Source organism: Dendrobates tinctorius, unplaced genomic scaffold, assembly GCF_039654945.1.
Source record: "Dendrobates tinctorius isolate UK_male_01 unplaced genomic scaffold, ASM3965494v1 ptg000193l, whole genome shotgun sequence".
NCBI classification, from domain to species: Eukaryota; Metazoa; Chordata; class Amphibia; order Anura; family Dendrobatidae; genus Dendrobates; species Dendrobates tinctorius.
Window position 1 is genome coordinate 360990 of NW_027361860.1, and position 72089 is coordinate 433078.

General features: G+C 44.1%; 3 pseudogenes; 1 reads left to right on the forward strand and 2 right to left on the reverse strand.

The window, feature by feature from the left end:
- Positions 1-5288: 5288 nt before the first annotated feature.
- On the forward strand, positions 5289-6416 carry LOC141055979 (guanine nucleotide-binding protein G(q) subunit alpha-like; annotated as a pseudogene).
- A 4745-nt stretch (positions 6417-11161) lies between these two features.
- LOC141056021 (bifunctional phosphoribosylaminoimidazole carboxylase/phosphoribosylaminoimidazole succinocarboxamide synthetase pseudogene) lies at positions 11162-19865 on the reverse strand (annotated as a pseudogene).
- A 16896-nt stretch (positions 19866-36761) lies between these two features.
- On the reverse strand, positions 36762-39990 carry LOC141056022 (bifunctional phosphoribosylaminoimidazole carboxylase/phosphoribosylaminoimidazole succinocarboxamide synthetase-like; annotated as a pseudogene).
- Positions 39991-72089: the final 32099 nt, after the last annotated feature.

Below are 72089 nucleotides of genomic sequence, written 5' to 3' on the forward strand. Positions count from 1 at the left end.
GGTCATTAGTTCTTACAAATTCAGCTGGCTCTGTCAGTGGTCTGGAGACAAATACCAATGCATGGGGCCAATTTTATTATTCCATAAAAATACCTATAGGTAGCACGATCTATTGTGCACCCAAAAGCAAATACCAGCAGACAAAATGATGAAGTTGGGTCTCCCAATACCTTATCACTGGACATAAGTAGTTGCCCAATTAATCTGGCAGTGGCTCTCAGAATACACAATAATGTGATTGCCATGTGGCAATCACTGCAACAGTTTTATTCACTATAGCAGCCACTGTCCCAACAGTGACATCTTCAATGTTTGGTATTTTTGCTTTGGACAAGTCACTGCTCAGATCAATCTAAATCTCATGGTACTGATCTGTTTCCTGTAGGTTGGAATTCCCAAGGATGCAGTCAACAGGTGTGCATTATAGATCTGTTTGGCCCTCGACTTTTTGTATGGTAGAGGGTTGATGCACAGGGACCTGAAGCCAGACAATGTGTTGCTCATGGACAAAGCTAGTGATAAAATCAAGCTGAGTGGCTTTGCTTTGACCCAACTTGTAGGAAACTGTTGTCCATGTCACATTATCCTGTACGTGAATACAGAGGACTAAGACATTCTTCAATCTTGAGCACTACTATAGATAATTGTTCATGGGGAGGGGTCTTTGTTGCTTTGACTGGATATTTCCTTTGGCTTAAAGCAATGGAAACTGACACAATGTAACGAGTATACATCAACTGGAATCAATGTCCAGACTGTACTCCACCTGCTTATTGGGAGAGGTTAAGAGAAGCCATAAACATGTAAGGCCAGGTCTATCCATGATCCTCTTGAAGTCATCCAGTTTTGTCTTCAATTACCTCAATTTTCCCTGGAAAGTAAATGTCTTAGACCATGGCATCAACTTGGCAGTTAAGGTAAAGGAATTTGTAAGAATTTGGAGAACAAATAGCTTGAGCTTTTTTGCAACTTACTGTACAGATTACTTTAGTGAGAATATCAGGTCTTATGTCAGCGTTTTTTCACAATTTATTTTCTGTTGTATATTATCTTGATTGCCAAACTTGAGATATGCATTTTACCATTATCACCTCTGGGCTTGTTCTTTATAGTTTATGGAACAGCTTGAGTTTATGATCATGTGTTGCTTTCTGGGTTCTGTATTAAGTCTTGAGACAGAAGCCTGAAATCCAATTATATTCATCCATACAGAAATCACACTGCTCTTGGATCCAATGTGAAAATTCTAAGACTTCATGGAGGGACATGGTGCCACAATCATTCTAACCAGATCCTGGTGATGGAACCTTCTGAGAAGTCCATGATTATGGAAACAGAAGCAGCTTGAATAAGCTAGTATTGCATGAAACCTGTCATTCTGAAAGTGTTGCAGAGAATGGACAATCCACAGAAGACTCCAATGCTAAGGAGGTCTGTCCACAAGTTCATACAAACATATGACTTGTTCTGCCATCTTAATACTGTAAGCATCATTGACCTGTTCACATGATCCTTTTATGCCAAGTTCACATGTACAGTATTCAGCCATTTGAATCAAGTATTCATTTTAATGTATCCATAAGAAATGGATTTGAAATGATATGGTTGCATTTTAATCTAGCTTTTGAAGAAATCTACATCATACCTGCTTCTTTCTACTTGATCTCCCAACAACCTGTGACACTTGTCTACATTTCATAGGCTTACTTTGGGATTCTTTTGCAATGACCACATGAGTCCAGAAGGGAGACCAGGAAGTGCCGTTAACAAACATGGATCCACTCAGCTTCCAGGATGACATGAGAAGGGTACACCACCATGTTTCAAGAGAATCTGCACCCAGAGAATTCTTAACGTGTTGATGTCAATTGCCAGTTTAGATGACATGATGTGACAAATACCACTATGGACCAAGCAACACGTCATCCACGCAGACCAAACTCCTTTTCTTTACTCCGCCCTGTTCAAGGGATCTTAAAAAGGACCACAATCTGAATAGTGGTCTCACCTAGCGGACCCGAGCGGCCACTTCAGCTCATCCCACTTGCAGACTACATGCCTTTCATGGACTGTCTCTGGGATGGTCTGAAAAGCACATGTCAGGAACACAAAGAGCAGGGTCATTTTTCTCAATTTAAGTTGTCAAGGAGGCCACCAGCTCAATGCAGTTGCAGACCACACTTTCTCCAGACTCTGCACTCACCCCAAAATGACCACTTAGGCTTGTAAATGTAAGCAGAACATTCGAAGAGGAGCACTCAAGCCACAGACATCTGTAACATCTGACTCATCTTCCTTTCCCAAGTGGCCCTTTCCAGCTCAGCCTCAGTATTTGGCTAGTTAGAGCTTCCCTCCCTCAAGATAGTTGGGGTCTTCAATGACAATGAAGACCCTTGAAATGGGTTGCAAGTCTACATTAATGCACCAAAATATTGCAGAGTAGTTTTGTTGCCCTAAATGGTTAAGCAATTTACCTACTAATATCCCATTATCACCAATAGGAATCCACAGAACATTGCACGTTAAATATAATTGTAAAAATATATTGCATCTAAATGTTAGAGCAAATAGTAAATCTAACTATAGTTTATTCTGCAGCAGAAAATCCAAATCATCCAGTGTCATTAGTAACAGCCTTCAGTATAAAGAACAAGGCGACTTGGAGGTGATTTGGCCCCACAGATCCTTGACCTCAATGTCAGTGTGTGTGATCACATGGAGACAGGATTTGCACAAGCCTCATACACTGAAGATCTGCAAATAGTTTTCCCAAGATGTTTGGAAAGACCTGCCTGACAAATGCCATCAAAAACTGTGTGCAAACAAGTATCTAGAACAGGTGATGGCAGAGATAGGTCCCCAAATACTGATGCAATTAAGATTTATCTTTTGCTCATTTATAATAAATGGATAAGAAATTATGAACACCAGTGTTTCTGGAGGCATTTTTTCCCACGACACCTGAAGCCCAGGGTGGTGAAACGTGTCAAGGTGCTTGTCAGCTCCCCATCTTGTGTCTCTGGTGTCCATTACTACTGGCTGGAGGCTGGAGAACACAGCAGCAGCAATGTTTGTTCCCAGATGGTCCCATAGAATGAATGGCAGCAGCAGCACTGGCAATGTTGGCTGCCAGTCCCAGATAGAGTGAGTGGGGTGGGAGTGTTGTAATACATCTCTGCCTCTGGTCTCAGCTGGACATTATATATTATAGATTTGCCTGGACTGTACATTATATATTATAGATCTACTACCTGAGCATTATATATTATAGATCGCCTGTCCCTGGACATATATTAGGGATCTCCCTGGACATTATACCATATTTTCTGGCATACATGATTTTTTAACCCCTGAAAATCTTAAAAGCTAGGGGTCATCTTGTATGCTGGATGTCATCTTATAGGGCAGGTGCAGAGCAATCTGCGGTCATTGTGTATGGTGGTGGTGGGAAGATGGGGGGAGGGAGTGGTCCTGATGACAAGGTGAGGGGGCGCCTCACCAGGAAGGTGCAAGTAAAGTCTCCCTATTACCTCATTATGGCAGCGGTGCTCTGTGCAGCTCTCTGCTAGGGCGGCGGCTCTGTAGCAAAGGGGGCTTCGCTGAGATTTTGTCAGAGCCCGGAAGCCCCTGAAGCTCCACTGGAGCGATGCGGTGGCCTCCAGGAAAGTGGCCACTGGGGCGGTGCATGCTCAGATTTAGATCTTGCCCCGAGATCTCGGGAGACTAGATCTGAATCTGAGCATGCGCCATCCCCAGGCAAATCCACAACGTGTGCATATACCCTTATTGTAAAATCTGACACTGACCATACACCAATGACACAGATACCATTTTTTCAAGTATGTGTTTAAACATGGATGTATGAATAAGGCCTTAGTCAGAGACTGAGCAGTAATAGAATAAAATCAATATAGTAATCCTACAATGTCTGCTGGACATGTTATGGGGAGAGTTTATAGTTCAGTTAGTACATAGACACCATACTTGTTGTTAACCAGTCAATATTTTGTCCACAACACTGCAGTGTCAAAAGAGGAAGACAGCGAGACAGGCAGCCACATCGCATCAGAGAGCTCTTGACCTCGAAACAGAAGATCCTCAAATACTGGTATTGTGACGTAAGAATAATACCAATGAAAAAATAATCTTTTTAAAAACGGAACCTGTCACCTCGTTTTGTCGCTATAAGATGCGTCCACTGCCTTTAGGGGCTTATCTACAGCATTCTGTAAAGCTGTAGATACGAAGAACAAGTTATATTATACTCATCCGGGGGCGGTCTTGTCTGATGGGTGTCGCAGGTTTAGGTCCAACGCCTCCCATCTATATGCAATGTCTTTATCCTCCTTGCTTTGTGCTGCGCTCTTGTGCTGGCGTACTGATCTGCCCTGTTGAGGGCAGAGCAAAGTAATGTAGTGCACAGAAGCTGTGAAAGGTCAGAGGCCAAGCACCTGCGCACTGCAGGACTGTAATAATGTGTAGCTACTGATAACACGGATCAGAGACAGACCAATGGTTAAAGGGTTTAGTGACCCGAGCGTGTAAATATCTCTGCATTGTCAGGTGCAAAGTCTCCTCTGGTCATGAAGGCTCCAGAGTCCACGTACTCAACTACAGCTCTCACCATTGCTCTTCTCAGCCTCTGTGCTTTGACGGGGAGTCCTCTCCCTGGGAGTGTGGTGTTGCAGGCTGCTTTCCCTCTGGCACTCCGCGCTTTCATGCCCTCTGCCTGCACACCTTCCGATCTAGTCCCCCTTCCTGTTCCTCTAACCATAGCAGTTACATGGTCCAGTATGTCTAGGGTAGAAAGTCTCCCCCCCTGGCAAACCTGCTATCTGGCCACGTGGTTCTGTATAAGGAGCAGTGAAGGTAACCTCCTTTGGGATCTTCTTACTCTGCTCTGCCCTCAACAGTGCAGAACAAGCTGCCACGAGAAATGGTGAGTTCTCCTTCAATGGAAGTCTTCAAACAGAGGCTGGACAAACATCTGACTTGGATGATTTAGCGAATCCTGCTTTGAGCAGGGGGTTGGACTAGATGGCCCAGGAGGTCCCTTCCAACTCTACGATTCAATGATTCTATGATTCATGATTCTATATGACCTGCGCAGGAGCACGACAAATCAAGGAAAAAGACATCGCATGAAGATGGGAGGTGCCGGACCTGCGCACCCATCAGACCGGACCGCCCCCGGGTGAGTATAATAAAACATGTTTTTATCATCTTGCAGGTCAGATCAGGGGCTTATCAAGAGCATTCTAGAATGCTGTAGATAAGTACTGTGTTGTAGTGACCACTTTGTCTACTAGGGGGTGCTGTGCCGGTGTCCCAGGATGGGCCTACAGCCATATCCATTGTGGTAATGGGTATAGGATGTTGAAGGATCATTATGCATCTCAGGGTGGGTGGGTGGCCGTGAGATGAAAGCTTGCTTATGTGCTGCCTCAGCGAGGAGGTCAAGGAAGCTCGGAGGATCAGTGATGAGACACGAAGCTCCGCCAAGACAAGAGGGACGCCCGCCAGGAGCAGATGAGGATTATCCATGGATCTGGCTACTCTGATGAAGAGGGGCTTCAACTAAGCTTGTGTACCAGAACATATTCACTGCAATGCAAGCTATGATTAGGGCAAGGGAGACCCTTAAATTCCATACATGTATCAACACAACAAGGGCCATGCTCTGTTATTTCAGGAAGTTGATATTGAGAAGGTGTGCTCATTTGAGATCCCTTATGTAGATGCAGTGAAATATTTATGGAATGACCCTGGCATACAAGAATGCCATGATAGGAGACGGGATTATCAACTGTCCGATTCCAAAAATAATTATCCAAATGACCTGGACCGTATTACAGATCATGGCTATCTACCTTCAACAACTTGTGCTCTGAGTCAGAGTGCCCACGACAGGAATCATTGAATATCCGTTTGATTTACAAAGTGTCATCTTCAGAATGGTGGACATAGGAGGGCAGCAATGAGAAGGAAGAAGTGGATACACCTTCATAATGTTCCTTGTAGCTCTTAGTGAATATGATCAGGTGCTCATGGAGTCTGATAATGAGAACCGGATGGAAGAGTGCCAAGCACCATTTAGGATGATTATCACACATCCGTGGTTTCAGAATTCTTCACTCATCTTATCCTTATAATAGGCAATCAATATTGACATCAGCATTGATCAGTTGACTGAAGGAGTTGTAGCGCTTCATGGAATAAGGACTGCTATTTTACCATACTTAGGCTAGTTTCACACTTGCTTTTTTTTGCAGCGCGTTTTTCCCGCAAAAAAACGCATTGAAAAAACGCATACAAAAGCATACAACTGCTGCGTTTTTTTCAAGCATTTTTATGAGCATGCATAAAAAAAACGCAGCGTTTTTATGCGTTTGTATGCGTTTTTACCGCGTTTGCGTTTTTTTCCAACATTTTTAGGTGGCCCCTCACACTACCCAAACCATGACTTTACTAACCCTAACCCAAACCCAAACCCTAACCCAAACCCAAACCCAAACCCTAACCCTGACCCTGACCCTAACCCTAACCATACCTAACCCTAACCAAACCATACTTAACCCTAACCCTGACCCTAACCCTGACCCTAACCCTGACCCTAACCCTGACCCTAACCCTTAACAAAACCATACTTAACCCTAACCCTGACCCTGACCCTAACCCTAACCCTGACCCTAACCCTTAACAAAACCATACTTAACCCTAATCCTGACCCTAACCCTGACCCTAACCCTTAACAAAACCATACTTAACCCTAACCCTGACCCTAACCCTAACCCTAACCCTTAACCAAACCATACTTAACCCTAACCCTGACCCTAATCCTTAACAAAACCATACTTAACCCTAACCCTGACCCTAACCCTAATCCTGACCCTAACCCTGACCCTAACCCTTAACAAAACCATACTTAACCCTAATCCTGACCCTAACCCTGACCCTAACCCTTAACAAAACCATACTTAACCCTAATCCTGACCCTAACCCTGACCCTAACCCTTAACCAAACCATACTTAACCCTAACCCAAACCCCAACCCTAACCCTAACCCAAACCCCTAAATTCCATAGTTAAAAAAAAAAACGCATATGCAAAAAAACGCATACATGAGCATGCCAGTGCGCACATATGCGCATCCATAGGCTATAATGGCCATTTTTAGCGCAAAACGTGCGCATATGTGCGCATGCGCTTTTTTGCAGGGCCAAAAAATGCAACATGCTGCGTCTGGAAAATACAAACGCACACCCCAAAAAAACGCAGCGCATGAAAATCGCATACATGCGCTTACAAGCGCGCAGGTATGCGCACCCATGTTAAATATAGGGGAAAAAACGCATGCGCACATATGCGTTTTTTTCCAGCGCTAAAAAACGCAAATGTGAAACCAGCCTTATACACCATGTTTTACTGTATTTATTTAAAGGCAGTCTGCTGGATTTAACCCCTCCAAGCCTTATATATGTGCATGTAGCTCTTTTAAAGACAAACTCCGTTAACACCTTTATATGGTCAGTCCCTTTCTCCCTTTATTCAATAATCAGCATTTCATTTGATATATAAATTATGCCTAACGACTGTGGTGGATCTTAACCTTCTATCACTCCAGCTCTATGTCCCGCAGAGTGCTACCTGCTTTTGCTTCACTGACAGCCTCTATGATGTGTCTCATTCTGGAAAAGAGAGCTGCAAAATTGATCAGGAAGAGGTGGCACCGAGCGGGTATAGAGCTGGAGCAACAGATCTACTCACTCATTTGAATACGTATGCAAACCGATTTCAGATGAATAGACTGAAAATGTAAAAATATTGCTGGAAGTATCTTTGAAAGAGCTACATGAGCATACACAGATCTGGCCTCATTCATTACCTAGCAGCTTTTTTTTTTTCAGTTGCTACAAGTACCACATTTGCTGGATCACGGCAAAACCCCAAGTGTCGCACATGTCTGCAAGTCCCATAGGGAATGAATGAGGCTGAATGCAGTGCTGCCACAAGTGATCTGTTACATGGCAAATGCAGAAAAACTACCGGATCCACATGTAATCATGATGGCTGCATATGTCCCCCCTTCTGCGAAAGCTGATGCTGCCACTGAGGTCCCACAATCCACAGTGAGCATGATGCAGTCCCTTCACCCCCAAGCACTTCTTCTGGTTTCAGGAGACTTCAATCATGTGTCTCCAGCATCCATACTACCCGGTTGCATACAGTATGTTACCTACCTCACTAGAGACAAAATATTGGACTTGTTCTTTGCCAATATGAGAGGGGCATATGCCTAGTCAGCCCTCCCGCCCCTTGGAAGATCAGATCACAACCTAGTGCACCTCCAACCCATTTACAAGCCACTTGTACAGAGAGAACCTGCTGTCACTCACAGTGAGGATATGGACTGAGGAGAGTGATGATGCTCTGAGACTGCTTTGAAACAACCACTTGGGATGTGCTGCAAGATTCCTATGGTGATGACATGGATGGTCTCACACATTGTATAACGGACTACATTAATTTCTGTGTAGACAACATGGTACCCACAAAAGTAGTGAGGTGCTTCTCTAACAAACCATGGATCAGCCCCGGAATAAAGGCTCTTCTCAAAGAGAAGAATTTGGCCTTCAGAGCAGGTGACAAGGGCAGGCTGAGAGGTGCAGAAAGATCTGAAGAATCTAATCAGGCAGGGAAAGGCTAATTATAAGAGAAAGATTGAACTGAAATGGTCACAGAAAAGGATTCATGAAGTCTGGGAGGGTCTAAAGTCTATATCTGGGCATAGACAGACTGTTGCCAGGATGGTTGTAGATAAAGAGGGGCTTAATGAACTTAATCTATTCTTTAACAGATTTAATCACACACTGTCTGTTCCTGCCCCGGCATACCATTCACACCTCTCTGCTACAATAACCTGTACCCCTGCTGCAACATGTCAACTGAGCCAGGGTCTGTTCTTCACAAGTACCCAGGTTGCAAAAGAACTGGATAAGATGAAAGTTTTGAAGGTTGCAGGTCCTGACGGCATCAGTGCAAGGCTAATCAAAACCTGCGGGCACCAGCTGAGTGAGATTATTACATATCTGTTCAATTTGAGCCTGAGAATAGGTATAGTACCACAACTGTGGAAATTATTGTGTGTGGTACCAGTTCCGAAGAAGCCTTATCCGAAAGACCTTAATGACTATAGACCTGTAGCATTGACATCACACCTGATGAAAGTACTAGAGAGATTGTTCTCACACGTCTCCGTCCTCTAGTGAGCTCGGATTTGGACCCTCTCCAGTTTGCCTACAGGCCGGGCATTGGTGTGGATGATGCCATTATCCACCTTCTAGATAGGACACTCTCACCTGGAGAAACCTGGGAACACTGAGAATAATGTTCTTTGATTTCTCTAGTGCTTTTAATACCATACAGCCAGGTCTACTGAGAGACAAGCTGGGCCTTGTTGGCGTGGACCTCCAAATCTCCACCTGGATCCTTAGCTACCTCACGAACCGACCTCAGTTTGTAAAGGTTTGGGACAGTGTCAGACACTGATCTGCAATACAGGGGCACCTCAAGGTACAGTTCTTGCCCCTTTTCTCTTCACACTGTACACTGCGGATTTTAAGTGCAACTCATCTAGGTGCTACTTGCAGAAGTATTCTGATGACTCTGCAATAGTAGGCCTCATCACAGAAGGAGATGAAAGAGTACAGAGATACTAACCAAGCTTTTGTGGAGTGGTGTCAGAGGAACCACCTTAGGATTAATTCCAGGAAGACCAAGGAATTGGTGGACTTTCACAAGGGAAACAATCCATCAGTAGTGGTGAACATTCAGGGAAATGACATTAAGATAGTCGACACCTATAAGTACCTTGGTGTGATCCTCAATAATAAGCTTGACTGGGCCCATCACTTGGATGCAGTGTACATGAAGAGCCAAAGTAGGCTTTATCTGCTCAGAAGGCTGAGAGCCTTCGGACTTAGGGGGGGGCAATCCTTGCATCCTTCTTCAACTCTGTTGTGGCATCAGTCATCTTCTTTGATGTGGTGTGCTGGGGTAGTGGCATATCAACCAGGGATAGAAATAGGCTGGACAAACTGATTAGAAGGGCCAGCTCTGTCCTGGGATTCCCCCTTGATCCAGTTCAGGAAGTAGGAGACAGGAGGATACTGGCCAAGGTGAGCTACATGGTGCAAAATGATACCCATCCCATGCATGAGACAGTACTGCACATCTTTGTCACAGTCAGTGACCGGCTACTTCATCCTAAATGTGAGAGGGAGCGCTATCGAAAGTCCTTCCTTCCTGCTGCAGTTAGGCTGTATAACCAGCACTGTCCAATACAGAGAACGACCCAAACACTGAACTAATAGATCCAAAAGTTGTGATAGTCCGGTTACATCTTTTTTTTGTATATGTACCTACCTAATGTCAATGTAATGCCTTTATGTATCTGTACTTGTTACTGCCTTGCTGCTGTAATGCTCTGAATTTCCCCATGGTGGGAGGATTAAAGTATTATCTTATGTCACTGACGACAGTGTCTGCATTACTCATGCTCACCAATGGGGGAGGCAGCACTAAAAGTGCCTAGGGCAGCACAAACAATACGGCCCTGGCAGGAAGATGTGTGCAAGGGTAAATCAACATATTTACTTTGTTCTATGTTCAGCTAAGCAAATCCTTAACACAATTTTTATTCAATAGCTATTCAAAACATACCTCAAATTTATCTGACCAACTCAGCTGAAGAATTCAAAGATGGTTGACCATTTTTTGTGACGTTAAAAGGACAACCCATTACACATTCTGGGAAGGACTTGGAAAAGCTCCATGAGAAGTGAGTGAACAGTAGGAAACGTTGAAAAGACATGTCCAGCTTCTAGGTGCAGTTGCTAATTTATTGCTGTTTCAATACATATTCCAGTATATCACAGCAAACAGACACCTCTTGCCAGCCTGTGTGTTTTGACTCTAATGAAGTCTTAGTCCAAGAGTCAAAATGCATAGGACGGCAGTAGGGGTCTGTGTGTTGCACAATTGCATATATTGAAACAGCAAATGCTCAACTGCACCAAGAAGCTGGACCTGACTTTTCCACTTACAATTGTACACCAAGAGGTGGCGATTGCCTGTGCTTCTGGTCAGGATGGTCTGAATTGGGAATTGAGGATTAGTACTGAGAACAATGACATGTGGCTAGAATAGTAGGAATTGTGTGCTTACTTGTGTGGTAGTCACTAGCACCAATGTATTTTCTCTCTAGATTTCATCAACCTTTGGTGAGTGCAAAAGAGGCAAGAGCTATTTTACCAAATTGCACAAGAAAACCTTTGAAGATCGAGAACTTGCTGGAACTTACATCAACCATACCCATGAGCAAGAAGGAATTTCCCATCTGAAGTTGAACAATAACAATATTGGGTGAAAGAGGAGAGAGCTAAAGGTAAGTCACCTCCAGCCATAGGCAGCCCTGCCACCCATCTTTATAGAAGTGGAGATAAGCAATGATGCATTATGGAAGATGTTTGGTCAATTAGTTTTAGTTAACTTACACTCTCAATGGTAGTGATAACTAACTTGTCCTTCTAGTTCCACAGATCTACAGCAATTAAGAAGAGAAAGTGGACAGAAGAAAGAAGACCAAGAAGATGAAGTGGAAGAAGGAATCAATCCAGGAGAGCAACTTGATAAAGATGATTCAAGAAGCTTCTTGAACAGTACCCAATTAGAGTAAAAGATCCCTTCCCATCACTAACCATGTGCAAATCAGCCAAACCGCTGCACAATACTGCCAAGACAAATGGAGGTGAGCACAGAACAGAATTCTGAATTATACTTCATGCAGCACTATGGGAACACCCCCCATCTTCTACTAATGGCTGCATGATACAGAAGCATTTTCTACCATCTCCCTTTTGTCTCCACTTCCTCAAGTGACATTTCCCAGTGAATGCATTTGTCTTGGTTGAAAGCAATGCTAGATTTGAAAAACCATCCAAAACACTACGTGTGAACATAGCCCAAGTGGTGGAACAACATTTTTGTTTTTGGTTATTTATTTTGTCTTACATACAAATTACCATGAAAAGGATGTTCCTTAACATATTTCCCAGGAAAATCCATTTCAGTTTCATTTTTGTATGTTTTATTGTACATTGTTCATAGCTGTGACCTGGGAGTCTGAAATGCTTCCAGGGGTATTCCCCCATGATGATACCATGTAGTTTGAACACTGTTCCTAAGGATTTCAGATTTTTTTTAGGCCCCAAAATCACCCGATGGGGGGTGGGAGGTTGTGGTACAAGTGCTTACTTTTCCCTTTTTCCCATAGACTTACATTGAGCTCATTACACGGGTTTATCAGGTATTCCAATTTGCTGGACCCAACCAATGAGCACCCGAGCTTTTTAGTGCTCGCCCATCACTAGGGCTTATGCGAATACCATTAGCCGTTTCCAAATAGCTGCATCGGAAACCTGAAGCGCTCCCATTTATCCGCCGTTAGGCGCCGCAGCTGCATGTGTTGTGGCTGTGTGACAGTCACATCACATGCCTGGAGAGACCAACACACAGGCAGTCTCATCAGGTCCTTTGTGATCAGACATCTCCCTCAGTTCACATGGGATGCCATAATTTGCACAGATTGCTTAATCTTTTCACAGTGGACTAGGTCAGAAATTTACCCCATCAACAATCCATTCTTGGCTATGACTAGGTCACCAGTAACTCCACTTTGTCTGCAACCCACTCAGTTTCTTTTGACTTTTCGTGGTAAGTCTGTTCATCCTTCTGCTGGCTCTGATCACCTGAGGGCCATAGACGCCACAAGTCATTATCAATCACATCAGCAAAGACCATTTCTTTTTTGGTCACATCCACACCAAACTCAATCTTCATATTCACTCAGGTGCAGTCTTGTGCTGACCATGTTTTTTCCAGCATTTCAAAGATGGCCAATGTGGAATGGTTCATGATGTCCACCTCTGCCTGGCCAATCACAAGGCCAGCACAGTTTAGTTGCAGTCAGCTGATCTTCAGACCATTGAGAGTCATTATTGGCATCATCCTTGAAAAACAGCTATATATTGTTATGATCGAGTCACCGAGGAGGAAAAAACAAACAAGCTAAGCCACAGAAAACCAGAGAGGTTGGTACCTAAGCGGATTGCAGACCCCTGATCCTATCCACACAACTAGCAGTAGCCATAGAGCGTACCTACGATGATCCTAGAGGCCTCGTCACAGCCAGAGAACTAAATAAGCCTAAAGCAAGAAAAGGGGAAATCTAAAGTGCCCCAGAGCAGACCCCCAAAGCAATAGACAGCCCCCAAGCATGTATTGTCAGTGAGACAAGATGAAAACACAAACACAGAAAAATAGGCTGAGCAAATGGGGCCCACATTAACTAGAAAGGACAGGAAAGGAAAGATGCTGTCTGCAATCACGCACAAAACTCTGCCAAAAAATGTCCAACACTTTCTGATAAACTATGAAGTCGCTAGACTTCAATTCCCTATATCAGCACTCTGGTATATTCTGATGATAGAGCAAAAGACCAATCTGATCAGGGTCAAAAAGCAAACTTGCATAAACAGACATAAGAATAGAAATTCAGCACAGCACCAGCAGGGGTTGGCTAACCACAAAAACTGAGTAAACCAGACCAAATCTCATGTGAAAAAATAGCAGAGCACACTTAGCTTGAGAAGGCAGGAACAGAACTGGAAACCAGAACCTCAGGGCAGGAAAAAAAATCACCAGCACAAAATTAGGGTGTCGGCTGACTTAAATCCAGTCAGACACCTGATGTCCACTCACAGTCCTCCTCCTCAGGTGGCAGGTCTCTGCCATATAGATCAGCTTCATTACCTACTGTCACCACTAGAGGGAGCCCGGATGGAGAACTCACGACTCCTCTGTCAACACAGCCAGCTCCACCACCCTCACCAGAAGCTAGAGGTAAACCAGAAAGTCTTAGTTACTCACCGGTTAACGGTATTTTTCGGAGTCCATGACAGCACCACCTGAGAGGGATCCGCCCTTCCTAGGAACAGGAAAACCTACAGTTACAAAAAGGCGGCACCTCTCCCACACATCAGTTGGATTACAGAGCATAAAAAAAGAGGACCTCCAAGGTTAATGCATAATTATATGTACAACAATATTAATAAAATTTTTATCACCCGTGGATATGTACAAAGGGAAGACGTGCACACCCAAATTGACTAAGGGAAGGGAATCTATGGGTGCTGTCATGGACTCCGAAAAATACCGTTAACCGGTGAGTAACTAAGACTTTATTCGGTCGTCCATGACAGCACCACCTGAGAGAATTACAGAGAGTAATCACTACTTTAGGGGGGGGACTACAGCCTGCAGAACCCTGATACCGAAGGAGAGGTCTGCAGAAGAACCCAAGTCTAGCCTATAATGACTATAAAAATTGCTCGGAGAGGACCAAGTGGCTGCCTTACAAATCTGGTCGATGGAGACTTCCGATCTCTCGGCCCACGAGGTCGCCACGGCTCTGGTGGAATGCGCCTTCAATTTCTCCGGAGCTACTCTACCTTTTGAGGTATAAGCTAACGAGATTGCTTCTCTAATCCATCTGGCTAGTGTACTTTTGGACACCCTAAGACCTTTCCTAGGGCCTTGGTAGGAGACAAAGAGGGCATTGTCCTTCTTCCAGGGATCGGTAGCCGCTAGATACTCCAAGAGGCATCTCCTAACATCTAAAGTGTGTAGCTTCTCCTCTCTCAGTTGGTTTAGGGAGGAAGGATGGAAGGACTATTTCCTGCGACCTATGAAAGCTGGAGGCTACTTTTGGTAAATACGCTGGGTCAGGTCTAAGTATTACCCTATCCTCTTACCTGAAGAAAAGGTGGGCGCCTAGACAATGCCTGAATGTCGCTTACCCTACGGGCTGACGTTATGGCTATCAGGAAAGCTATCTTGAGGGACAGGCTCCTAATAGAGGCTGACGAGATTGGTTCAAATGGCACTTCTGTCATAGCTGTTAGGACTAGGTTCAAATCCCATGGCGTGAGTCTATTCTTTACTATTGGTCTGGATCTACTCGCTGCTTTGATAAACCTATTGACCCAGTAATTAGCCGCGATGTTGCAGCTAAAGAGGGCCCCTAAGGCAGATACCTGTACTTTAAGGGTACTGGTGGAGAGACCCAGGTCCAGCCCTTTTTGTAAAAATTCCAAGATCTGGCCTATAGGGACGGAATCATCAGTATTTATATTTGAGCTTTGGAGGAATCTTTTCCAAATTCTGACGTAAATCTTAGTTGTCACCACTTTCCTACTTTTTAGTAGAGTGTCAATTAGGTCTGGGGAGAAGCCTTTACTTTTTAGCAGTGACCGCTCAAATTCCACGCCGTGAGATGTAGGCCAGCCACCTGAGGGTGGAAGACCGGGCCTTGGGACAGAAGGTCCGGGAGAACCCAAGGATAGTCTACCGACATGATCCTGAGGTTCGAGAACCATGCTCTTCTGGGCCAGAACGGGGCAATGACTATGACCCTTGCCCTGTCCTTCCCGATCTTCCTCAACACCAGAGGAAGTAGAGATAGGGGAGGAAAGGCGTAGGCTAGCCTGAAGTCCCATTTTATCAGTAGCGCATCTACTGCCAGAGGAGTCTCCCTGGGATTTAGGGAGAAAAACTGTCTCGTTTTCGAGTTCTCCTTGGTGGCGAATAGATCCACCTCTGGTTGACCCCATCTCTGCACGATCTGAACGAAAATGGAGGTGTTTAAGGCCCACTCTCCTTGTTTTAACAGATTGCGGCTTAGGAAATCTGCCACGACGTTCTCTTTTCCTCTTATGTGAAGAGCCGTGAGAGATAAAAAATGCCGCTCTGCTAGCTGGAACAACTGTCCTGCCACATTCATCAGAGTTTTGGATCGAGTTCCGCCTTGGTGGTTGATATAGGCCACGGCCACTCGATTGTCCGAGAGAACTCGTATGTGATGGCCCTGTAGATACATAAGGAGCTCTTTAGCTGTGTGTACTACCGCTGTCAATTCTTTCAAATTTAGAAGACATTTGTATCTGATCCCGTTCCCATAGGCCCTGGACCAGAATTTCCTCCATATGCGCCCCCCAACCGGAAGGACTTGCATCCGTGGTGACCACGCGGGTAATGTTATACTCCCAAGGGACCCCTCTAGACAAGTTATTTCTTTCAGGGACTATTGTGTTTCTGGATAAGGTCAGTCGACCTTCTAAGTTACCCCCAAGAATCCTCTGATACCATAAAACTTCGCCCTGTAGAGTTCTCGTATGAACTTGGGCCCACTGGACCGCAGGAATGCAGGATGAGAGGGAACCCAACAGGGACATGGCTTTCCTGAGGGACATGGAGGGGTTGTTGGAAGTGTTCAGGACCCGGCCATGCAGGTGCAGCAGCTTCTCTGGGGGCAGACAGCATTCCTGCTTTTTAGAATCTAGGGTTAGGCCTAAAAATTGTTGAATTTTTAATGGCTGCAAACGGGATTTTTTGATATTAAGTAGCCATCCCAACCGCTCTAGAGCCGCCGTTGTTTTCTGTAATTGTTCTAAACACTGCTCGGCTGAACTGCCTATTATAAGGAGGTCATCTAGATAGGGAACGACTAGAATGTTTAGCTCGCGCAGATGGGCCATCACCTCTGCCATCACTTTGGTGAATACTCGGGGCGCAACTGCCACCCCGAAGGGTAAGGCCGCGTACTGAAAGTGCTGGATTGACCCCTCCAACTGAACCGCCAGTCTATGGAAAGGTTGGTGTGCTAGACATATGGGTATATGGTAGTAAGCGTCTTTCAGATCTAGGACCACCATGAAGCAGTTTTGAAACAGCATTTTTATTGCGGTGTTAATTGTTTCCATTTTAAACGGACGTACGACCAGGAATTTATTGAGGGCTTTGAGGTTAAATATAGCCCTAAATGAGTCGTCCGGTTTACGGACCAAGAACAGGGGGGAATAGAAGCCTTTCCCCCTCTCTTCCTCTGGAACTCTCGTCAGGACTTTTTTGTCCAGTAGCTCGAGGACCTCGGTCTCCAGGGCAGCTTGTTCTAGCGGGGAAGATTTGAGCGGAGTTACCCTGAACTGATCTTGGGGAACGCAGGAGAACTCTAGGTGCAGTCCTGTAGCTATCACCCCCAGTATCCAGCTGCTATTTGAGATTCTGGCCCAGGCCGGGTAGAAGGCAGATAATCTTCCTCCTACCGGAGCCACTAGTCATTGGGGCGGCTTCTTATTATCCCGTGATGGACCTTCTTGGCGCCCCCCTCCTCCGAACATGAAGCCCGTACCTCTGGTTTTCTTGTTGTCCCATCTGTTCTGATCTCTGGCCTGCCTCCTGCGGGAATACCCTTTCCTAGAAAAGGGACGTCTCCAGGATGTATTCGGCAGACTCGGAAATTTCTTTTTCTCATCCCCGGCTTTCTCTAACAGTTCGTCTAGGACGGGGCCGAACAAGTATTCACCCTCACAGGGGATAGAACAGAGACGGGACCTGGCTTGGATATCTCCCGGCCAGCATTTTAACCAGAGGGCTCTTCGGGCCGAATTAGACAAACTTGCAGACCTGGCCGCCATTCTTACTGAGTCTGCCGAGGCATCTGCCAGAAAGGCAGCAGCATTCTGGATAATTGGAAGAGACTTACGGATGGAAGCTCGCAAGGTTCCATCCTTTAGCTGGGAGTCCAATTGATCCAGCCAAACCATCATGGATCTGGCTGCGCACGTGGCTGCTATTGCTGGCCTTAGGGCGCCTGCTGACATCTCCCATGTGCCCTTTAAAAAGGAATCTGCCTTTTTATCTAGGGGGTCTTTAAAGGAGGCCATATCGTCGAAGGGTATAGATGACTTTTTGGAGGCCTTAGCTACCGCTGCATCCAGCTTGGGGGCCTTATCCCATCGACTTACTATTGGGTCCTCAAAGGGGTATCTTCGCTTGAAAGCAGGCGACATAGAACCCCTTTTTTCCGTTTTTTTCCACTCCCTGTCTATCAGGCTCTGGACTCTTTCGTTTAATGGAAAAGTCCTTTGCTTTCTGGGGTCTAGACCCCCGAACATAATGTCCTGAGCAGACAGTTCTGTCTTTTTTTCTTCTACCCCCATGGTTGACCTTATGGTTTTAATTTATCCATTTGGTACAAGGGAAAACAGAACCGGCTGGAATCCTCTTCGGAAGAAGAAGAGGAGGCCGAGGACTCTGAGGAGATATCTTCCCTCCTAGGGCCGACTGAAGATTCTGAGCCTGAAACACTAGCCCGTCTTCTTTTAGAAGAATCTTCTTTTGATAGGGCTTTTATTTCAGTCCTGATTAATTGCCTCAGGTCTGTAGAGAAGCTTGGAGCTTCTTCCGCTACCTGCATAAATAGGGAAGAGTGTAAGAGTCTGATACTCCACTCACGTTCTACCCCTCATCTCCGTACCTACCGTCTGTCTCACGCAAGACTGACACAATCTCTTAGGGTGGCCATCTGGTAAGGGGCAACTACAGAGGGCAAATTCCTTGTGCTTCTGCTTCCCTGTGGCCTTCTTCCCCTGAGAATCAAACACATAAGGGGACACTGCATTAGGGTACATTCTCGCAGATCTTACCCTTGCAGATGAGGACAGGTACCGGATCATGGGGGGCTGCAGGAGGATCCTTTGGCCTAGAGGAACTACTGTGGCTGTCCACTCGAACATCCCTCCTTCTGCCTCTTAGGCTGGTCACTGGGGTGCTTTGCCATGGGCTGCACCTCTTGTGGGTCCATGGGGGCTTCTGTTGTGTCCATCGCTGGGCCTCCAGAAGCACCTCAGCAGCAATGCCTTCTGTCTTAAGAAGGCTTCCCCTCCGGATCAGCAGGAACTCCGTCCGGTGTTCGGGCCCCCCATTGGACCGCTCCTCGCGATCCTCCTCCTCCCCTTCAGGCCTGCCCGGCCCCCTCAGGCGGCGGGCGCGCATCGGCGCATGTCCACAACAACCGGAAGTCGACCGGCATCCGACTTCCGGTTTCTACGCTAGGCCCCGCCCCCTCCGCCGCGTCACTTCCGCCACGCGACAGAGGCCACGGGGACGCGCGGCAAGGGGCTAGCACTGCGCCGCCGGCTCGGAACCGCCGCTCCCTTTGTGGGACACCGCCGGCGGCGCCCGCCCGAATGGGCCGCACCTCCGGGGGAAGGAGACACCGCTTACCTCACTGGCCCCATGGAGAAGGCACCCACCGGACCCTGTCTCCGCCTGCTCTTACCACTGTCGTGGAAATTCTACCCGGACCCACCGTGGTGCATCCAGGGCCCCCAGCGAGACTGAGGTAGGAGAACCCCCCGCTACCTGAGTCGGTCCGCTGGCCTGGGAATTCAGTTATCCATGACGGACGATCTGTAGGGAGTTCTGTCCTTGTTAGGAACAAGAAACCAACTGATGCGTGGGAGAGGTGCCGCCCTTTTTTATCTGTAGGTTTTCCTGTTCCTAGGAAGGGCGGATCCCTCTCAGGTGGTGCTGTCATGGACGACCGAATAAAATGAGTTCACAACAGCTATACTTTAGGAGGATAAAATTTATATCCTTCTGGTACCCCCAGGATTTCTATTCAGGAATGAACTGGTGGCTATTCTCTTGCACACCCACTCTATAGGGATCATCTCACAGTGGCAATGAACCAGTTGCACAGCACTTAGTCACAAATGCTATCTTGATACCAGATTCTTGTAGCAGTTTGAATATGCAGCTGGTGGTCTTGTTGGAGATGGATGCTTTCCTCTCAATGTGGTCCTTCCTGGCTGCATTGCCCGCTGTGATCTGGTCCTTGGACTGCATGAGGACAAAGCCAGGGTAATTTAGGAGCTCATACAGCTAGTAAGATTTACCTTCATGCAGCTTCTTGCCCAGTCTCAACTCGTGTGTCCATGATCATCTATGTCTATGTTAATCTATTACACTGAAGGTCACTTGTCTGACCAAAACCTTTACTATTGTGTACTACTCCTGGAATAAATTGTCACCATAATACCAACCTGAGTGCCATTTTTTGCTAGATTATATGCTAACTTGTCATCTCAGACTAAGGCCTCTTTCACACATCAGTATTTGTATGCCAAAACCAGGAATGTCTCCAAAATAAGGAACAGGAGTCAGTCTTTCAATTGTATTTTTTTCTCAGTAAGTTCCATTCCCAGCTTTGGCATACAAACACTGATGCAAAATACTGACCAAACACTGACGTGTGAATGAGCCTGAACTTGGCAGTTGATGAAGAATTGGTAATAGAGGCAGGACAGCCAACAGCTTTAATTTATGATAAAAACAGAACCTGAATCTTGAGACAGAAGTCTACGGTCCCGATTCATCCATGCATAAAGCATCACACAATCTTGCATCAGAAGTGGAAATTTTCTAAGACTTCTTGGAATTACAACCATTATGGACATCCATGACATGTCACTGAATACTGCAATACTAAATCTTTCCACTGGGAGCACTGCAGAACAATGGAACACTTAGGCCATGTGAACACGATGCATTTTTCCAGCGGATCCGCAGCTGATTTTACCGCACAGAAACGCTGCAGATCCGCAAAGTGATTTACAGTACAATGTAAGGCTAAGTGCACACGGCGATTTTCTTCCTACGGATTTTTCCACACAGATTTTAAGAAATCCCCAGGTCAAATGACCTGCATTTTTCCTGCGGATTTCTTTTTTTATTGCGGCTTTCCAGCGGTTTTTGTGTGGTTTTCCACTGTGGATTTGGAGAATAGAGCAGGTGGAAAACCACACAAAAGAGGTGACATGCTGCATTTTTTAGACCGCACAAAAACCGTGTGGAAAAATGCATCGTGTGCACATGGCCTAAATCAATGAAAGATATAATAAATATTTCCATAGCGCCGACATATTCCGCAGCACTTTACATTTCAGAGGGGACTTGTGCAGACCACAGACATTACAGTATAACAATAATCACAGAGATCATAACAGATACCAAGAGGAATGAGGGCCCTGCTCTCCAGCTTACAGTCTATGAGGGAAAAAGGAGACGCAAGAGGTGGGTGGTAACAATTGGAAAAAAAAAAAAAAAAAAAAAAAAAAGCTGTGCACACGCTGCGGTTTTTTCCACGTGGATTTTGTGCGGTCCAAAAAATGCAGCATGTCTCTTTTGTGCGGTTTTCCACCTGCTCCATTCTCCAAATCTGCAGAGGGAAAAACGCAATAAAAAAGGAAAAAAATCAGCAGGAAAAAAGTCAGTCATTTGACCTGTGGATTTCTTAAAATCTGCGTGGAAAAATCCGCAGGAAGATAATCACCGTGTGCACTTAGCCTTAAGGGGGTTTTATACTAAGCGATATCGCTAGCAATATCGCTAAAACGTCACTGGTTTTGTGACGTTATAGCGATATTGCTAGCGATATCGCCATGTGTGATACTTACCAGCGACCGGCTCCCCCGCTGTCCATCGCTGATCGCGCGAGAATGTCCGGCTCCATTTCTCGTCGGGCGCTTCCTGCTGAGACTTCCTGCTGTGACGACGAGCGACGCTGGACGCGGGCGGGAGGACGCAGGATCGCTGTGTGTGAATGGTAAGTATCGTGCGCTGCGTCGCTGCTGCATCGCTGTGAGATCTTTCTGTATGAAAGCTCACTAGCGATCATTTAGCGATGCACCAGCGATCCTGACCGGGTCGGATCGCTGGTGCATCGCTAAATGTAAAAGGGCCTTTACTGCCAGATATCTCCACTGGTGAAAACTGATCAGATCACTGAACTGAAATTAATTAAAAGTAATAAATTCTAACAAACTTTTCTTTAAACAAGCAATTATCCCACAAATTTACGTAATCAACATTTGCATAATTCAGGGATAAGGTTTTGTCCATCCTCAGAATAGGGGTGAACAGCCTAATGCAGAAGGAAATTTTTGGCTTCCAGGGAGAAGGAGACACCTGAGGTGAGGGGAAATGTTGGATTATACTAATGAGCCTCACAATAACCAGTGACCACATAGGAGCAGCACTGAGGAGCTGATGTGATGCAAATTGCAGGAAGTGATGTTTCTCAGATCACCATGTTATTCTAGAAGCTGCAGCTGATCTGTTCTGGGTGGAAGTTGTCTGTCACCAAGATGATTGATTATAGATGGCTCCTAATTATGAGCGAATCTGAACTAGATACAAGGTCAGATAATGTGAAGCCTCCAATACATAGATAATGGTCTTCAGAATGATGCAGGGCCTTCATTCCTCTTGGTATCTGTTTTGATCTGTGTCTATTGGTATGCAGTAGTGTATATTGTCTGTACAAGCCCCCTCTAAAATGTAAAGTGCTGCGGAATATGTCGGCACTGTGTCACCATCACCCACTGACCGATTTGCCAGTGTGGGAAAAAAAAAGGCTTTGTACAATTTAATAAGACTCTTGCACACAGTGACACGCTGTAAACAATTTGAGATAATAGCAAAACCATTTTTTGTTTTTCATTCTATTGTCAAAGTCACTGCCCATAAAAATTATTAATTCTGTTGGAAATGCAACTGCAGATATTCTAGCCAAAAAGGCGGCCGTGACAAGAAAAGTGTTTCAACATTAACCTCTCGAGGTTTCAGCAGTTCAAGAACAAACTCGCATATCACTTTTGCAGAAGAAAAAGACATCTCTTGTTGCTTCCCAAGTGGATCCATAACCTCCCTTTTGTTTGTTTAAACGGGGTTTTGTGTCATGACTTTAATAGGGAGTTCCGTCCTGTGGTACCAAAACATCTACAGGTTGAGTGCACAAGATATAATCATGAAAGTTTGGGTCTTTTAGGCCAACAGAAAAGGTTAGGCATTCTCAGAATGATTACTGGAAAAAGATGGAAGAGACTATATAAAGTATTGTTCAATCATGTCTCATTTGTGCTCAAATGAATCCAAGACCAAAAGGACAAACCTCCACTCCTCCAAATTGCACCTGCAGATGATCCATGGTCTATGTTACAGATTGGTCTGCTACCATCAGGTGAAAATGGTCTCAGGTATGCATTGGTTGTAGTAGATGTTATTTCTAAATGGGTTGTATTTTACCTGTCAGGAAAGATGATGCTTTGTCTACAGATAAAACATTATTTAATCATGTCTTTTGTACTTGGTAGATCCCAAGAATGATCACCTCTTATTGAGGAAGTCACTTTACAGGAAAAGTCATGCAAGCAGTTTGTACTGTTCTAGGGGTACAACAGTTTAATGTACCTTACCACCCACAGTCCGCTGGTATTGTGGAAACGATGAAAATAACAATAAAATCCAGAATTGCTAAGATGTTGTTGGACAAAGGAGATACTTGGGTTGATGTCGGACCTTCTGCACTGTTGAGTGTGAGGAACGACTTCTTCCACAGCTCAGTTTCCTCCTTTCGTACTAATGAGAGGAAAAAAATGCAATTTTTCCACATGAACCATTTTTATCCACACTTCAAACAGATGCTGTTGCAAGGCCCAAATGGTTGCAGTAGTTGCAGGAAAGCTTGAAAGCCATACTTCCACATGCTGCATCAAGAACACAGAGAATGGAGACACCATATGAATCTACATTCATGAAAGGGGCTCTAGTGAGGATTAAACTGTCAGGAAGAATGGACCTTGGGAAAGTAACAGGGAAGGTCCCTTTGAGATCATTGAAACCATGGGACAAGTTATGATTCTTGCTCAACAAGCATCTAATGTGATTGAAATTACCCACAGACAATAAAGTGTGGGTACATGTTGATCAATGCAAGTTGTATATTGCAGAATGATACTGCATTTATTTCAGGAAGAAATGGATTCCAATAAGAGCTGGAATATTCAACATCCTGTCCTTGATGGATTTGATTCAACACCAATCCTACAGGAGAAGACATTTCTCAGGAAAAGCTATTTGATGGGAATCACATTTCTGTTTCTCTATACTATTTCAACTGATCTATGCAGAAGACCTTTTACATCATGGAATAAATACTAGTGAAGTGAATGAACCTGGCCAAAAACTCTACATTCACAAAGTCCGAGAGGATCTAGTCTACAATATCTAATAGATGAAGACATACCAGACAATTCAGCAGATATTACTAGAAACATTTGCATGGGTTATGGTGTAAAATGCTGTATTGAGCTACACTTCATTCACGACACTGACATAATATTACATGCTACCACAGGACCCAAGACTAAGTTCACACAGTTACAAGAGATTACATACACACTAATAAGACAGACACATGGGAATGCCGTCCTACAGATGTGTTTTACTGGAATATAGAAATAAGAGATTAAGAGGAATCTGTGTGGTCAGGTGATATTACAAATGATGTGATCAGAAAAGGTTAAGTTGCAACACCCAAAAACAGATATGTGGTTAAGGACACAGTTTTGTGAACATTTTGGATTCTTCATTACTTTCCATTACAGAAGGAGATGAAGATTGGGTAAAAACATGGTACTTCCAGATAACCAGTAGCTGTAGTGTGGCGCCCCTGAGGCTCAGTCGCCACAGAGGTACTGCACCTTCTCCTAAGATGTAGTGCCCCACCATCCAGGTAAGGTGGGAACTCCTTTCCACACTCCACTCGCACCCCACACAACAGGGTAGTTCTGCACAACCACATTGTGGCTCAATGCTTAGAGAGTAGCAGGGTACCTCTGGTGGTTACCTGCATGGAACACTGGATGTGCTTGGAGGTGGGTGGAGTTAAGATACATAAAAGAGGGAAAGTGTAGGATTAAAGGTTCATTCTGACAGAGGGTCAGTGAGGAAGGATGCCACTCGGGAGGAGTGGGGATCCCTGGAAAAAGGGATGGAGGAAGGAGTGCTGCAGCTGCCTCAGTGATCTGAGCCAGCTGGCATGGGAAAGAAACAGAAGGAGAAAGATGTAGAACTGCAACCTAAGCTTCCATAAGAGAGAAATATCAGTGTGGAACGAAGGAGTAGGAGTACAGAGAGGAGACGTGGGTTGGAAGAGGAACCCTGCCTATAGGTTCTCAGCGCAAGACTGGGGCCCGGTCCCCAAGGTTGTATGGACACTTATGGTTCTGCAGCAGACACCGGTGGAGTAGTTGGCTGTAAATGCACTACTCCCATCTAGACTTGGGGCACAACAGCAAATGAATAGAGAGCCAGGACTCTGGAGAAAGGAGTCCCCGATAGAGGCTACAGCTGTCTACCATACGAGTAGAGTTGTTAGGAACATCTGACAGGAGGAACTTCAGAGTACCACGGTACTGGAGATCATCACACTTAAAGGCGCTATAGAGTAGTCGTTCAGGGAAGGTACATGTTGGCAGAGTGTTGGAGAGGAGCTTTCTATCTGGCCTGGAGGTTGACCAAGTCTCTGACCGGGAGTACACGGCCCAAAGGCAGGCATCCTTGTGTACCGCAGACTGAGTAAAGCCTCGTAACTACAAGCCTCGGTGTCCTCCATTCATTCCGGCGCCAACCCGCTCAGCACCACTACATCTTGGTACCATCCTTTACACTGCCTGCGCCTTCCCATTACAGCTACACTGCCCTGGGAAGTCAGCCCTGCCTGTGGAGGGCTATACCATCACTGCTGCATCCCACCATCTGTCCCAGAGGATCTGTCTGCAGCGTCTGCTTAACACCTCCATTGCCGAGCACCACAGGTAAAGTCAAACTATTCCATTTCACTAGCTTCATATACCGCCATTGACTTGGACCGTGGCCCTGGGCACCGCTGCTGTGACATGTTCCGCTGACACCGGCCCAATACAGAGTACCCCGCAGCCCTGGGAGGGCAACCCAGTAGCCTTTACAGTAACAAATACTAAGGCTCCAGAAGTAAGGATTACACCACATTTTTGTACTTATTCAGATGTAGTGACACCAAATAGGCTAATTTTATTTTTTATTGGGTAAAATTTGGAGATTCAAATAACATTTTAATAAATCTTGTATAATCCCTGCAGTTAGAAGGTATATGATGACCTCTGATGCCGCAAACAAGCCATCTCAAGACGATGGTGATGCCAGATGCTGTGTTTACCCTTCAGAGACGTGGACAACAGAGAAAACCCTATTGACCTGTGCAGTTTTGACTTCTGTAAAGAGCTTGGTGAGGGAGGATTTGGACAAGTGTTGATTTATCCTCAGTGTTCCCCAATGTATCCTGCACCAGATACACTGGAGGGACATACATATTCATTGTAGTGATCCATTACACAGATTCATATAATATATGGCAGTTCTGATCTGATCTGTTGTGATTTTTACCTCAGGTCATCTTGGCATCACACCCAGTCAGCGAGCAACTCGTGGCTGTAAAAATAATAGCAAAGAATAAATGTAAAGAGGAAAAGGTGTACAGTGAATTAGAAATCCTGAAACTGGCCACCGGGTGCTGTTATTTGATCTGTCCTTGGTCTGAGTGGACATTAGAAATATACCAGAAGCTTTTCAGTGATCTGTGTGCGTGGCATCTGCCATTTACCATTTGTTCCTGCACTTGCTTCTAAAATGTTGCTAAAAGTCTCTTCAGAAGGGGGATAGAACTCTCGTGTCACCTACAGGAAGGAGCAATCCTAATGGTCAATGTGCTACTCACTATAGGTGGCGCTAGAGTTCTTGTTCTTCCTCTCTGAAGAAACAACTTGCACATTTCCCAAAGGAGCATTGCAGCTTTAAAGTCTCCTCATACTGGCATGCTTACCATGTCACTCTGCTAGGAAAGACGTTACCCCTGGGATCCCCTTCTAAAATGTTCAGTGTTTTCACTTGGTTTTTTTCTGCTGCCAAGTATGAGCGTTTATGCATCTTACATAGTAATGCCTGATGTGGGCACTTGCTAATTAAGTAATTATTCAAAGCAAATTAGTCCTTTCATCCTAGAAAACTTCTGATACATTCAGATCTGGCTGGGGGAGCGCATGTGTGCACACAAATTTATTTCTAAGTGCAATATTTTCAGAGTGTTTTGCCGGTTAAACATGGCGTGTGGACAGGGCAGGAGACAGGCAAGGCTGGCCAGATATTTAAACAAATATGCTTCTTGTTAAATTGCACACCACTTAGCTGCCGCTTTCTTTTGCCTCTACTGCCCCTTTACACATTCTGTATACTCCACATCAGCCCTCCATTCCCCCTCTCCCATGTACAGTACAGAGGCTGACATTTCACAGTCACTCCAATCCATCCAGTGCACAAAACCTAGACAAATCAAGCAACCTGTTCATGTCTCCCTCTAGTCACTGGTGACATCTTATCTAACCCTTGGCCAACTTCCACCATTATAAATAAAAACACAACCTGCAGCACAGATATCCTGACAATCTTATACACATTCAGTGCTCACCTTGTCCTTTCTTAATGGTGCCCTCTGGAACTCACAGTCAACATGCCAATTCCTGCATATCCAAGATTTAAGTTAACCAAGTTAGTTTAAGTGATTAAATGATTTTAACTGACCATAGAGCAGAGAGGTTTATCTGCAGGGCATTAGCAAATCCAGATGTTTTTTAGCAACATAAGCTGTGAAAAGTTTCCACACATCTAGAAGCAAAGTTATCCAATCACCATGATCTTACATATAGAAGATACCCATCTTTTCCCAGAAAGATAATATGAATTTGGAAAGATTGAGAAAAATGGGTGTTGACCAAATAAGTGGCGAGTTGATAGCTATTAATAGTGTATGGTCATTCGTTCTTAGCAAATTCAGCTGGCTCTGTCAGTGGTCTGGAGACAAATACATGGGGCCAATTTTATTATTCCATAAAAATACCTATAGGCTGCACCATCTATTGTGCACCAGAAAGCAAATACCAGCAGACAAAATGATGAAGTTGGGTCTCCCAATACCTTATCACTGGACATCATAAGTAGTTGCCCAATTAATCTGGCAGTGGATCTCAGAATACACATTAATGTGATTGCCATGTGGCAATCAGAGCAACAGTTTTATTCACTATAGCAGCCACTGTCCCAACAGTAACATCTTCAATGTTTGGTATTTTTGCTTTGGACAAGTCACTGCTCAGATCAATCTAAATCTCATGGTACTGATCTGTTTTCTGCAGATTGGAATTCCCAAGGATGCAGTCAACAGGTGTGCATTATAGATCTCTTTGGCTCTCGACTATTTGCATGGTAGAGGGTTGGTGCACAGGGACCTGAAGCCAGACAATGTGTTGCTCATGGACAAAGGTAGTCTTAAAATCAAGCTGAGTGCCTTTGCTTTGACCCAACTTGTAGGAAACTGTTGTCCATGTCACATTATCCTGTACATGAATACAGAGGACTAAGACATTCTTCAATCTTGAATTCTACTATAGATAATTGTTCATGTGGAGGGGTCATTGATGCTTTGACTGGATATTTCCATTGGCTTAAAGCAATGGAAACTGACAATGTACTGAGTACACATCAACTGGAAGCAATGTCCAGACTGTACTCCACCTGCGCAGTGGGAGAGGCTAAGAGAAGCCATAAACATGTAAGGCCAGGTTTTCTATCCATGATCCTCTTGTAGTCATACAGTTTTGTCTTCAATTACCTCAATTTTCCCTGGAAAGTAAATGTCTTGGACCACGGCATCAACTTGGCAGTTAAGGTAAAGGAATTTATAAGAATTTGGAGAACAAATAACTTCAGCTTTTTTGCAACTTGCTGTACAGATTACTTTAGTGAGAATATCAGGTCTTATGGTCAGAATTTTTTTACTATGTTTTCTGTTGTATATTATCTTGATTGCCAAACTTGGGATACATATTTTACCATTATCACCTCTGGGCTTGTTCTTTATAGTTTATGGAATAGCTTGAGTTTATGATCATGTGTTGCTTTCTGGGCTCTGTATTAAGACTTGAGATAGAAGCCTGAAAGCCAATCATTGATTCATACAGAAATCACACTGCTTCCTTGGATCCAATGTGAAAATTCTAAGACTTCATAGAGGGACATGGTGCCACGATCATTCTAACCAGATCCTGGTGATGGAACCTTCTGAGAAGTCCATGATTATGGAAACAGAAGCAGCTTTAACAAGCTAGTATTGCATGAAACCTGTAATTTTTAATCTGAAAGTTTTGCAGAGAATGGACAATCCACAGAAGACTCCAATGCTAAGGAGGTCTGTCCACAAGTTCATACAAACATATGACTTGTTCTGCCATCTTACTTAATACTGTAAGCATCAATGACCTGTTCACAGGATCCTTTTATGCCAAGTTCACATGTGCAGTATTCAGCCATTTCAAACAAGTATTCAGTTTAATGTATCCATAAGAAAAATAAGAAATTAAAAGGATATGGTTGCATTTTAATCTTGTTCTTGAAGAAATCTATATTATACCTGCTTCTTTCTACTCGCTCTCCCAACAACCTGTGACACTTGTCTACGTTTCATAGGCTTACTTTGGGATTCTTTTGCAATGACCACATGAGTCCAGAAGGGAGACCAGGAAATGCCATTGACAAACATGGATCCACTCAGCTTCCAGGATGACACGAGAAGGGTACACCACCATGTTTCAGAAGAATCATCTGCACCCAGAGCATTCTTAACATGTTGATGTCAAATGCCAGTTTAGATGACATGTGACAAATATCACTAGGGACCTAGCAACAGGTCATCCACGCAGACCAAACTCCTTTCCTTTACTCCTCCCTGTTCAAGGGATCTTAAAAAGGACCACAATCTGAATAGTGGTCTCACCTAGCGGACAAGTCAGCTCCTCCCACTTGCAGACTACATGCCTTTCATGGACTGTCTCTGGGATGGTCTGAAAAGCACATGTCAGGAACACAAAGAGCATTTTTTCAATTTAAGTTGTCAAGGAGGCCACCAGCTCAATCCTGTGGCAGACCACCCTTTCTCCAGACTCTGCACTCCCCAAAATGACCACTCAGGCTTGTAAATGGAAGCAGAACATTCAAAGAGGAACACTCAAGCCACAGACATCTGTAACATCTGACTCCTCTTCCTGTCCCAAGTAGGCCTTTCCAGCTCAGCCTCAGTATTTGGCTAGTTAGAGCTTCCCTCCCTCCAGATAGTTGGGGTCTTCCCTGACAATGAAGACCCTTGAAATGGGTTGCAAGTCTACATTATTGCACTAAAATATTCAAGAGTTGTTTTGTTGCTTAACCATTTCGGGCAATTTACCTACTAATATCCCATTATCACCAATAGGAATCCACAGAACATTGCATGTTAAATATGATTGTAAAAATATACTTCATCTAAATGTTAGAGCAAATAGTAAAACTATAGTTTATTCTGCAGCAGAAAATCCAAATCATCCAGTGTCATTAGTAACAGCCTTCAGTATAAAGAACAAGGAGACTTGGAGGTGATTTGGCCCCACAGATCCTTGACCTCAATGTCAGTCTGCGTGATCACATGAGACAGGATTTGCACAAGCCTCATACACTGAAGATCTGCAGGTAGTTTTCCAAGATGTTGGGCAAGACCTGCCTGACAAATGCCATCAAAAACGGTGCACAAACAACAAGTACCTAGAACTGGTGATGGCAGAGATTAGTCCCCAAATACTGATGCAATCAAGATTTCTCTTTTGTTCATTCATTTTTATAATAAGTGGATAAGAAATTATGAACACCAGTGTTTCTGGAGGCATTTTTCCCCACAACACCTGAAGCCCAGGGTGGTGAAACGTGTCAAGGTGCTTGTCAGCGCCCCATCTTGTGTCTCTGGTGTCCATTACTACTGGCTGGAGGCTGGAGCACACAGGAGCAGCAATGTTTGTTCCCAGATGGACCCAGAGAGTGAATGGTAGCAGCAGCAGCGCTGGCAATGTTTGCTCCCAGTACCAGATAGAGGGAGTGGGGTGGGAGTGTAGTAATACATCTCTGCCTCTGGTCTTAGCTGGACATTATAAATTATAGATTTGCCTGGACTGTACATTGTATATTATAGATCTACTACCTGAGCATTATATATTATAGATCGTCTGTCCCTGGACATATATTAGAAATCTCCCTGGACATTATCAAGTATTTTTTGGTGTACAAGATTTTTTAACCCCTGAAAATCTAAAGCTATGGGTCGTCTTGTATGCCAGAAGTTCTCTTATAGGGCAGGTGCGGAGCAATCTGCAGTCATTGTGTATGGTGGAGGGAATGGTCCCGATGACAAGGTGAGGGGGCGCCTCACCAGGAAAGTACAAGAATCCCCATTGCCTCATTATGGCAGCGGTGCTCTGTGCTGCTCTCTGCTAGGGTGGTGGCTCTGTAGCAAAGGGGACTTCGCTGGCATTTTGTCAGAGCCTGGAGGCCCCTGAAGCTCCACTGGAGCGATGCGGTGGCCTCCAGGATAATGGCCACTGGGGCGGTGCATGCTCAGGTTTAGATCTTGCCCCGAGATCTCGGGAGACTAGATCTGAATCTGAGCATGCGCCATCCCCAGGCAAATCCACAACGTGTGCATATACCCTTATTGTAAAATCTGACACTGACCATACACCAATGACACAGATACCATTTTTTCAAGTATGTGTTTACACATGGACGTATGAATAAGGCCTTAGTCAGAGACTGGGCAGTAATAGAATAAAATCAATATAGTAATCCTACAATGTCTGCTGGACATGTTATAGTGAGAGTTTATAGTTCAGTTAGTACATAGACACCATACTTGTTGTTAACCAGTCAATATTTTGTCCACAACACTGCAGTGTCAAAAGAGGAAGACAGCGAGACAGGCAGCAACATCGCATCAGAGAGCTCTTGACCTCGAAACAGAAGATCCTCAAATCCTGGTATTGTGACATCGCATAATACCAATGACTAAATAATATTCTTATTAAAAACGGAACCTGTCACTTTGTTTTGTCACTATAAGATGCATCCACTGCCTTTAGGGGCTTATCTACAGCATTCTGTAAAGCTGTAGATACAAAGAACAAGTTATATTATACTCACCCGTGGCGGTCTCGTCTGATGGGTGTCGCAGGTCTAGGTCCAGCGCCTCCCATCTACATGCGATGTTGTTAACCTCCTTGCTTTGTGCTGCGCTCTTGTGCTGGTGTACTGATCTGCCCTGTTGAGGGCAGAGCAAAGTACTGTAGTGCACAGGAGCTGTGAAAGGTCATAGAGGCCAAGCACCTGCGCACTGCAGGACTGTAATAATGTGCAGGTACTGATGATGTATAAAGATAAACGGGGTGCTCACTGTTTTAGATTTGGTGCTCAGAGGTAAAATTCAATACTAAATATAATGCAAAAACCTCGGCACACAATCAAATGAAACTCAGATGAATATGAATATAGACCAAAGTTTATTGATTCCAAAATATCATAAAGACCAATATTCCACAGGAAAAAATTCCACAGAAAAAAATGCGACGTTTCGGCTATAGCGCCTTTTTCAAGAACTTATCTGTAGAGTAAATACATGCACTCATTACATAAGAGATATAAAGTCAGGTACTAATCATATATAAAAAAATAAATTGTAATTAACACAAAGTAAAGACTCAATACATCGAGTAACATATCCATTGAAATAATCAAAATGGACCCAGAATAATACCTGTGGAAATAATAATCCATGGACATCAGAGTCAAATTCATCATACATGTCACTTAGGTGTGGAATGCCTTATGAGAAAAAAAGAAATCATATTGAATAATTTTCAATTTGATACCCAAAACATAGTGCGTCACCAGAAAGAATTTACCAGGTGTACAATATAATATATAAAAGAGTAATACACCCAATATAAATGATTGCAAAAAGAATCCTAATCACATTCTTATTCCATGTGAACAATTGCAAAAGGACATCCTGATAGAAATGCATTGTGCGTACCATGAATATACTTTACAATATATGGAAGTGCTATACTCCACGTAAATAGCTGCATAAAAAGTGCAAAAAAGGAGAATCCTGATCCAAACATGGTGCGCTCTGTAAACATCCCTAATCCCGATATAACTTGATCCATGCATACCTATTTCAAAGTCCGTGGATTGCATGCACGTGCTCCATGGTGACCCATGCGGTATGGCCTGTCTCTGCCCTGAGAGATCCCGGCTCTTATATCGGAGAGGCTAAAGACTTCCGGGGTAAGAGTCAGTGCCAACAAAGAGAACTGCGCATGCGCCGTCGGCATATACCGGAAAAAGCCGAAGTGAAAAGCCGAATGGTAGTGACGAAAACTTTGACTTTAGTCTTTAGCCTCTCCGATATAAGAGAGCCGGGATCTCTCAGGGCAGAGACAGGCCATACCGCACGGGTCACCATGGAGCACGTGCATGCAATCCGTGGACTTTGAAATAGGTATGCATGGATCAGGTTATATCGGGATTAGGGAAGTTTACAGAGCGCACCATGTTTGGATCAGGATTCTCCTTTTTTGCAGCTATTTACGTGGAGTATAGCACTTCCATATATTGTAAAGTATATTCATGGTATGCACAATGCATTTCTATCAGGATGTCCTTTTGCAATTTTTTGCAATTGTTCACATGGAATAAGAATGTGATTAGGATTCTTTTTGCAATCATTTATATTGGGTGTATTACTCTTTTATATATTATATTGTACACCTGGTAAATTCTTTCTGGTGACGCACTATGTTTTGGGTATCAAATTGAAAATTATTCAATATGATTTTTCTTTTTTTCTCATAAGGCATTCCACACCTAAGTGACATGTATGATGAATTTGACTCTGATGTCCATGGATTATTATTTCCACAGGTATTATTCTGGGTCCATATTGATTATTTCAATGGATATGTTACTCAATGTATTGAGTCTTTACTTTGTGTTAATTACAATTTATTTTTTTATATATGATTAGTACCTGACTTTATATCTCTTATGTAATGAGTGCATGTATCATTTACTCTACAGATAAGTTCTTGAAAAAGGCGCTATAGCCGAAACGTCGCATTTTTCTGTGGAATTTTTTCCTGTGGAATATTGGTCTTTATGATATTTTGGAATCAATAAACTTTGGTCTATATTCATATTCATCTGAGTTTCATTTGATTGTGTGCCGAGGTTTTTGCATTATATCAGGTACTGATGATGTCACCACAGATCAGAGACAGACCAATGGTTAAAGGGTTTATTTACAGGGGATAAATTCTCCACGCAGGTAGGAGCAGCTTGCCACTGCAGTCACCAGGGCTACACGCTCAGGACACTGTCTCTACACTGTCAGGGGCAAAGTCTCCTCTGGTCATGAAGTCTCCAGAGTCCACGTACTCCTACAGCTCTCACCATTGCTCTTCTCTTCTCTCAGCCTCTGTGCTCTGACGGGGAGTCCCCTTCCTGGGAGTGTGGTGCTGCAAGATGCTATCCCTCTGGCACATTCTGCTTTCATGCCCTCTGCCTGCACACCTTCTGGTCCAGTCCCTCTAATCATAGCAGTTACATAGTCCAGTATGTGTAGGGCAGAAAGTCTTCACCCCTGGCAAACCTGCTATCTGGCCACGTGATTCTGTATAAGGAGCAGTGAAGGTAACCTCCTTTGGGCTCTTCTTACTCTGCCCTCAACAGTGCAGATCAGTACACCTGTGCAGGAGCATGACAAATCAAGGAAAATGACATCGCATGAAGATGGGAGGTGCTGGACCTGCGCACCCATCGGACCGGACCGCCCCCAGGTGAGTATAATAAAGCATGTTTTTCTTATCTTTCAGGTCAGATCAGGGGCTTATCAAGAGCATTCTAGAATGCTGTAGATAAGCACTGTGTTGTAGTGACCACTGTGTCCGCTAGGGGGCGCTGTGTGGGTGTCCCAGGGCGGGCCTACAGTCATATCCATTGTGGTAATGGGTATAGGATGCTGAAGGATTGTTATGCATCTCAAGGTGAGTGGCCTTGAGATAAAGGCTTGCTTATGTGCTGGTTAGCAGGGCTGATCTGTCATTCCAAGGTGTCAGGGAGAAGTGTTGAGAGTTCATTCTCTGGCTAACCAGTTGTGAGTTCTCCTTCCAGACTCCCTCTGGTGGTACCAAGAGGTAGTGAGGCCGATTTAATCAGTGGAGATCTGCCACCTGAGAATGAGGACGACGATTGGACCTCTGGAGTCTCAGACTTTAAGACAGCAGACGCCCTATTCAGTTGCTGGTGATTCCTTATGCTTGTCAGGTCTTGGTTCTCAGCTCTGTTCCAGTCAGCTCAAGCTAAGTTTCTCTGTTAATGTTCACACTTGATTTTGTTGGTCTGTTCAGTTTGTGGTCAGCCAGCCCTGGTTTGCTGGATCACGGCAAAACCCCAAGTGTCGCACATGTCTGCAAGTCCCATAGGGAATGAATGAGGCTGAATGCAGTGCTGCCACAAGTGATCTGTTACATGGCAAATGCAGAAAAACTACCAGATCTGCTGCTTAATGCAAAAATCGCTGATTTGACAGTAGCCCAAGTCACTGACGACAGGGTCTGCATTACTCACGCTCACCAATGGGGGAAGCAGCACTAAACGTGCCAAGGGCAGCACAAACAATACAGCCCTGGCAGGAAGGTGTGTGCAAGGGTAAATCAATATATTTACTTTGTTCTACGTTCAGCTAAGCAAATCCTTAACAGAATTTTTGTTCAATAGCTATACGAAGCATACCTCAAATTTATCTGACCAACTCAGCTGAAGAATTCAAAGATGGTTAACCATTTTTTGTGACGTTAAAAGGACAACCCATTACACATTCTGGGAAGGACTTGGAAAAGCTCCATGAGAAGTGAGTGAACAGTAGGAAACGTTGAAAAGACATGTCCAGCTTCTAGGTGCAGTTACTAATTTATTGCTGTTTCAATACATATTCCAGTATATCACAGCAAACAGACGCCTCATGCCAGCCTGTGTGCTTTGACTCTAATGAAGTCTTAGTCCAAGAGTCAAAATGCATAGGGTGGCAGTAGGGGTCTGTGTGTTGCACTATTGCATATATTGAAACTGCAAATGCTCAACTGCACCAAGAAGCTGGACCTGACTTTTCCCACTTACAATTGTACACCAAGAGGTGGCAATTGCCTGTGCTTCTGGTCAGGATGGTCTGAATTGGGGCATTGAGGATTAGTACTGAGGTACAGTGACATGTGGCTTGAATAGTAGGAATTGTGTGCTTACTTGTGCGGTAGTCACTAGCACCAACGTATTTTCTCTAGATTTCATCAACCTTTGGCGAGTGCAATAGAGGCAAGAGCTATTTTACCAAATGGCACAAGAAAACCTTTGAAGATCGAGAACTTGCTGAAACTTACATCAACCATACCCATCAGCAAGAAGGAATTTCCCATCTGAAGTGGAACAATATTGGGTGAAAGGAGAAAGCTCAAAATAAGTCTCACCTCCAGCCATAGGCAGCCCTGCCACCCATCTATAAAGAAATGGAGATAAGCAATGATGCATTATGGAAGATGTTTGGTCAATTTGTTTTAGTTATCACTACCATTGAGAGTGCAAGTTAGCTAACTTGTCTGTCTAGTTCCACAAATCTACAGCAATTAAGAGAAAGTGGACAGAAGGAAGAAGACCAAGAAGATGAAGTGGAAGAAGGAATCAATCCAGGAGAGCAACTTGATAAAGATGATTCAAGAAGCTTCTTGAACAGTACCCAATTAGAGTAATAGAGCCCTACCCATCACTAACCATGTGCAAATCAGCCAAACCGCTGCACATTACTGCCAAGACAAATGGAGGTGAGCAAAACAGAATTTGGAATTCTGAATTATACTTCATGCAGCACTATGGGACACCCCCCATCTTCTAATGGCTGCACCATACACAAGAAGCATTTTCTACCATTTGTTATGATGAGTCACCGTAGGAGGAAAAAACAAAATACCAGCTAAGTCCAGAAAAACCAGAGGTTAGCAGCTATCGGATTGCAGACCCCTGAACCTATCCACAACAACTAGCAGTAGCCGTGGTGGGTTCTTACGGTGCCCTAGACCCCTCGATCAGTCGGAGAACTAAATAGGCCTAAAGAAAGAAAGGGGAAATCTAAACTGCCCCAGAGCAGACCACAAAGCAATAGGCAGCCCCCAACATATAATGACAGTGAAGCAAGATGAAAACACTAACACAGATAGAAAGATAGGTTGAGCAAATGATGGGGCCCAAGCTAACTACATAGGACAGGAAAGCTGCTGTCTGCCATCCGCAAAAATCCTATCAAAATGAACCAACCGACTGATAGGAGAAACAGGCCCTGAAGTTGCTAGGCTTCAAAAGACTATCAGCACTCAGGTATATTCTGAAGACCAAGCAAAATATCAACAGTTCAGAGACAAAAATGGAGTTCAGCTCACCCCCGGCCGGGGAAGGCAGAACTCCCAAAAAACAAGGCAAAAAACAAAACAAAACTGAAGAGTACAAAGCAGAGCAGAAAAACTTAGCTTTGAGATGCAGGAATCAGAATTGTCTCCAAGAATCCAGCAGGAAAATAACCAGCCAGGAAGAAGGGCGTCAGCAGCCTTATATCCAGTCCTCAATTCCAGCACTCAGTCATCATCTAGCTGCCCATGTGTTTGGTAATCAGCCTCACTACCTTCCTTCACCAGAGGAGGGAGTTCATCAGACCTCAATGGTGAAGGGAAAAAAATGAACTCACAACACATCTCCCTTTTGTCTCCACTTCCTCAAGTGACATTTCCCAGTGAATGCATTTGTCTTGGTTGAAAGCAATGCTAAGTTTGAAAAACCATCCAAAACACTACGTGTGAACATAGCCCAAGTGGTGGAAGAACATTTTTGTTTTGGGTTATTTTGTCTTACATACAAATTACCATGAAAAGGATGTTCCTTAACATATTTCCCAGGAAAATCCATTTCAGTTTCATTTTTGTATGTTTTATTGTGTGCCTGTAAAAATGGCATAGGACTGACATTGTTCATAGCTGTGACCTGGGAGTCTGAAATGCTTCCAGGGGTATTGCCCATGATGATACCATGTAATTTGAACACTGTTCCTAATGATTTCAGATTTTTTTTATGCCCCAAAATCACCCGAGGGGGGTTGGAGGTGGGAGGTCGTGGCACAAGTGCTTACTTTTCCCATAGACTTACATTGAGCTCATTACACGGGTTTATCGGGTATTCCAATTTGCTGGACCCAACCAATGAGAACCCGAGCTTTTTTTGTGCTCACCCATCACTAGGGCTTATCTGAATATCATTAGCGATTTCCAGATAGCTGCATCGGAAACCTGGAGCGCTCCAATTTATCAGCGGTTAGGCGTCGCAGCTGCATGTGTTGTGGCTGTGTGACAGTCACATTACATGCCTGGAGAGACCAACACAAACAGGTAGTCTCATCAGGTCCTTTGTGATTAGACATCTCCCTCAGTTCACATGGGATGCCATAATTTGCACAGATTGCTTAATCTTTTCACAGTGGACTAGGTCAGAAATTTACCCCATCAACAACAATCCATTCTTGGCTATGACTAGGTCACCAGTAACTCCACTTTGTCTGCAACCCACTCAGTTTCTTTTGACTTTTCGTGGCAAGTCTGTTCATCCTTCTGCTGGCTCTGATCACCTGAGGGCCATAGATGCCATGAGTCATTATCAATCACATCAGCAAAGACCATTTCTTTTTTGGTCACATCCACACCAAACTCAATCTTCATATTCACTCGGGTGCAGTCTTGTGCTGACCATGTTTTTTCCAGAATTTCAAAGATGGCCACTGTGGAATGGTTCATGATGTCCACCTCTGCCAGGCCAATCACAAGGCCAGCACAGTTTAGTTGCAATCAGCTGATCTTCAGACCATTGAGAGTCATTATTGGCATCATCCTTGAAAGACAGCTATATGTTATGATTGAGTCACTGAGGAGGAAAGAGCAAAAACAAGCTAAGCCACAGAAAACCAGAGAGGTTGGTAACTAAGTGGATTGCAGACCCCTGATCCTATCCACACAGCTAGCAGTAGCCGTGGAGCGTACCTACGATGATCCTAGGCGCCTCGTCACAGCCGGAGAACTAAATAAGCCAAAAGCAAGAAAAGGGGAAATATAAACTGCCCCAGAACAGACCCCAAAGCAATAGACAGCCCCCAAACATGTATTGTCAGTGAGACAAGATGAAAACACAAACACAGATAGAAAAATAGGCTGAGCAAACGATGGGGCCCACACTAACTAGAAAGGACAGGAAAGGAAAGATGCTGTCTGCAATCACGCACAAAACCATGCCAAAAAAAATGTCCAACACTTACTGATAACAAAAACCCTGAAGTCACTAGACTTCAATTCCCTATATCAGCACTCTGGTATATTCTGAAGACAGGGCAAAAAGACCCATCTGATCAGGACAAAAAGCAAACTGGCATAAACAGAGATAAGAATGGAAATTCAGCACAGCCCCAGCAGGGGCTGGCTGACCATAAAAACTGAGTTGACCAGACCAAATCTCATGTGAAAAAACAGCAGAGCACACTTAGCTTGAGAACGCAGGAACAGAACTGGAACCAGAACCTCAGGGCAGGAAAAAAAAAAAAAAAAAAAAACCACCAGCACAAAATTAGGGAGTCGGCTGACTTAAATCCAGTCAGAGACTCCTGATGTCCACTCACAGTGGTCCTCAGGTGGCAGGTCTCTGCCATATAGATCAGCTTCATTACCTACTGTCACCACTAGAGGGAGCCCGGATGGAGAACTCAGGACTACTCTGTCAACACAGCCAGCTCCACCACCCTCACCAGAGGCAAACCAGAAAATGAGTTCACAACAGCTATACTTTAGGAGGGTGAAATTTATATCCTTCTGGTACGTCCAGGATTTCTATTCATGAATGAACTGGTGGCTATTCTCCTGCACACCCACTCTATAGGGATCATCTCACAGAGTGGCAATGAACCAGTTGCACTGCACTTAGTCACAAATGCTATCTTGATACCAGATTCTTGTAGCAGTTTGAATATGCAGCTGGTGGTCTTGATGGAGATGGATGATTTCCTCTCAATGTGGTCCTTCCTGGCTGCATTGCCCGCTGTGATCTGGTCCTTGGACTGCATGAGGACAAAGCCAGGGTAATACAGCTAGTAAGTTTTACCTTCATGCAGCTTCTTGCCCAGTCTCAACTCATGTGTGTCCATGATCATCTATGTCTATGTTAAAATATTACACTGAAGGTCACTTGTCTGACCAAAACCTTTACTACTGTGTACTACTCCTGGAATAAATTGTCACCATAATGCCAAGCTGAGTGCCATTTATTGCTAGATTATATGCCAACTTGTCAACTCAGACTAAGGCCTCTTTCACACATCAGTATTTGTATGCCAAAACCAGGAATGTATCCATAATAAGCAACAGGAGTCAGTCTTTCAATTATATTTTTTTCTCGGTAAGTTCCATTTCTGGCTTTGACATACAAACACTGATGCAAAATACTGACCAAACACTGACGTGTGCATGAGCCTGAACTTGGCAGTTGATGAAGAATTGGTAATAGATGCAGGACAGCCAACAGCTTTAATTTATGATAAAAACAGAACCTGAATTTTGAGACAGAAGTCTACGGTCCTGATTCATCCATGCATAAAGCATCACACAATCTTGCATCAGAAGTGGAAATTTTCTAAGACTTCTTGGAATTACAACCATTATGGACATCCATGACATGTCACTGAATACTGCAATACTAAATCTTTCCACTGGGAGCACTGCAGAACAATGGAACACTTAGGCCATGTGCACACGATGCATTTTTCCAGCAGATCCGCAGCGGATTTTACCGGACAGGAACGCTGCAAAGCGATTTACAGTACAACGTATGGCTAAGCCCACACGGTGATTTTCTTCCTATGGATTTTTCTGCATAGATTTTAGGAAATCCCCAGGTCAAATGACCTGCATTTTTCTTCTTTTTTATTGCGGTTTTTGGGCGCTTTTACACTGCGGATTTGGAAAATGGAGTAGGTGGAAAACCGCACAAAAGTAGTGACATGCTGCATTTTTTGGACCACACAAAAACCGCGCGGAAAAGACTGCAGCGTGTGCACAGCGGCTTTTTTTATTGATTTGCATTGTACTGTAAATCACTTTGCGGATCTGCAGCGTTTGTGCGGCAAAATCTGCTGCGGATCCGCAGGTAAAATGCATCGTGTGCACTTAGCCTTACTGCCAGATATCTCCACTGGTGAAAACTAATCAGATCACGGAACTGAAATTAATTAAAAAGTAATAAATTCTAACAAACTTTTCTTTAAACAAGCCATATCCCACAAATTTACTTAATCAACATTTGCATAATTCAAGGATAAGGTTTTGCCCATCCTCAGAATAGGGGTGAACAGCCTAATGCAGAAGGAAATTTTTGGCTTCCAGGGAGAAGGAGACACCTGAGGTGAGGGGAAATGCTGGATTATACTAATGAGCCTCACAATAACCAGTGAACACATAGGAGCAGCACTGAGGAGCTGATGTGAGGCCAATGGCAGGAAGAGACGTTTCTCAGATCACCATGTTATTCTAGAAGCTGCAGCTGATCTGTTCTGGGTGGAAGTTGTCTGTCACCAAGATGATTGATAATAGATGGCTCCTAATTGTGAGCGAATCTGAACTAGATACAAGGTCAGATAATGTGAAGCCTCCAATACATAGATAATGGTCTTCAGAATGATGCAGGGCCTTCATTCCTCTTGGTATCTGTTTTGCTCTGTGTCTATTGGCATGCAGTAGTGTATATTGTCCGTACAAGCCCCCTCTAAAATGTAAAGTGCTGCGGAATATGTTGGCACTGTGTCACCATCACCCACGGACCGATTTGCCAGTGTGGGAAAAGAAAGGCTTTGTACAATTTAATAAGACTCTTGCACACAGTGACACGCTGTAAACAATTTGAGATAATAGCAAAACCATTTTTTGTTTTTCATTCTATTGTCAAAGTCGCTGCCCATAAAAAATATGATGAATTCTGTTCTAAATACAACTGCAGATATTCTAGCCAAAGAGGCAGCCGTGACAAGAAAAGTGTTTCAACATTAACCTCTCGAGGTTTCAGCAGTTCAAGAACAGACCCACATATCCCTTTTGCAGAAGAAAAAGACATCTCTTGTTGCTTCCCAAGTGGATCCATAACCTCCCTTTTGTTTGTTTAAACGGGGTTGTGTCATGACTTATATGGGGAGTTGCGTCCTGTGGTACCAAAACATCTACAGGTTGAGTTCACAAGATATAATCATGAAAGTTTGGGTCTTTTAGGCCAAAAGAAAAGTTTAGGAATTCTCAGAATTTTTACTGGAAAAAGATGGAAGAGACTATATAAAGTATTGTTCAATCATGTCTCATTTGTGCTCAAATGAACCCAAGACCAAAAAGGACAAACCTCCACTCCTCCAAATTGCACCTGCAGATGATCCATGGTCTATGTTACAGATTACCTGATGGTAACAGACCAAAAATGGTCTCAGGTATGCATTGGTTGTAGTAGATGTTATTTCTAAATGGGTTGTATTTTACCTGTCAGGAAAGATGATGCTTTGTCTACAGAGAGCATTATTTAATCATGTCTTTTGTACTTGGTAGATCCCAAGAATGATCACCTCTTATTGAGGAAGTCACTTTACAGGTAAAGTCATGCAAGCAGTTTGTACTATTCTATTGGTACAACAGTTTAATGTACCTTACCATCCACAGTCCGCTGGTATTGTGGAAACGATGAAAAGAACAAAATCCAGAATTGCTAAGATGTTGTTGGACAAAGATACTTGGGTTGATGCCGGAACTTTTGTACTGTTGAGTGTGAGGAACGACTTCTTCCACAACTCAATTTCCTCCTTTCGAACTAATGACAGGAAGAAAAATGCAATTTTTCCACATGAACCATTTTTGTCCACACATCAAACAGATGCTGTTGCAAGGCCCAAACGGTTGGAGTAGTTGCAGGACAGCTTGAAAGCCATACTTCCATATTCTGCATCAAGAACGCAGAGAATGGAGACACCATATGAATCTACGTTCAAGAAAGGGGCTCTAGTGAGGATTAAACTGTCTGGAAGAATGGACCTTGGGAAAGTAACTGGGAAGGTCCCTTTGAGATTATTGAAACCATGGGACAAGGTATGATTCCTGGTCAACAAGCATCTAATGTGGTTAAAATTACCCACAGACAATAGTGTGGGTACATGTTGATCAATGCAAGTTGTATATTGCAGAATGATACTGCATTTATTTTAGGAAGAAACAGATTCCTATAAGAGCTGGAATATTCAACATCCTGTCCTTGATGGATTTGATTCAACACCAATCCTACAGGAGAAGACATTTCTCAGGAAAAGCTATTTGATGGGAATCACATTTCTGTTACTCTATACTATTTCAACTGATCTATGCAGAAGACCTTTTACATCATGGAATAAATACTAGTGAAGTGAATGAACCATGCCAAAAAGTCTACATTCACAAAGTCCGAGAGGATCTAGTCTACAATATCTAATAGATGAAGACATACCAGACAATTCAGCAGATATTACTAGAAACATTTGCATGGGTTATGGTGTAAAATGCTGTATTGAGCTACACTTCATTCACGACACTGACATAATATTACATGCTACCACAGGACCCAAGACTAAGTTCACACAGTCACAAGAGATTACATACACACTAATAAGACAGGCACATGGGAATGCAGTCCTACAGATGTGTTTTACTGGAATATAGAAATAAGCGATTAAGAGGAATCTGTGTGGTCAGGTGATATTACAAATGATGTGATCACAAAAGGGAAAGTTCCAACACCCAAAACAGATGTGGTTAAGGACACAATTTTGGGAAAATTTTGTATTCTTCATTACTTTCCATTACAGAAGGAGATGAAGATTGGGTAAAAACATGGAACTTCCAGATAACCTGTAGCTGTAGTGTGGCGCCCCTGAGGCTCAGTCACCAGAGAGGTACTTCACCTTCTCCTAAGGTGTAGTGCCCCACCATCCAGGTAAGGTGGGAACTCCTTTCCACACAACAGGGTAGTTCTGCACAACCACATTGCAGCTCAGTGCTTTTAGAGTGTAGCAGGGCACCTCTGGTGATTCCCTGCATGGAGCACTGGATGTGCTGGGAGGTGGGTGGAGTTAAGATACATAAAAGAGTGGGCAAGTGTAGGATTAAAGGTTCAGTCTGACAGGGTCAGTGAGGAAGGAAGTCACTCAGGAGGAGTGGGGGGGATCTCTGGAAGAAGGGATGGAGGAACTAAGGAGTGCTGCTGCTGCCTCAGTGATCTGAGCCAGCTGGCATGGGAAAGAAACAGAAGGAGAAAGATGTAGAACTGCAACCTAAGCTTCCATAAGAGAAAGATCAGTGCGGAACGAAGAAGTAGGAGAAAAGAGAGGAGGCGTGGGTTGGAAGAGGAACCCTGCCTATAGGTTCTCAGCGCAAGGCCGGGGCCTGGTCCCCAAGGTTGTATGGACGCTTATGGTTCTGCAGCAGCCACTGGTGGAGTAGTTGGCTGTAAATGCACTACTCCCATCTAAGACTTGGGGCACAACAGCAAATGAATAGAGAGCCAGGACTCTGGAGAAAGGAGTCCCCGATAGAGGCTACAGCTGTCTGCCATATGAGTAGAGCTGTTAGGAACATCTGACAGGAGAAACTTCAGAGTACCACAGTACTGGAGATCTTCACACTTAAAGGTGCTATAGAGTAGTCGTTCACGAAAGGTACATGATAGCGTAGTGTTGGAGAGGAGCTTTCTATCTGGCCGAGTCTCTGACCCGGAGGCAGGCATCATTGTGCAATGCAGACTAAGTAAAGCCTTGGAACTACAAGCCTCGGTGTCCTCCATTCATTCTTGCGCCAGCCTGCTCTGCACCACTACATCTGGGTACCATCCTTTACACTGCCTGCACCTTCCCATTACAACTACACTGCCCTGGGACATCAGCCCTGCTTGTGGAGGGCTATACCATCACTGCTGCATCCCACCATCTGTCCCAGAGGATCTATCTGCAGCGTCGGCTTAACACCTCCCTTGACGAGCACCACAGGTGGCATCATGAACTATTCCATTTCACTAACTTCATATACCACCATTAACTTGGGTGCCAAGGGCCACGGTCTGTGTCACCGCTGCTGTGACACGTTTCCCTGACACCGGCCCGGTACCAAGTACCCCGCAGCCCTGGGAGGGCAACCCAGTAGCTTTTACAGTAACAAATACTAAGGCTCCAGAAGTAAGGATTACACCACATTTTTGCACTTATTCAGATGTAGTGATACCAAGTAGGCTAATTTTATTTCTTATTGGGTAAAATTTGGAGATTCAAATAAAATTTTAATAAATCTTGTATAATCCCTGCAGTTAGAAGGTATATGATGACCTCTGATGCCGCAAACAAGCCAGCTCAAGACGATGGTGATGCCAGATGCTGTGCTTTTACCCTTCAGAGACGTGGACAACAGAGAAAACCCTATTGACCTGTGCAGTTTTGACTTCTGTAAAGAGCTTGGTGAGGGAGGATTTGGACAAGTGTTGATTTATCCTCAGTGTTCCCCAATGTATCCTGCACCAGATACACTGGAGGGACATACATATTCATTGTAGTGATCCATTACACAGATTCATATAATATATGGCAGTTTGTTATGATCTGTTGTGATTTTTACCTCAGGTCATCTTGGCATCACACCCAGTCAGCGAAGAACTCGTGGCTGTAAAAATAGCAAATAATAAATGTAAAGAGGAAAAGGTATACAGTGAATTAGAAATCCTGAAAATTGCCACCGGGTGCTGTTTTTTGATCTGTCCTTGGTCTGAGTGGACATTAGAAATATACCAGAAGCTTTTCAGTGATCTGTGTGCGTGGCATCTGCCACTTACCATTTGTTCCTGCACTTGCTTCTAAAATGTTGCTAAAAGTCTCTTCAGAATTGGGCTAGAACTCTCGTGCCACCTACAGGAAGGAGCAATCCTAATGGTCAATGTGCTACTCCCTATAGGTGGCGCTAGAGTTCTTGTTCTTCCTCTCTGAAGAGACAACAACTTGCACATTTCCCAAAAGAAGCATTGCAGCTTTAAAGTCTCCTCATATTGGCATGCTTACCATGTTCACTCTCTGCTAGGAAAGACGTTACCCCTGGGATCCCCTTCTAAAATGTTGTGTTTTCACTTGTTTTTTTTTCTGCTGCCAAGTATGAGCGTTTATGCATCTTACATAGTAATGCCTGCTGTGGGCACTTGCTAATTAAGTAATTATTCAAAGCAAATTAGTCCTTTCATCCTAGAAAACTTCTGATACATTCAGATCTGGCTGGGGGAGCGCATGTGTACACACAAATTTATTTCTAAGTGCAATATTTTCAGAGTGTCTTGCTGGTTAAACATGGCATGTGGACAGGGAAGGAGACAGGCAAGGCTGGGCAGATATTTAAACAAATATGCTTCTTGTTAAATTGCACACCACTTAGCTGCCGCTTTCTTTTGCCTCTACTGCCCCTTTACACATTCTGTATACTCCACATCAGCCCCTCCATTCCCCCCTCTCCCATGTACAGCACAGAGGCTGACATTTCACAGTTACTCCAATCCATCCAGTGCACAAAACCTAGACAAATCAAGCAACCTGTTCATGTCTCCCTCTAGTCACTGGTGACATCTGATCTCACCCTTGGCCCCCTTCCACCATTATAAATAAAAACTCACCCTGCAGCACAGATATCCTGACAATCTTATAAACATTCAGTGCTCACCTTGTCCTTTCTTAATGGTGCCCTCTGGAACTCACAGTCAACATGCAGACTCCTGCATATCCAAGATTTAAGTTAACTAAGTTGGTTTAAGTGGTAAATTAGGTATAAACATGCGATAATGATTTTAACTGACCATTGAGCAGAGGTTTATCTGTAGGTCATTGGCAAATCCAGATGTTTTTAGCAACATAAGCTGTAAAAAGTTTCCACACATCTAGAAGCAAAGTTATCCAATCACCATGATCTTACATATAGAAGATGCCCATCTTTTCCCAGAAAGATATGAATTTGGAGAGGTTGGGAGAAATGGGTGTTGACCAAATAAGTGGTAAGTTGATAGCTATTGATAGTGTATGCAGTGGCGGATTAAGTGGACTATGGGCCCAGGACTGTTCATAAAACCTGGGCCCCTATACCCCCCTTCCCACCTGAGCGCTGCGGTCCCCTTGCGGGAATTGACAGCCGTGCGGACCGCAGCACTTGGTTTGCTGCGGGTCCATACGGAAAACCCGCCACCATTCCACCACGTGTGGACATGGCCTAAAAAGACGTTGCACATAAGCTGTAGGCCTATGGCCAATACGCACAAAATCACGCTCCATCACCCCCATCACTGCCTGCTCCATCACCCCCATCACTGCCTGCTCCATCACCCCCATCACTGCCTGCTCCATCACCCCCATCATTGTCTGCTCCATCACCCCATAATTGCCTGCTCCATCACCCCCATCACTCCCATCATTGCCTGCTCCATCACCCCATCACTGCCTGCTCCATCACCCCCATCATTGCCTGCTCCATCACCCCCATCACTGCCTGCTACATCACCCCCATCACTGCCTGCTACATCACCCCCATCACTGCCTGCTCCATCACCCCCATCACTGCCATCATTGTCTGCTCCATCACCCCATAATTGCCTGCTCCATCACCCCCATCATTGCCTGCTCCATCACCCCATCACTGCCTGCTCCATCACCCCCATCATTGCCTGCTCCATCACCCCCATCATTGCCTTCTAGACCATAACTTCCATCATTGCCTGCTCCATCATACACACAGACATACACAAGACACCACCTCTCTCCTCTCACCTGTCCGCAGCATCGCCCGAGCTTCCTCCCTCACAGCAGCGGCCGCTGAATGATGACGTCATTCAGCGGCGCTCCTCTGTGTGAAACAGGAAGCGCGGCCTCCGGGCAGGAAGCAGGACGGACCCTTGCCGCTCCGCTCCTGCTATTCACTCTTGCAGGCAGCGGATATGCCGTGATCGCATTGCTCCCTGCCCGCCGCTGCATGGTGGAATTGCTGCTGCCGCGCCGCCCCCACACATGCCGCCTGGGGCGGACCACCCCCCCACCACACCAGTGCCCTGGGCCCCCAAAAAACCTTGGGCCCGGGGCGACCGCCCCATCCGCCCCTATTAAGATCCGCCATTGAGTGTATGGTCATTAGTTCTTAGCAAATTCAGCTGGCTCTGTCAGTGGTCTGGAGACAAATACCAATGCATGGGGCCAATTTTATTATTCCATAAAAATACCTATAGGCTGCACCATCTATTGTGCACCCAAAAGCAAATACCAGCAGACAAAATGATGAAGTTGGGTCTCCCAATACCTTATCACTGGACATAAGTAGTTGCCCAATCTGGCAGTGGCTCTCAGAATACACAATAATGTGATTGCCATGCGGCAATCACTGCAACAGTTTTATTCACTATAGCAGCCACTGTCCCAACAGTAACATCTTCAATGTTTGGTATTTTTGCTTTGGACAAGTCACTGCTCAGATCAATCTAAATCTCATGGTACTGATCCGTTTCCTGCAGGTTGAAATTCCCAAGGATGCAGTCAACAGGTGTGCATTATAGATCTCTTTGACTCTCGACTATTTGCATGGTAGATGGTTGATGCACAGGGAACTGAAGCCAGACAATGTGTTGCTCATGGACAAAGCTAGTCATAAAATCAAGCTGAGTGGCTTTGCTTTGACCCAACTTGTAGGAAACTTGTCTATGTCACATTATCCTGTACATGAATATAGAGGACTAAGACATTCTTCAATCTTGAGCCCTACCATAGATATTTGTTCATGGGGAGGGGGTCTTTGCTGCTTTGACTGGATATTTCCTTTGGCTTAAAGCAATGGAAACTGACACAATGTACCGAGCATACATCAACTGGAAACAATGTCCAGACTGTACTCCATCTGCTCATTGGGAGAGGTTAAGAGAAGCCATAAACATGTAAGGCCAGGTCTTCTATCCATGATCCTCTTGTAATCATCCAGTTTTGTCTTCAATTACCTCAGTTTTCCCTGGAAAGTAAATGTCTTGGACCATGGTATCAGCAGTTAAGGTAAAAGGAATTTGTAAAAGAATTTGTAGAACATATAGCTTGAGCTTTTTTGCAACTTGCTGTACAGATTACTTTAGTGAGAATATCAGGTCTTATGTCAGCGTTTTTTCACAATATATTTTCTGTTGTATATTATCTTGATTGCCAAACTTGAGATATACATTTTACCATTATCACCTCTGGTCTTGTTCTTTATAGTTTATGGAACAGCTTGAGTATGATCATGTGTTGCTTTCTGGGTTCTGTATTAAGTCTTGAGACAGAAGCCTGAAAGCCAATCATTCATCCATACAGAAATCACACTGCTTCCTTGGATCCAATGTGAAAATTCTAAGACTTCATAGAGGGACATGGTGCCACGATCATTCTAACCAGATCCTGGTGATGGAACCTTCTGAGAAGTCCATGATTATGGAAACAGAAGCAGCTTTAACAAGCTAGTATTGCATGAAACCTGTAATTTTTAATCTGAAAGTTTTGCAGAGAATTGACAATCCACAGAAGACTCCAATGCTAAGGAGGTCTGTCCACAAGTTCATACAAACATATGACTTGTTCTGCCATCTTACTTAATACTGTAAGCATCAATGACCTGTTCACAGGATCCTTTTATGCCAAGTTCACATGTGCAGTATTCAGACATTTTAAACAAGTATTCATTTTAATGTATCCATAAGAAATTAAAAGGATATGGTTGCATTTTAATCTTGTTCTTGAAGAAATCTACATACCTACTTTCTACCCGCTCTCCCAACAACCTGTGACACTTGTCTACGTTTCAAAGGCTTACTTTGGGATTCTTTTGCAATGACCACATGAGTCCAGAAGGGAGACCAGGAAGTGCCATGGACAAACATGGATCCACTCAGCTTCCAGGATGACATGAGAAGGGTACACCACCATGTTTCAGGAGAATCATCTGCACCCAGAGAATTCTTACCATGTTGATGTCAATTGCCAGTTTAGATGACATGTGACAAATACCACTATGGACCTAGCAACAGGTCATCCACGCAGACCAAAGTACTTTTCTTTACGCCGCCCTGTTCAAGGGATCTTAAAAAGGACCACAATCTGAATAGTGGTCTCACCTAGCAGACGCGAGCGGCCACTTCAGCTCATACCATTTGCAGAATACATGCCTTTCATGGACTCGATCTCTGGGATGTTCTGAAAAGCAAATGTCAGGAACACAAAGAGCAGGGTCATTTTTCTCAATTTAAGTTGTCAAGGACACCACCAGCTCAATCCAGTTGCAGACGACCCTTTCTCCAGACTCTGCACTCTCCCCAAAATGACCACTCAGGCTTGTAAATGGAAGCAGAACATTTGAAGAGGAACACTCAAGCCACAGACATCTGTAACATCCGAGTCATCTTCCTGTCCCAAGTGGGCCTTTCCAGCTCAGCCTCAGTATTTGGCTAGTTAGAGCTTCCCTCCCTCCAGATAGTTGGGGGTCTTCCCTGACAATGAAGACCCTTGAAATGGGTTGCAAGTCTACATTATTGCACCAAAATATTCAAGAGTTGTTTTGTTGATTAACCATTTTGGGCAATTTACCCACTAATATCCCATTATCACCGATTGGAATCCACAGAACATTGCACGTTAATATGATTGTAAAAATATATTTCATCTAAATGTTAGAGCAAATAGTAAATCTAACTATAGTTTATTCTGCAGCAGAAAATCCAAATAATCCAGTGTCATTAGTAACAGCCTTCAGTATAAAGAACAAGGAGACTTGGAGGTGATTTGGCCCCACAGATCTTTGACCTCAATGTCAGTCTGTGTGATCACATGACGAAACAGGATTTGCACAAGCCTCATACACTGAAGATCTGCAGGTAGTTTTCCAAGATGTTTGGAAAGACCTACCTGACAAATGTCATCAAAAACTTTGTGGAAACAAGTACCTTAGAACTGGTGATGGCAGAGATTGGTACCCAAATACTGATACAATTAAGATCTCTCTTGTTCATTCATTTTTATAATAAATGGATAAGAAACACCGATGTTTTTGGAGGCATCTTTCCCCACAACAGCGAATCCTGCTTTGAGCAGGGGGTTGGACCAGATGGCCCAGGAGGTCCCTTCCAACTCTACGTTTCTATGATTTTATGATTCTACGAAATGAAGCCCAGGGTGGTGAAACGTGTCAAGGTGCTTGTCAGCTCCCAACCTTGTGTCTCTGGTGTCCATTACTACTGGCCTTAACGTCTATAGTTGACGACCATGCATTTTAGTTATCTATTCCTTTGCACCTTATGCACTCGAAGCCCTTTGATTACTGCTACCAAGAGTGTAATTTACCATAATACTCACTGCATTGCCATAATGACTGGCTGCGTGCAAGTTTTATTTGAAAAAGTTTATTCTAATTTTTTTGCCTCACTTAATAGCCTACACCATGGATTGCTCCATGTTAAGACATTGCTTATTGTGCATACATGACTGGTCTTGTTTGTGATAGATATCTAAAAATTCTACACTTACATTCATCATAGTTATAAAAGTTATAATCAGACAGCGCATCATCTATACACCTCTCTATGGTGCTTTGAATTTTTGGCTACTTTTATGCCAAATACCATTTATATCTACTCTGTATATTCTATATAATGATGGGAAAAGCAGTTTTTTGGGGGACCATTCCTCTATCGGGATAGCTCTGATCATTTTTGATCAAAAGTCTCAATCTTTTAGACATTTATCTTTGGATTATTGTTCTGTATATTTTACCATTTTATATGCCACAGTTTGTAATTCTCTGCCTTTTAATTAGTACTATTTTAGTACAGTGCTGGAATTATATCTGATTGTTAGTTCATCTCTTTAGGGATTATATTTACAAGTGGAGAAATGCTAGGTTATGATAATATCCACAATTCTGTGAATCCAAGCCTTGTATAAATTGAGGTAGACATCAGTGTCCCTTCACTAGATGGGCAATATTACTGGAGCCTTTAGCAGAGACCAGAGTTGTCTCAGGAAGGTGCTATAATGTGGCGCCCCTGAGGCTCAGTCGCCACAGAGGTACTGCATCTTCTCCTAAGGTGTAGTGCCCCAGTGACTAGCTAAGTTGGGAACTCCTTTCCACACTCCAACACCTGCATCCCACACACAGGATAGTTCAGAAGGTCCACCTAGCAGCTTCAGGCTGGGGGTAGCAGAGCACCCTTCGTGGAACCCTGCTTCGTAACACGAGATGTGCTGAGAGGTGGGTGGAGTTAGTATAAAAGAGGGGGAAAGTAGAGAATTACAGGTCAGTCTGGCAGGAGGTCAGGCAAGAGAAGAGTTCAGTTCTGAAGTTAGTTTGAGTTCAGTTTTGAGTTCAGTTTAGAAAGTGCTGCAGCTGCCTCAGTGATCTGAGCCAGCTGGCACGGGAAAGAGAAGAGAAGGACGTAGACCTGCAACCTCAGCTTCCATAAGAGAGAAGGAGCAGCACGGAACGAAGGAGTAGGAGAACAGAGGAGTAGTGGGTTGGAAGAGGAACCCTGCCTATAGGTTCTCAGCGCAAGGCCGGGGCCCTGTCCCAAAGGTTGTATGGACACTTATGGTTCTGCAGCAGACACTGGTGGAGTAGTTGGCTGTAAATGCACTACTCCCATCCAATACTTGGGTCACAACAGCAATCGATTCGCGAGCCAGGACTCCGAGAGGAGTCCCCGATAGAGGCTACAGCTGCCTGTCATACAAGTGAGGTTCTAGGAACATCTGACAGGAGGAATTCCAGAGAACTATGGTACTGGAGTTCTTCACACTAAAAGGCGCAATAGAGGAGTCGTTCAAGAAAGGCACATGTTGGTGGAGTGTTGGAGAGGAGAACCCTGACTTGCCCGGCAGGTTCATTGAGTCTCTACCCTGGAGGATGCAGCACTGAGGCAGGCACCAGTGGGTACCACAAACTGAGTAAAGCTTTGAAACTGCAAGCCCAGGTGTCCTCCATTCATTCGTCACTAACACCTTCAGCACTGCTACATCTGGATACCAGCATCTATACCATTCTGCGCCTCTCCTCATCCACAGCACCTACACTGCCCTGGGACTACAGCTCCACCTGTGGAGAGCTACACCACACCATCAGTCCCATTGGATCTGCATGCAGCATTGGCTTACCATCTCTTGCCAAACACAGGTGGCATCACAAACTATTCAAATAAACTTTAACACCATTATCACCGCCATTGATATTGGGCGCCCAGGGCCCCGGACCGGTTCACCGCTGCTGTGACACATTCCCCCTGACACCAGCCCGGTACAGAGTACCCCGCTGCCCTGGGTGTGAGGGGCGACCCAATTTATTATGTGGGGACCAATATTTCTCCCCACAATGACATTAAATCAAATATATTGTTTATAGTGGAAGTTAAGGAAAACGCGAGTGTGGAGAAAACTAATCTATGTTTGATAGACTTTTTAGTGTCAATCACGATCTGCGCTCTCTCCCTCATTTTATACACCATTTCAAATTGACCAGAATGTGTCCTAGAGAAAGCTTCAATATCTTACATGGATGCAGAGACATGAATGGAGGGGCCAACAGCCAAGAAATGAAGGTTAAGGGTAATGTGCCGGAACTACATATTTTGTTTATTAGAAAAAAAAAAACCCTAAAATATTCATGTTTTGTTTAAAGATTATTTAGTGGTATAATGTATGAAAAATGTATAATACTCATATTCCACTTTTAAACACTATGGCTGGTGGGGGGCATGGAACAGCTGCTGAAGTTTGCCTAGAAAATGCCGCTAGCTTACATTATGACTGCAGGAGAAGTGAGCAGTATCTGGTCACATGTGTGATTTCACTCCTTTCCTCCACCTCTGGTGCCCACAAGAGGTCAATGTAGCATGACGGGAAAATGATACCAATATGTGGACAGTATTGATGAGGATCGTTGGCAGAGTCGATTCTGTTAGATTGTGACACTCATTGTATCACATGTTGGGCATCGCACACAGGAGTTAGATATGTGGTGTATATCACATGATGGGATTAGATACTTTGCTCAGTTGTAGCATCTGTATGAGGCCATAGGCTCAAAAAAAGGCTACCTCAGACAGACTTGGCACAAGCCACTCTGACTGGCAGATTCCAGAGAAATCCTGACACCCTTTAACCCCTATACAGGGATCTGGAATTACAACAGGACCCAGTGGATTTCTACCGACAGATGGGCTGCTGTCTGGAGGTGTGAAGGAGTGGTCACCAAGCAGGGTCAAAGCTAAAATTTCACTTCAAAGATTACATCAGGATCTGTTTTAGTAAGGAAAAAATAAGCAGAGATCAAAAAAAGCGCAATTAAATAAAATAAGTGACAGGACTGAACCAGAGAAGAGAGCTGGAAGCTTTAGTATAATGTTCTGCAATTGGAGCTAATCACTCCAGCTGAACAGCACACGTCCATACTGCCAGACTAGACAGCACTACAGGTCTCAGCAACCCAAATCCAAGCAGCTGGACATAAGCTTGCACCATCCAGAGCTTCTGGCTCCTGCAGAGTAAATATGACTGTGCCTTGCAATAGATTATGCAGGAGCTGGAGGAGATGCAACAGTAAACCTCTTTATAAGAGGAGTCTCCTGACCCTTAAGCTCCTGTCACACTCAGCGACGCTAAAGCGATCCCAATAATACAACCTAGCAGGGATCATTGCTGCGTCGCTATGTGGTCGCTGGTGAGATGCCAAACAGTCAGATCTGCCCAATGATGCAGCAACCCGTAGCGACCTTTGTAACGATGTCGGCAAATCCACGCCTATGTGTCTCGCTTCTGAGTCGCTAATGAGGTCATTGGTAAAGGTGTCAAACATACCGATGCATGCTACCCAGCGGGACCTCAATGATCAAAAAAAAATGTCCAGGTCATTCCGACACGACCAGCAATCTCACAGCAGGGGCCTGGTCGCTGCTACCTGTCAAATGTAGCGAGGTCGCTGCTGAGGTCGCTGTTGCATCACAAAACTTGTGACTCAGCAGCGATCTCGCTTACTGTGACGGGGCTTTAGAACCAGGTTTATTTAGATACAGGATATTTCACAATAAGGTTTTTGGCACTTGCAGGAACCTCTTCTGGGTCATAACCCCTTCAGTGCACAAACTCTTAGGCTGTGTGCACACGCTGCGGATTATGTACGGATTCATCCGCGCGGATTTTGTAAAATCTGCAGGTGAACCCGCAGGTCAAAAGACCTGCGGTTTTACCTGCAGATTGCTCTGCGGTTTTGCCCTGCGGTTTTTCATCTCCTCAATGGAGGAGATGGCAAACCACAGGAGAATCCGCAGAAAGAATTGACATGTCAATTCTTTCTGCGGACTGAAAACCGCAGATAATCCGCGCGGAAAATTCCGCACCGTCTGCACTGCGGTTTTTGATTCCCATAGGGAATCATGGTACTGTACACCGCAGCAAAAACTGCTGCGGGTCCGCAGCGGCCAAAACCGCTGCGGAACCGCAGCAAAATCCGCAGCGTGTGCACACAGCCTTACAGACTGTCATACCACAAGTGAATACAGGATTCTCTAAACATCATTCTAAATGTCATTTAACCACAACTGGAGGAGGATTTCTGTCTGGGTGAACTGGGGAATTCTATGGCTTGAAGAGGGACTTCTGAAACACATTGGGTATCTTAAGATTTCAGGCAGAAAGCAGCAGCGTTAATAACCTTGATTATCTCATAAGGACCAATGAACCAGGAACCCAACTTGTCAGAAGGAACCACAAGCTTGATATTTTCTGTTAATCGTACCTTCTCCAACCAAGTCTAAAGATTGGGCCTCCTGAACGTCTTATTAGTAGCTGATTTCTGACCACCCTGTACCCTCTGAAAGATCTCTCCATCTTCAGATCAAATAACCTTTAATTTATCCACATTTCTCAACCTCAGGGTATGTGCACACGGTGCGGATTCTGCTGCGGTTCTGCAGCATTTCTGCAGCTGTGGGTCCGCAGCAGATTCTGCTGCATTGTACAGTACCTTTATTTCCTATGGAAATTAAAAAAACGCTGTGCATATGCTGCAGATATTTCCACACGGTTTTGCTGCGGTTTACAATCCACAGCATGTCAATTGTTTGGTGCAGAAACACTGCAGTTTTACACCTCATCCATTATGAGGTGTAAAACCGCAGGCAAAACCACAGATAAGTCCTGCGGATTTACCTGCAGTTTGCTCTCAAAAAAAAAAAAAAAAAAAAACTACGTGTGCACATACCCTAAGGAGTGTCCATTGCAGTTGTCGAAGAAGAGCCCAAAACAAGAAATAGAGACGTACAGAAAAATTAAGTAGTTTTAATGGATTCCTGATATTAATAGCAAATTCAGCTAAATTATATTTTCTGGAACACAATGTAACTGTACAATGTGATTAAATTAACTTAGGGTTTTAGATTTAGGCAACCCACAGAGGGACCAAATGACACTATTAACTGAACCTGTCAACCACCATCCAGGTAACCAATTGCCTCCTGAGGGAAGGATATCAATGATGTCCATGGAGAGGAAAGTTCTCCTAAGGGTGGGTTGAGTCTTGAGAAAACTGGTGGGAGACATTTGGGGTGCCTTGGCATGCACATGTAACAAGGTGGCACGGTGTGGTAGTCGTGGGCAAGTTCACCAAGCAACAGTCAGCTTGCACCCCGGCACCTTGTACATGAAAAGATAAATAAAGTCCCTTGCACTGCATGTGCAGCATGCACCACAGCACACTCACAAGCTCTGTCAGATTCCCCTCAGCTGCTGCCATATCAGCTCCACAAATCACTTCAGAGACAAGGTCTTTTTCCCCCCAACAGCTTAACTTTACTAGACAGCAGCCGTATTTGTAAAAAAGGCAGCACAAATTAAACAGACATCTTTTCTTTGCCTGTCATCTGGACAGACTATTCCCTGAATCAGATTCTCTTTCCCAGCAAGCTTAACTATATCCCTGTAAAATCTCTGTCCTCATAGTGCTCCAGGCCCACCACCTTCCTGCCTCATCTCTGGTCCAACTGCGAGTAAAAGGATAATGGGCTCACCAACTTAGCAGCCTACTATTCCCAGCTACTAGCTTTGGATCCTTCCTTGAAGCGGTTCTGTACAAGATGGTGACCAACTGGACGATCTTCAGCCTGGGGCCCCTTACTGAAACAACTTTATACTAATGGCCTGGAATACTCTGCTCCATGGCCTGCCCTTGGACAAGCTGCCCAGGCATCTGCCTCTAATAATGAGCAACTTTCCTTTACCTCCTTACTCTGTGCTGCTCTGTGACTCCTCCCATCTGCTGAACCCCTTTACTGCCTGTATCTAACACTTCCATCTATTCTATAGCTATACTGTGCCCCCCTATCCTAATCCCCCTATGGTCCTGCACTACTTACTCTTTCCGTCAGCTAAAGCACAATACATCATATTACAGTACATTACAGGGCACACAATAGCAAAAACATTAAGACACAAGCACTCTACAGTCTAACTATGGTTAACCACAAAAAAAAAAAAAAAAGAAACAACTCCTTGTTGTTACAAGTCAGATGGTATTGTAAATTCAAGTGTGACCTGCAAGCACAAGATCAAAAGACTCCTAAAGTACATATGAAAACCTGCTGAGGAACAAATTTTTTCGGCAAGAGTAGAGTCAGGGGCTTGCTTTTAGGATCTACAGATCTTTAGAACAAAAATCTAAGGAAACTTCAGACACAACTACACCCTCAGACTGAGAAGGACAGATACTTGGGGAGAATGCATCAGCTTTTGTGGACTTAATACGAGGTCTTCTCACCACACAAATCAAATATTGAAAAGAACAAAGCCCATCCAGCTTGCCTTGGGTTGAGTCTCAGCTTAACTGTCAACTATCCACAATTTTAGGTCATGATTCCTTTTGGTAAAATTTGTGAATAGGCGGCACACAGAAGTTAAGGGATGGGGTACCATGCGATAACTGAGTCTATAGTAAACTCAAAAAGGCGCCGATGTCCACAATAAAAAGGACGTTTAAGGTCTGGCTAAACCAATATTGGATTAGTCAAGGAACCATTCCTTTAAGGGTGCAGTCAGACTGCTGTATTACTCGAGCGGAAGTCACAATGCAATCCTTGGACAGGGTGTCTGCTCTCCTGGCAGCATAGGTTTCTACACAGCTGTCACACCGCTCTGGTCAGGAGAGCCAATAGCCTGTCCGAGGATTGCTATGCCGGCATGAGTAATATGACAGTGAATGCACCCTAATGTAAAGGCACAGATTGCCTCAGGCTTTTAACTAACATCTGCCTCTTTCTTACTCCAGTCAGTGAATGGTATGTCACACTGAGAATTGTTTTAATTAACTGTTCAGATCTTAATATGTCAAAGAAAATTTTGAAAGCCAGCAGACCTTCATTTGCCAAATAGGCATCACAAGACACTCAGTGACCCCCTGGAGTGTTAAAGCCAGTCTTCCACTTATCTTCTGATATGGATCATCCTGAGATCAAGCATTGGGAAACCAACAGGCTCTCAATATCTGGTTGTAGAAATCAGGGATAAGTGGCAGCAGATACTGATTATTCCCAGTAATTGAGAAGTTAACAGTAGGCAATACAAGGTCTGAGACCAACTTTTTTTAGCAACAGAAGAAACTGGCACCTACTGGTTATCTTAACAGTATGATTAACCTTTTTTCAGACCGCTATGCAATCTTTTAAAACTAAGGGTCCCGTTTCACAAAGCGACGCACCAGTGATCCCGACACCGATTCGACCTGGTAAGGATCGCTGGTGCATTGTCACACAGCATCTATTCTGCGTCAAACACAGTGATGCATGCTGGCCAGCAACGATGAAAAAAAATGGCCCAGGACATTAGAGCATGATCAGGGATATCCAGCAAGGGGGGGGGGGGGGGGCGGTCATTGCTCTGTGTCACATGTAGCGAGATTGCTGTTGAGTCACAAAATCTGTGACACATCAGCAATCTCACTTTGTGAGATGGGGCCTTAAAATGTTCTAGACAAGAAAGTTTATAGATTTAACACTTGGGGAGACAGAAGTTAGGTACCGGGTCTATGGGACAATCCATGTAGAGTTAGATTTAGATTTGGACACAATACATCAGTATAGTTTATGAATTCATGAGGTAAGCCATTGGGTATGGTCATAAACATATCCACAGAGAGGTTCATACATTTCTGCTGACACTCAGGGCCACAGTGCACAATATCACCCTAGTGCCAGTCAAAGACAGAGTTTAGTTTACATAAAAGGAATTCCCAAGACTACGTTTTTAAGTGAAAAAAAAAAAAACAATGTAGTATTTTAACAAGCACGGACACCTTAGTGGCGTACTTCACCATGTCCTGGGTTAGAGGTGTATCAATAGCAGTGATCATAGGAAAACAATTTTAACGATGTTAAACTAAAATCCTTTGCCACCTTGGTACCAACAAAGCATGCTCTAAATCAATAAAGGCCTGAAGCCTCAGGTTTTTCTAGGTAAAAAAAGTGTAACAATTTTGCAAGATCACAGGGAAGTACCTGTGCACCTAGATGGGCATCCTTAGACCCACCTAGGCGCTGAAGTTTCTCCAGTGGCAGTTGTCTGGAACAGGAAGACCTCGGATGTCCAGAATCTCCATAGTGGTTACCCAAAACTGACTTGTTCCTTTGTAGTTGATGTCAGCAAGTCACCTCAATCTGCATGGTCCCTTTTATTAAGGGCAGCAGTCTTCATAGGTGCAGCATCAGCAGTGTATTCTGAACAGAGTTTGCACAAACATCTATCCAGCTGGATTGCCAAGGACACGGCAGTAGCAAGAGTCAGAAGGTGGGAACTGAACCAACATGGATTTAACTTGGTCAGAGGGTCTAGAACTAAACCAGTTGTGAAGGGTCTGGTCATTCCACTGTATCTGTGGCACAATGCTTTAACTCTGCAATAATCCTTGGCTGGACGTTACCTCTGATGGAGTGCAGCTAATTTTCCTACAATGAAGGCTTCTCAGTCAGGGTCATCATACAGGAGCACTAATGCCTCAAAAAATGTGTATAGAAGAGAATCCTGAGGTAGCAGGGAGAAGGCCAGAGCACCAGGAGTTGGGAAAAAAAAAGGGAAATACTGATGGCGCCTGAGAGGATTCTGGATACTGAATCTCTTCAGCAAAATTCTGAACTAAATGGGCCTGGTCTTGCATTTTATCCACCACTACAAGGCAGAGGATCATTGTAGGCCACTTACAATGTTACATTTGTCAGGGGGATCATGCTTAAAATAGCTACCTTGGACAGACTTGGCACAAGCCACTCAGTATGGCAGTTTCCAGAGAAAACCTGATACCCTTTAACCCCTATACAGGGATCTGGTTTTACAACAGGATCCAATAGATAACTACCATCAGAAGGGCTGCTGTCCAGAGGTCTCCAAGCATGGTCAAAGTAGAGAAGTCAAATCATAAAATTAGGAGGTGAACGGGTTGTCAGAATGTGGAGATCAGTGCGAGGAAAAAAAATAATTGAGAATAGCTACAAAAGAATCCAAGAACAAAAGTCAGATTGCTCCACTGGGCGCCCACCACATTACATGGAAGCAGGTCAGAAGTAAATGGCAGAGGACAGCTGGATCTCAGAATCTTAAATAGCCTGCAGCCCCACCCAACCCACACAGCAGTTAACTCTATGTCACCCAGTATAAATGGAACTACAAGTCCCAGAGAACAAAAATTAGAACTGTCTCCCCATATCACCCGCAACAAAGTCGCAACACCGGCTGGCGACAGAAGCGGCGGCAGGAAGGCCAGGCACTGATACTGAAGTCAAAAAAGCCATCAGTTTTTCTTTCCTTTGAAAACAATCTGATTTTTTTCTCACTGGATCAGTTTCAAATGGAACAAAACAGATGGTTATTAAACAGATCCATTTTCCATAAACTTTAATGTTAAAAAAGCAAATTTAGTTTAAATCAGCGTTGTTTAACTGGACCAAAAATTTGCTCTGCAGAACTTTTGTTTTTTTATAAACAGATTGCTGCTGGATTCTGATGATTACTAGACGTATGAACACAGCCTAATGTGTATGGGGCCTTCCCCCTGACAGATGATGTCAGGAGAGACGAGCACCGGGCATGTCTGATTTTGTTCTTAGGCCACGTTCACATGTTCAGTATGTGGTCAGTATTTTACCTCAGCTTTTGTAAGCCAAAACCAGAAGTGGGTGAAAAATACAGAAGTGGTGAGGTGTTTCTATTATAATTTTCCTCTGAATGTTCCATTCATGATTATGGCTTACAAATACTGAGGTAAAATACTGCCCAAATACTGAATGTGTGAACGTGGCCCATTCCAGCAGAATCTGGCAATGACTCTCTCATGGAGAATACAAGAGGGATCCTGTGTATGGAGAAGGGAGAAATAGTTGCTGGACGACAAACAACCCCTTAGGCTAGGGTCACACTGCGTTAAAGCAGTCCGTTCAATGCATAGTGTTGACGGGCTGCGTTAACGTTATAGCATAACATGATTGTATTATGCTATACCACTAGCACAGATGATTCATCTGTGCTAGCGGTGACGCAGCCTCGGACAGTGCAGCCCGCGTCTGAGGCTCCATCACAGAATGACGGCAAATCTCTAGCGCATGCCGATTATGGCATGCATTAGCGATGCGCCCGATAATAGGGGTTAATGGCAGCATTAATGGACTGCGTTACGGCACGCTATGCCGCAGTGTAGCGCAGTCCATCTAACAGACTGCCATAGCGCAGTGTGACCCCGCCCTTACAATTGTAAGGAGATAGACCGGACCGCGGGTACCAGCATGCCGGGTCCGGAACTGAAAAGGCTGCATCCTCTGTTCCCGGGGGGATACCTGAGAGGCGCTGACGTTCCCCTGAAGCTTGGGGGAAGCCCTATGGAAATGGAGCTTCCTGCTGACAGGAAGGGCCAGAAAAGAGTATGTAGCAGCAGGGGGATAAAAGGAAAGAGCGAGCTACGGACTGCAGTCAGGCACCGGTATGGAACAGCGCAGAGAGCAGCATGTAGAGCGGTGAGCAGAGCAGGTTCTGACACGGTGTACCCCAAATTACTTGAGAGCTGGCTGGACCACCAACCCCGAGGACACAGCACCCCAGCTGGGGAATGTAACTGGTGAGCTGTGAGTAAAAGTGTAGAAACTGCACTCTGCTGTGTCCTTGGATTTATTTACTGCATCACCTGCCTTGCACCGCAACCACCACCATCATCTTTTACACCTACAACTGCCATGGGGCCTAGCTCTGCCCGTGGAGAGCTGTAACAACTCTGCTGCATCACCAACAGCCCCAGCGGTCTCTTTTGTAGTGTCAGCTATCACCTTAATTGCCGAACACCATGGGTGGCATTACAAATATATTTCCCCATAAACTACTACCCCCATCAAATATTTACGTTGCATGCCCAGGGTCATGAACTGGGTCACTGCTGCCGTGACATATCACCTGAAGGATCTACCGGCCCGGTAGCGAGTAACCCCAACCCTATGGGGCACTGCAAACACTTGTGCCTGTCTGGTGAAGAAATACAAAGTTTCATGGCACAGTGAGCAGGCCGTATAACACAGACGACATTCTCATCAGAGTGTGTGGACTAACTGGCGGTTCTCCTGACCCGAGTGTGACAGTTGCACAGAAATACATGCTGTCACATTCGGGTCAGTAGAGCCACTTTCCAGTCCATGCATTGTGATACAATTGTTGTCTGTATTATACAGCGTGAGCCTTGTGGAAATGTACTAAGGATGTATGTGCATTATTTACCTGAGGATTTTCCACACCTAATGCAGGTCTATGGGACAATCTGCACATAAAATTCTGCGTGCCCGAAAGTGAAATTGATTTGCTGCCGATTTGAAAAATGCAGATCACTTAACACAGTGTTAAAAAGAAGTGGCAGAAGATTTCTAGAAATACCATCCACTGTGCTAGAATTGTAAGACACTGAATTTTTCACGCAACAAAAACATGCCGCATCAAAAATGTACCAAAAGCTCATGGTGGGAACATAGACTAACAATTATGGGAGGAGTGAACCTCCGCACGTGACTGTTAAGCTGTTAAAAGCCGTTGTCACACTCTGACAGTGGCATTTAGCATGTCCGACATGCATGCACATCATTCTTTGTGTCCATCGTCACACCTGTGAAGTGTTCAGTGGTTGCTTTGACAGCCGGAAGTCTGTTGAAGACCTCCATGCTTGTTATTATGGAGCTCCTTTGAAACCAAACCCTGCCTGAGGCCGGGCTTCAAAGGAGACCATGAATTTTGCTATCTGCAACAATGCTATAGCACTGCTGTATATAGCAGAAGCAATCAGACGATCACAGCTTCAAGTCCCCTAAGGGGACTATTAAGAACAGTGAAAAGTAAAAAAAAAATAAAATAAACCATCAAATCACCCCCTTTCCTCCTTTAAAAATAAAAAATTGAAGAAAAAATAACACACGTGTTATCACTGTCTTCAGAAAAGTCCGATAGATTAAAATATAAAAACAATTAACCAAATTGGTAAACAATGTAAATGAAGAAAAAATTCAAGAACACCAAAATTTTGTCTTTTTGTTTGTTGCAATACCACAAAAAATGCAGCGATCAAAATGTCACTTCTATCCCAATATAGCATCAATAAAAACATTGTCTCGCCACCCAAAAAAGAAGCCATCACACAGCTCCTAGACTGAAAAGTGAAAAAGTTACTAGTCTCGGAAAATGATGACACAACCTTCAATATTTTTTGGCAAACTTCAGATTTTTTTTCTGCACTAAAATAATTTTAAAAAATGGACATGTTGGGTATTGCTGTAATCGCACTGATGAGCAGAATTATATTTCAAGGTCATTTTACCATAAAATCTAAGCTGTAAAAACAAATCCCAAAAAACAGTGTCAGAATTGCATTTTTTTCACAATTTCTCCCCACTTGCTTTTTTTTCACATTTTTCAGTATATTATGTGGTAAAATGAATGACAAAAGTACGACTCGTCCCGAAAAACCAAGCCATCATACAGATATATGGACAGAACAATAAGATATGTCTCTGAAAAGAAGAGGAGGAAAAACCGGAAACGTTAAAAAAAAATGGCTGTAGTGTGAAGGGGTGAGAGGGACAGAATGAGGGAAGATCAATTTCCTCATTGAGATGGAAGGTTGGAATCACTTTTGGGTAGGAAAGAAGGAACAGGATGCAAAATCAGCACCAAAAGTACTACGACAAGCAAGTCACAAAAATACCGGACACGGCCAGACTCCAAACTACTCACTTGTGGTGGTATCAGTACTCTCGGGGGGCGTAATTTGACCTCATTAACTTGTATTATACTGTGACACCTAATGATATTTGGTCGCACGACAAATGACACCGTGTAGCCCCAGCCTAACTGTTACAGGTTCGGCTGGAGAGGTGGACTTGACAATCAAAATAGGGCTTCTAAAGGGTTTATTAGGCCAGAAATGGGGGTCCTTAACCCCTTAATGATGTAGGGAAGGTGACCTGACGGACGGACTTGTCAGCAAGTAGGAAGGAGGGTTTGCACATTTTAGGCAGATAGCAGTGATGACAGTGGGGAAACAGCTAGGAAAGTGTAAGTGACGTGCAGTACCTGGGGTTGACCACAAGATGGCTGGGAGGAGTGTGAGTTCAGGACTTGACAGCAGCCTAGGGCTTTAGAAACCATTGGTCATGGGGGGCGGAGTTACAGGGAATCGGGAAAGTTATAAATTTGACAGGAGCGTTCCAGAAAGTTCCAGTCCCCGGTAGGAGGTCAAGAGGAGAGGAGCCTGTGGCAAAGTGGGTGTTGTGAGGAAAGCTCAACCAGGGGACTGAGGAGAGAAGAAGTCAGGGGGGTGGTCCTGACACGAAGTACCGCAGTACAGACGAGGTCCTGAGGGAAAGCATACCGAATTTGACGACGACAGCTGACCAGTAATATGACTGTTGGTGTACAAGCCTAAGGCGGCCACAGTGACCAAACTGGCAGGAACGTCACTAAGCTGAGAAAGGGACCGGGTGTGTATCTACATCCCAAGTGAAAGTATGGTGTGTGTGTATCGGGGCCTGGAAACGGAGGGCCGTCAAGGATTTGTGGTGTGTTGTCAGAGCCTTTAGTCGGACGGCGGAATATAAACTTGGACCTGTTGCACCCAAAAACTGCCTCCATCTTGTGTCTGTACATTACTGCGCGGTATACAGAGGGACCACCCCCCTGTCCGGCCTACTGACCCTACAATGACAAGAGGTATTTTTGGCTTTCCATTTTGATTTTTTGCTTCCCGTATTTCTGGAGCAATACATTTTTTTTCATTTTTGGTCAAAATGGCCATGTGAGGGCTTGTTTTTTGTGGGATGAGTTGTACTTTTGACCGACGCCATTGGTGTTACCATGTTGTGTACTAGAAAATGGGAAAAAAATTCCAAGTGTGGTGAAATTGCAAAAAAGCGCAATCCCACACTTGTTTTTTGTTTTGCATTTTTTACTAGGTTCACTAGAATCATAATGGAAGGTCAGTTTTAGCATTTAAAGGTCATTATAAGTTCATAGACACCAAACATGTCTAGGTTCTTTTTTATCTAAGTGGTGAAAAAAAATTTCTAACTTTGTTTTAAAAAATGCGCCATTTTCTGAAACCCGTAGCGTCTCCATTTTTCGTGTTCTCTGGTTGGGTGAGGGATTATTTTTTTTGTGCACCGAGCTGACGTTTTTAATGGTAACATTTTGGCACAGATAATTTCTTTTGATTGCCCGCTATTGAATTTTAATGCAATGTCATGGCAACCAAAAAAAACCGTAATTCTGGGGTTTTGACTTTTTTTCTTGCTACGCCGTTTAGCAATCAGGTTCATCTTTTTTATTGATAGATCGGGTGATTCTGAACTCAGCGATACAAAATATGTATATACACAGAGAAACACAGATCGATTGAATCCAAAATGAATTTTACAGAAATATATCCAACTTTACTTTAACAAATGTTTACAATAAATATCCACAGCAAAATTGCACATAAAAACTGACACCAAAAGCCAGGAGGGAAAGCAAAAGGGGTGACACTTAACCCACTGCACCAAAAAGCTACACCATACTCTATAGAGAGCCCAGATAGCATGTAAATATAGCGTCGCTGCCTACACTCATTGTAATCACAACCATGATAGGTTTGAGAAGACAGCGAACCCACAGGGCTGACTCATCATGATGAGGAGGAGTAGCGGTAAAGTGGTCCCATAAAAAACATAGTCACGCCATAATGGCAAATATATAGCAAAGGGAGAGCTTACCCTGTGGTGCCCTGTTGCCCCAGACAGTGGAAAAATCCCCCTCAAAGAGATACAGCTTGATCGGGCAAAGGACATTTTGTATCCATGGTAGCAGTCACATGTCTAAACATGTGACATAGGTAAACCAATCAAAGTGGTCATATCGGCGCATGCGCTGTGCCACCACCAGGTCCTCCAACATGAAGTCAGACGACCAGCAATGGAGCGCACGCACGGGGGCACTCAGCCACAACACCTGTGCCACAGGCTCAAAGGGTGCCGACGCCATGGGGAGGATGCATGGAGGGCACATACCGCATGCGCACAGCCACTATATGAAAGTGCCAATATGAACAAAGGTCATGGTTCATATAGGAGTACAATTGCATATGTGAAGATTTAAAAACAAAAAACAATCAGGCACAATTATAGTCCTATTGTCCAGTATAGAATAGCTACATTGACCAGAAAGATAATCACATATTTAAATGACTCATAAATACAGATCCCCCTTTCTATCCATATTAATAGTTACAAGACATCAATCATAAAACACCTCTCATAAATGAGAAAAAGGGGGAAGGGAACGAAGAGATTAATTCAAGTCATGTAGATGAATCCAAGTCGGGGTACAATTTTCATAGAAATCCAGTTCTGTTGCAGCTACACGGCTGGAACAAAGAAAGGGACAGTAACGGTTCCATTCGTCCAGAACAGCCAAAAGTGAAGAGAAACTAAAAAAAGGAAAAAACATATAAAGTTAAAAACAAAATAAAAACCACAGACATGGGAAGATATACACAGTGGTGGAAATGGCAAGGAGAAAAAATGACAAAAAATGACCACAAGAAGGGGGCAAAGCTCAGAGACTCGTTGAGACCTTTCGGGGTGACCGTGTCTAGAGTGACAATCCACTTTGTCTCTCTTTGGGCCAAAATTTATTTATAGTTCTCAGCTCTGATCCCTAAATGGACACAATCGATTCCTCTCACCATGAACGTTTGTGGGTCACAGTTGTGCACCAACTTAAAGTGACGAGAGATCGTCTTCAGGGTAGAGAGATCGGCCACTGTTTTGGCTGCCAGAATGTCACGCACATGCTCACGGACTCTCACATGTAGTTCTCTTGAGGTTAAACCAACGTACTGTATATCATGGGACACCCGCATATAGCATAGTAAACAACATTAGTATTACCACACGATATACGTTGGGTAATCCGAAATTCTCTTGATCTATCAGAGTTGTAGAACGTAGAGCATCGCAAAACATTCTGGCAGGAAAGACAGTGGCCGCACGGGACAGAGCCGGGTACTGGGCCCCTAGTACCAAATGGATTAGTTGGTGCAGGAACATAATGGCGCCTAAAAAGGAGATCTTTTAAGTTTTTGGACCTCCTTGAGGTCATCAGAGGATAATCTCCAATGGCCTGATTTAATGAAGGTTCGGAGCTCAATACAGTCCAGTGTTTGGTGAGAATTTCCCTCATATGGTCCCACTCATGGTTATAGGTTGAGATAAAATGAAGAGAACCAGAATTACCAGAGGCTCCACCACTCACACCATCCCTTCTGCCAAGATCTACCCGAGGGTATAATAAATCCCTACGAGCCATTCTTCTTGCCCTGTCATAGCCCCTCCCTATACACCTGTTGCTAAACCCGTGATCCTGGAAACGTGTCTTCAGGTCAGGATAATTTCTTTTGATTGCCCGTTATTGAATTTTAATGCAATGTCATGGCAACCAAAAAAACATTATTCTGGGATTTTGACTTTTTTCTCGCTACGCCGTTTAGCAATCAGGTTAATCTTTTTTATTGATAGATCGGGTGATTCTGAACTCAGCGATACAAAATATGCGTATGTTTGATTGTTTTAAATTGCTTTATTTTGAATGGGGAAAAAGGGGGGTGATTTGAACTTTTATTTTTATTTTAATTTTTTATATTTTTAAAAACTTTTTTAAACTTTTGGCATGCTTCTATAGTCTCCATGGGATACTAGAAGCTGCCACAACCTGATCAGCTCTGCTACATACAGGTGATGATCAGTTCGCCTTTATGTAGTTGAATTACTCACTTGCTATGAGAGCCGACCACTGGGCAGCTCTCACAGCAAGCCTGCAGTGACAACCATAGAGGTCTCCAGGAGACCTCTGCTTGTCATGTAAACCCATCGGTGACCCGTGATCACATGATGGGGTCACCGGTGGGCGCATTTCCGGCACGATTGCCAGAAGTGCATGTTGAATGCCGCTGTCAGCATTTGACAGCGGCATTTAACTGGATAATAGCCGTGGGTGGATTGCGATTCCACCCTTGGCTATTCTGGGCATGTCGGCTGTTCAAAAGGATGTCTGTTATTGGCATACTATTACACCCGATGTCGGAAATGGGTTATATTTGTGAAAAATCCAGAATATCAGTCAGTCCAAACTACAGACTAAATATATAGACAGAGATATAGACAGAGCTATGTGTGTAAACCCTGCCTCTACACACCAGCAGCAGTGGTTTATTTAAGAAAAAAAAATTGGTAGAGCTTTGTGATAGGTCAATGGTAACGGCTGATGTCGGCACATAGTTGCACCTTGATAGCAGTTGATTTTTTGAGGTTCATTATTTTAGCCACTCCGCTCTAGACAGCTCACTAGTGAGGTGACTAGATCGGAGTTGATGTTTTGAGGATTTCACTGTAGCCACTCCGATCTAGATGCTTCAGTGCTGAGCTGACTACATCGGATGGGATTTTTTGAGGACCTCATTTTAACAACTCTGCTGTAGATAGTTAAGTGTTGAGGTGACTAGATCAGAATCGGTGGAGCGAGGACCTCAAAAAATCACTTCTGATGTAGACAGTTCAGCACTGAAATGACTAGAATGGAGCTGGTTCCAGGATCCTCATACAAACTTCATTTTAGTCCCCTCATCTGAATTTTTAATGTTTACTTAACGCTTTTTCATGGAATTGCTCAAGGTTTTAATGGAGCAAACATCACAATTCAGACATGACTGATTTTTACACTGTTATATTTTATGTATTTGAGCAAAATTCTTTTTTTCCTGTTTCATAAAACTTATATTTTTATTGTTGCTTTTTGTAGTATAAATGAATACACTCAGCGCTGATTGTTCAGTTTTGCCAGAATGAGAGTTTTCCCATATGTTCACCAGTCCTGTCTGCAACAGAGGCAGAAAAGTGGGTGGAGCTTCGCAGGGAGATGCAAAAAAGAGCACAACCGGAAGTAATCATAAAAGAGCGCAACCGACTGTCATCATAAAAGATAGCAACCGACAGTCATCATAATATACAGCAGAGAAGTAACATAAATTATTGCAGAGATGTCCCATGTCACTGGAGAACATTTCTGGTGTAATTTTTGTCACTTTATAGACTGTGATGCTTGAGTCAACTGAGCTCCTTCACTGGCTGAGACTTGTGAACATATAGGAAGGGTTTATCAAAACTGACCAATCAGAGCTCTGTGTAATATTTTATATTACAAAAAGCAATTATCAAAAAGATGACTTTATTAGTTTTAAAAAATGCACAGTGGTCACTGCTTTCTCCCTCTAACAAGAGTTGAGCGAAACGGGTCGGTCATATTCAAAAGTCGGCGACTTTCGCTGAAGTCGGGTTTCATGAAATGAAACCCGACCATAGCGTGACGACGGCCACGAGGTCGGCGACCAGAGCACCAAAGTCGCGTTTCAAAAGTTGCTTCCAGTCCCCTTTTTCAGCCAATAATGGAGGACGCACACTGTGGGCAATGCGATGACATAGGCATCGGTCACCACGCTCTTTGAGAAGGGCATGCAAGTGATTGGCTGGCTTTGTGTGGCGTCACAGGGGCTATAAAAGGGCATGAAGCCCGACCGCCATCTTAAATCTGCCGATCTTAGCAATAGGGAGAGGTTGCTGCTGATTCAGAATAAGGGAGAGCGTTAGGCAGGGATGAAGAACCAAAAAACTGCTTCTGAAGTTAGCGATTTCCACTTACAACACAACACTTTGTGTGCAGTGACAGGGGAGGCTCTATTTTTGTGCATCAGCTCTGTTGGTTATTAGGCTGCCTTATAAGGCTCCTTGATAGCTGCATTGCTGTTTGACACTGCTGTGCAAACTGTTTTTTTTTAAAGTAAAAATACTTTTCTTCCTCTTTTCTGCACAGTTACCAAGCGTTCATTTTTCCACCCTTTCTGTGTGTGCAGCAGTCCTGCTTATTAGGCTGCCTGCATCCTTACTTGGACTGAGAGCATCATTGTCAGTGTCCTCAAATCTCTAGTGAGATCCAAATTCTTACCAATCCTATACACACCCTCCACCTTGTCATACACCATCCAATTTCAGCCTGTTACATTGAGGTGTAATCTCTCCTGGGCCTGAGACAATAGTTCAGCGTCCTCAAATCTATAGTGAGATTCAAATTCTCACCAATCCTATAGAGACCCTCCACCTTGTCATACACCATCCAATTTCAGCCTGTTACATTGAGGTGTAATCTCTACTGGGCCTGAGACAACAGTTCAGCGTCCTCAAATCTATAGAGAAATTCAAATTCTTACCAATAGTAGATACACCTTCTACCTTGTTTTACAGTACCATATAGCTAGTGGTATTTTGGGTACATTTTCAAAAAAATGAGGACGTATGGTGGAAGACGCCATGGAAGTGGGCTGGTCCCGATGGTGGAGATGGTGTTGCATCTGTTGGTAGTGGCAAAAGCACAATAGCACCTAAGGCAGGAGGTGTTGAGCTTGTGTCATCGCCTGGCTCCACAAGGCCTCGAAGGCTCTCTTTTCTGGGAGTAGGTAAACCACTTCTAAAGCCGGAGCTTCAGGAACAAGTTTTGGCTTACATTGCTGACACAGCCTCCAGCTCTCTCGCCTTCTCTTCTGAAGTTTCAAAAAATAAAAGCACTGAGTCGTCAGTGGAGGCTCCTGGTCAGGAACAACACCTTTTCTTGTGTCTTTCACGCCTACCAAAAGTGAAGGATGTGGCAGGTCACACTACCGATTACTCCATGGAGCTCTTTTCACATATCATGCCTGGGTTAACAAGTCAAATCGTGAATTCCCCAGTCCAAGATGAATCTGACATGGAGTGCACTGATGCACAGCCACTGCTAGGTTTTTCTGCTGCTACATTCTCTCAGAGCACTACATTGTCCTCGCAGTGTACTGAGGAAGATTTAGACCCTGATGAAACTCAGGTGCCCCTTCCCGCATACTATACCACCTTACCGGTGACACAGAGAAAGGTGCACATGAAATTGAAGAGGAGGTGATGGATGACCCAGTTGTTGACCCAGATTGGCATCCATTTGGGCAAGAGGGTGCCGCTGCCAATAGCTCAGAAGAGGAGGAGGAGAATCCGCAGCAGGCAATGACATCGCAACAGCTGTTATCTGGCATGACCGTAACAGTGCAAAAACATGTTACAAAAAACAAAAGTTGCAGGACAGCTTGGCCAGAAGGTCAAATTAGCACAGCGTGCAAGGTCTCAAAATGTCTTCCCTAGTAGGAAGAGTGCAGTGTGGCACTTTTTTGAACAAAATCCTAATGATCAGGCCAAGGTTATCTGTAAGAAGTGCGCAAAGACCTTTAGCTGAGGGAAAAATCTGAAAAATTTGAATACCAGTTGCATGCTTAGACATTCAACCAGCATGCACTTGCAAGCGTGGACGGAATACCAAACCTCAAGTACCACATGTGCACCTGCTCCGAATCAAGGTAGTCAGCAATGCTACATCGGTTCCCCCACTGTAAGCCCACCAGTTAGCACACCACCAGCAGCAAATGTCAAGCTGTCGTCGCAAGGGCAAAGCAGTCATGGAATCACAGTGTTATTGATACGAAAGACTG